Raw genomic sequence first — 71520 nt, forward strand, 5'->3', positions numbered from 1 at the left:
GCACAGGGATTACAGATGAAGTCTATTGTGCTCAGCTTTTATGTTGGTCCTGGGCATTCAAATTCAGGTCTCCATGTTTACATACCAAATGCTTTCCCATTGGGCCCGTCCCCCTAATCCCTTCAGCCTCTTCAGGGCAATAACCTCTTTCCTAGGGCTCCACCCTCATGACCTTGTCACCTCTCAAAGGCTCCAAAGGCTCCACCTCTTAATACCAACACACAGGAAATTTCAAGAAGCGACCGACCTTCAGAGGGACACGACCTTTGCAGGAGTAGAGATTCGAGGATGAAGTTAGCTGCAGGCTCCGATAAAGGAGTTGTATATACCTCGTCAAAGCTAGGGCTGGAGGTACAGACCAGTGATAGGTTATTTCTTCACGGTTGAAATGAGCCAATTCAAACCAGATTAGATTATAAGGGCAGGTTTGTTGGGAAGCTGTTCTTGGGGGAGTTCACTGGCCCCAGGCCTGAGCCAGGGAAGTCACTGTGGAAGGGAGGGAGAAGACAGAAAGACATGGAGAAGAGTAGGGAACCCAAAATGTCTGGATTATATAGGGAAGACCTTTGGGGAAACAGAGTGTTTACACAACGTCCTAGGTTCAAATCTCTGTAACACACACACACACACACACACACACACAGAGTCGGTGGGGGGGGCAGCACGTAACACTGAAGCATTTGGACTGCAGAGGTTTTTTGTTTTCTTACTGAAGCAAAGAACCCACAATCATCACTTCCTTAAAAAGTCTAAAATGTCAAAGTGACAAATTTATTATCCCACGGTTTTGGTTGTATGAAGTTCATTAGGCTTACATCAAGGTACGGGCCAGGCTTTTATAGCAAACAAAACATTATATGCATATGCAAATGCATATATACATATACAGTACATCTATAATACATATACATAAACATATATAACACATATACATAAACATATATAACACATATGCATATAGATATATGATACATATACATATAAATACATACACATATACTATACATATACATGCACATACACATACACATATATGTGGAGGGGCTTTTGTTTGCTTGTTTTTTGCACTTTCTAGCTTCTAGGGGCTGCTCCCATTCCTTGCCTCATGAGCTCCTTCGTTCTTCTTCAGATCCAGAAAGTGTGGATCATTTTTCTCTCATAACTCATCACTCCAACCTTTTTGCCTCTTTTCCTACATTCAAGGACCCTTGTGCTCAGGATCAGCCAACAAGCAATCTTATAGTGATCACAGAGACATCTAGCTCTATACTGTTTGGCTTTCCTTGTTGTTTGTTTGCTCGTTTTTGTTCTGTTCTTGGTGAACTTTCTCTCTCTCTCCCCCCCCCCCCCGCCCCCCAGAGGTGAATTAGGGCTTCCCACAGGCTAAGCACTCTACAACTGACCTGTACCCTCAACCCCTTCTTAGTGATATTTGGGGGCAGGTTCTTATAGCAGAGTTTGGCTGGAGCTCACTTTGTAGTCCAACCAACCCCCAAATACATTGCAAGCCTCCCATCCGGGGATCCCAAGAGCCGAGCTCACAGGAGCGAGCCAGTGGCCCTGGCTGTTAGTGATTCTTAAAGCTCCTGGCATGTTGGGAACACCAATCTATCCTTGTGTGTGTCACAAAATTGCTCCGCAGTCCGTGGATTGTACGCAGAGCAGTCCTAGGTATGTTCAGGACGAATCTGCTTGTGGTAGCTAAAATTCTGGGTTAGAGAGTTTAGACTCTGTTTAGAACCTGCCCCCCAAATACCACAAAGAAGGGGTTGAGGGTTCAGGTCAGTTGTAGAGGGCTTCACCTGTGGGAAGCCCTAATTCAATCCTCTAGGTGTTCTCTCACTTCTCTGAGAAAAAAAGAAGACAGAGAAAATTCATCAAGAAAAGAACAAAAACAAATAAACAAATAACAAGGGAAGCCAAACTGTTTAGAGGTAGAACCTATCTGGACTTAGTGTGGAGTGATTCGTGGACTGTCTTTAAAAGGTAATTCTGCCTGCTGTACCTACCACAGATCGCAAAGGAAGCATAGGGAAGTCTGTTACAGTGATGTAAACATGGAATGGGGAATTGAAAAGGCAGACACTGTCTTGGATATGCCCTCTCCCCCCCCAAAAAAAAATTCTAGAAACTTGATTCCAGATGTACTAAGAGATGAAAGATAGTACTGTTTAGCAGTGGGGCCTAGTGGAGACCATTAATTTGTAGAGGTGCTACCCTCATAAATAGAGGAATGTCTTTCTCTGGAGGCAGGGTTTTATCTCCTAGGAGTGAAGGAGACATGGGACTGGGTTAATTACCACCAAGAGAGTGGGTTGTCAGCCTCTACCCCCAAGTCAGCCTCTCCCTCATAGATACACTCTTCCACAGGTCCCAGCTCTCTCTCTCTCTCCCGTTGACCAAGAGCTGAATAAACAGTTAAAGTGTTCAACCTCACTAATCATCAAGGAAATGTTAATGGGGGTGGAGAGCTAGTTTGTCGGTTAGGAGTACCTGCTGCTTCTGTAGATGACCTGAGTTCAGTTCCCAGCACCCACAGGGAGGCTCACAACCATCCGTAATTCCAGTTCCAGGGGATCCAACACCTTCTGCCCTTTCTGGGCACCAGACACACACATAATGTGTAAGACCCCAAAAACCGAGGGTGCCCCAGCACCCCACACCCCGGAAGGCGACACCCAAATCACTCGCGAGAAACAGTCTCGATGCAATAGCATGAGGATTTCTTTATTTCCAGAATTCTAGGTTCCATAGCCGTGCACCACGCAGGGTTAGATGATTATGGACCCGAGTGCCGAACTGAGACAGCTTTTATAAGTTTACAACAAAGCCCGCGAATCACAAACCAATCATTTCTTAGCATGGAGAGCCCGCGAAATGGGAGCCAATTGATTTGTACCACTCCATAGTTTTTAGGCCAATCAGTTTAAATTATCAGAGCCCGCGCTCAGTGGACCAATTAGTTTCCTATAATGTCTACAGCTGCGTGAACTCCTGCTTAGGGGTAATGGCGTAAATTTACAGAAGATAAGCTTAGCCCATTTCCAGTTATCCTATGGGGCCAGGATCACCTATTCAAGGCCTTTCTGTTAGGTCTAAACAAAGGGCGGGCTCTGGAATGTGACCTTTTACCTAGTTTCTAACAAAGCGAGATAGCATTTTAAACTCCTGATTTCTTGGGGTCATTAGAATTAGGCTGTATTATTTTCTATCCTTTCAGATGCTCATACACGCATGCTCTTATACACATGTAAATCTATGCATTCATATCAAGACAAGATTTCTCTGTGTAATGCCTTGGTTATCCTAGAACTTACTTTGTAGACCAGACTGGTCTCAAACTCACAAAAAATTGCCTTCTGTGTGCTACCATGCCCAGTTTAAAACAAAATTAAAGAAAAAGAAAATGTGGGCTAGAGAGATGGCCCAGTGGTTAAAGGCACTGACTGCTCTTCCAAAGGTCCTGAGTTCAAATCCCAGCAACCACATGGTGGCTCACAACTACCTGTAAAGAGATCTGATGTCCTCTTCTGGTGTGTCTGAAGACAGCCACAGTGTACTTACATATAACAATAAATAAATCTTTAAAAATAAATATATAAAAAGAAAAATAAAATGCAAATCTAAATCACAGTGGAATATCACCTTTACCTTGCAATGGCTACCACCAAAACATCAAAAAGATAAGAAGTGTTAGAGAGGACTTGGGAAAAGAGGAATTTCTTATGTAGTGTTAGTGGATATATAAATTGATTCAGCCATTATGGTAATAGCATAAACAGTATGTCCTTTAAACAGTCTTTTAAAAATTAGGGCCAGAGAGATGGTTCAGCAAGGAAAGGCACTTGCCACCAAGCCTGGTGATGACAGTCTGTGTTCAGTTCCCCAATACCTACCTGGTGGATGGAGAGTACCAACTCTAAGTTATCCTCTAACCCCTACATGGATACCCTGGCACATGCATACCCTGGCACACACAGGATCTATATGAGCACATATAAAACAATGAAAATGTAAATAATAGGGGTGGAGAGATGGCTTCATGGTTAAGAGCACTGACTGTTCTTCCAGAGGTCCTAAGCTCAAATCCTAGCAACCACATGGTAACTCACAACCATCTGTCATAGGATCTGATGCCCTCTTCTGGTGTGTCTGAAGAGAGCAATAGTGTACTCATATACCTAAAATAAATTTTTAAAAAGTAAGTAATATAGTTTAAAAATTTAAACTTTGTCATTTGACACATCTGCAAATGAAACAAACAAGGAAACAGAGAGGTGACTGCAACCGCTATTTGTTATGTCATGTCTCATAGTAGCCAAGATGTAGAATCAGGGTATACGTTTATTGATGGGCAGTGGATAAAGAAGATTCGACATCCGTAGTAATGGAGTATTATTCATCCTTTAAAAGAGATCTTGCCATTTAACAACACGGAGGACATGATACTGTGTGAGATAAATCACATACACTAAAACAAATATTTCACTTATGTGTGAAATCTTGAAAACTGTTGAACTCATACGAAACAGTAGAAAAGTTCCTGTAGGTCAGAGGTAGGGGACATGGGAAGAGATGATAGAATGTAGCAATTTTCAGTTCTAAAATGGATATATTTTATAGACCCAATAACGTACAGCATAATGACGGCAGTTAATAGTAGTGAATTGTCTTCATGAAGCGTTCTAGGAGAATAAGTCTTAAATATTCTCACCACACCACATACAAGGTGACAGGCATTCAAGTTTGACTCTGGTGATCATTTCATGGTCTCCTGAATATTATGTACTACTTAAATATTTACAGTTTTTACTCATTGGTTATATCTTGATAAGTCTGACAGAACTGGGGGCTTCGAGAGAAGAATGTGTGGGCTGGAGAGATGGCTCAGCTGATGAGAGCACTGACTGCTCTTCCAGAATACCTGAGTTCAATTCCCAGCATTCACGTGGTAACTCACAACCATCTGTAATGGGAGCTAATGCCCTCTTCTGGTGTGTCTGAAGACAGTGACAGTGTCCTCGTGTATAATAAATAAATGAATGAATGAATGAATGAATGAATAAATAAATCTTAAGAAATGGAAAGAGAGAGAGAGAGAGAGAGAGAGAGAGAGAGAGAGAGTGTGTGTTTAGACAGAGTGACCCTAGACTGGACCACAGATCTGAGGGAAGCAGAACAGGTTACTGGAAATACACTGTAAGACTCACAGTTGGAGCATTCCACTAACATTGGTTACCTAAACTCTGACTAACTGCAGTCTCTGGAATAATAATTGTCCACTACATAAAGGGATTTCTTTGGTCAGATCAGAGAACCGGGTGAATCCATGAATATAGAGACACAAACTTAAAGTGCACTTTGGTACTATGTCCATTTAACAGAACAATAGATGTAGTTTCACCCTTGGGGGCCTGTAAGCACCCTAATCAGGAGTTCTTGGCGGATTTAGTACCAGGGATCTGCTTCCTCCTGTGGAGCAGGCCTGAAATCCAATCAGAAAGTGCTAAGTGCTTCCTCCGGGAATATCCATGCCACTATTGTGCCCAGGGATGGATCATGTGGAGATGGTCATTATTCAAGTTCACAGGATTCACAGCTGGCATTTTCCCTACAGCAGCCTACATAGCTCCTTCCAGTATTATGAAAGCTGCGCATCAGGGAGGGCACTTTCTGGTCAGACCAACTTGATTGTTCTGTCTATAACCAATGAGTGTGGTATCTTGAGCAATAGGGTCTTACCATCAAGGTCTGGATGTAGACTGAGGAGATGGCTCAGTGGTTAACAGCACCGTCTGCCCTTCTAAAGGTCATAAGTTCAATCCCGGGCCATCTGCAAAATACATGTGAGTTCTAGGCCAGCCTGGTCTACAAAATGAGTTCCAGGACAGCCAGGGCTACACAGAGAAACCCTTTCTTAAAACAAAACAAGAGTTCTGGTTGTATTGTTTTGGAGAGCTCTAGAACACTTTTGACCAAGAACATGAGAGGAAGTACCCTACACTTGGCACTTGGTATGTTGTTGTTGTTGTTGTTGTTGCTGCTGCTGCTGCTGCTGTTGGGTTTTTTGACAACCAGTAGCTTCTGGGAACAGAAAGGGTAACTCTAACTAAACTCTTTAATGAAAAAAATATGAATAATATAAAATTGTAGGTTTCCATATGAACTTTTCTTTTTTTTCATATGAGCTTTTCAAACATCCTAAATGTTAGGCAATCCTCCCTAGGACCTTCCTCAGTTCTACCATCCCATTCCTCTCCCCACTTAACTGTCCCTCCCATTGTTTCTAGTTTCCCTTAATATCACCTATGTTCTACTATCTCTCCTGCCTCAAGGTATCTCTTCCCTCTCCAGACCTTATTTTCTGGATTCTACAGGCACTCTAAATTAAACACACAAATCTAAACATTTCATTCATGCCACTTTTATCTTTCTGAGTCTGAGTTACCTTACTCCATATGATGTTACCTAGGACCATTCACTTACCTGCGAATTTCATTTTTCTTTCTTTCTTTTTTTTCTTTCTTTCTTTCTTTCTTTCTTTCTTTTTTTTTTTTTTTTTTTTTGGTTTTTCGAGACAGGGTTTCTCTGTGTAGTCCTGGTTGTCCTGGAACTCACTCTGTAGACCAGGCTGGCCTCAAACTCAGAAATCCGCCTGCCTCTGCCTCCCAAGTGCTGAGATTACAGGCGTGTGCCACCGTGCCTAGCTGAATTTTATTTTTCAACAGCTGAAAAGAATGCATACTGGATGTCTAGATGGTTCACATAGCTGTTGTGGATAGCTATGAACATGGATGAGCACGTGTTTCAGTGGTAGGAAACAGTCCTTTAGGTATATGGCCAGCAGTTGTACAACTGAGTCACTTCATAGATCTGCTTCAAGTTTTCTCAGAAAGCACCTTACTGGTTTCCATAGTGCTGCACCGATTTGCATACTTACCAACAATACATGAGGGGTCCCTGTTTCCCCTCTACAGCCTCCCAAGCATGTTGTGGGTTCTATTTTTTCTTTTATTATTAAAAAGAAAAATTTCCAATTTGTGGTGTGTGTGTCTGTCTATTCATCTTGTCTGGTTACCAGCCCAAGGAAGCCAGAAGAGGGCATCAGATCTCCTGAATCTGGAGTCACAGGTGGTTATGAGCCACTCTGTGTGAATGCTGGGAACAGAACTTCGGTCCTGTGTGAAAGTAGCAAGTCCTTCTGACCTCTAAGGCAATCTCTCCAACCTCTCTCTTTTGTTGCCTTAATCTTACTCGCTCCGAGGAAGGGAAAGGGAAATCTCAAAATACTTTTAATTTACGTTTTTTCCTGATGGCTAACTTTTAAAAACACTTCTTAGCCATTTGTGTTCTGAGAACTCTTCAATTCTACACATGTATACATGAGAGAGAGAGAGAGAGAGACAGAGACAGAGAGAGAGAGAGAGAGGGAGGGAGGGAGAGTAATAGTAACCCTAAGACAAGAACTTCCACTTTCCTGGTTAGATTTATTCCAAGAATTTATTTTATTTTATTTTTTAGGTTACCAGAGACAGATATTCTTTTATTTTTTGGATGTATTGTATTAGTGTTTTACATATATGGGGGGGGGAATGTATGTGTGTGTAGGTTCCCAGGGATGCCAGAAGAGGGTGTTGGAGACCCCTAGAACTGGAGTTACAAATGTCCTCTGAAAGAGCAGCAAATGTTCTTAACTGCTAAACCATTTCTCCAGCCCCAAGACAAGCATTCTTGTTTACAAGCTCAGTATGCTTTTGTTATACCTCAGGGCCTCTCTTTCTCAGCAATGTTCACAGCACAGAATTTGTTAACAGTTTAGATACATGAAGCTGTAAACCTTCAGGACCACACGGGTGAGTTTGCTGTAGATTTTATTGTTGTCTAGTAAAACAACAAGCACTAGTCTTGGGCTTTTTTTTTTCCTTTGGCTTAAAATAAATGTCAAGTTGTACATCTTTATTGTCTTAGTAACAGATGGTCATCTAAGCTTAGCTCTTAACATTCTTCAAAGCAAAGATGAAGAAAGATGTCTAGAGTAGAAAATCAAAAACAACAACAAAGAAAAAACCCAGAATGCTCACGGGCTGGATATGTGGCTCAGTCGGCAGAGTACTTGCCTATCATGAACAAAGTCCTGAGTTCGATTCCCAGCACTGCATAAATCAGGCATGGTGGTATACTTACTATCTTACCATGCCAGCACTCTGAAATTAGAGGCAGGAGGACGATGTGTTCAAATAATCCTCAGCTACATAGCAAGTACAAGGCTGACCAGCAACACCTGAACCCATTTCAGAAGGAGTAGGAGGATTGGAAGAAAGAAGGAAGGAAAAACACTTGAAAAACATGGAGACACATAGCCATGTCCTGTCTCTACCTCAGGCTGTACAGGAGCTAACCAAGGAGACTCTGCTGAGCCATGGAATCACCTCGAGTTGCAGAAAGTCAGAAAATTGAAGGTAAGATTATATTAATTATTTTACTTTCTTGGAGGGCCTGAAGAAATTGCTTGGTTATTGAAAGTACTGTCTGATCTTCCAAAGGTTCTAGGTTTGATTTCCAGTACTCACAGGGCAGCTTATAATTGTCTGTAACGATAGTTCCTGGTGTCTTATGCCCTTTCTTGGCCTCCTCAGGTACCAGGTACACACATGGCACATTCATGCGCACGAGTTCACACATACACACACACACACACACACACACATTCAGGCACAATGCCCATACACATAAAATACATAGTTGTTTAGATGGTTTAATGAAACAAAATCTCATTAAAGCAGGAGGGAAGGAAGAAGAGGAAGAGGAAGAAACAGAGCTAGAGAACTAGAGCTAGAAAGAAAACAGAGAGGGGCCTGGAGAGGTGGCTCAGCGGTTAAGAGTGTTGACTGCTCAACCAGAGGTCCTGAGTTCAATTCCCAGCAGCCACAAGGTGTCTCACAACTATCTGTAATGGGATCCAATGCCCTCTTCTGGTGTGTCTGAAGACAGCAACAATAGATAGATAGATAGATAGATAGATAGATAGATAGATAGATAGATAGATAGATATAGATAGATAGATGTAGATCTTTTAAAAAAGAAAGAAAAAGGAAAGAAAAGAAAAAAGGGAACAGAACTAGATATGCTTTGCACAGAGTATGCACAAAACTTGCTTCAAAGCTCCCAGGACTCCCCACTTCCCTCTACCTGCCTTCTTGAATGCCCATGTGTTCATACCTAATCTCAGCCAGTCTTCCAGAGACACCCTAGTCCCCCTTACAGCCCCTTTTCTGCTCCAGCAAAATGAAAAGGAACTATCATGACCCAAGGAAAACTCACTAAACTTCAGGCACAGTGCATATTGGTGGGAAAAGAACCATTCACAGACAGAAGGTGGTTCCTGGGACAGTCCTGGCAGATAAGAAAGAACTAGAACACTGATTCTCTTTAAAGAAGCTGGGTATAAACAATATCTCTGGCATTGAAGAGGAATAGTGTTGATCTGCTTTGACAGCTCTGAAGTTCCAGTGTCTCTGGCAGCAAACACCTTCACCATTACAGGCCAGGCTGCAAGCTAGAAGGCTACAGAAATGCTTCCTAGCTTCCTACCCCAGCTTGGTGCAGACAGTCTGACTGGTTGAAGAAGAACAGCAGTAGCTCTGCCCAAACAACCCAGGAATGGCAAAGCACCAGTTGCTACTGGAGAGGAGAAGGATGAAGTTGCAGTTCTGTGGGGAATGTTGATGAGGCTTTCAAAAATGGAGCAAACTGAATTGAGGCAATTTGTGAGGAAGATGAAACTTGAAGTTACTGGGGCTGCTATTTCATGTCATGACTGCTTTAAAAAATTTAGATGAATCTGATAAGACCTACATCTTTAATATTTTTATGTTCAAGCCCCTTGGACACTGCAGCTCCTCTTGGTTGTTGGTTATATACAGTCTATTCTTCACAGCAAATAAGCTGAAGTAGCCTGGTAATCAAGTTTGAAAAAAGTTAATAAAATTAATAATAAAATTAATTATATAATTAATTAACAACAAAATTAATTATATAATTAATTAATTAATAATAAAATTAAGCTGAAGTAGCCTGATAATCAAGTTTGAAAAAAGTTAATACAATTCTTTGTCTAATTTTCCTCTGGTCTCTACATTCTCGCTATGGTACATATACATGCACCCATGCACACATACACCAGAGACATATAAAAAAATTCTAGAGATGGGTTTTGGTGGTTATACAACAACACAAATGTACTTAATGCCACAGAAGTGTAAATGGCTAAGAAGGCACATTTTATATAGATTTCTTTTTTCTTTTCCTTTTTTTGGTGGGTGTGGTGGGGAGGTGGTGTTGAGACAGGATTCTCTGTGTAGCCCTGACTGTTCTCAAACTTGCTCTATAGACCAGGCTGGCCTTGAGCTCATAGAGATCTGCCCATCTCTGCCTCTTGATTGACAGGATTAAAGTCATTTGCCACCACTGCCCTGCTATTATAGATTATTTTTCACCACTTTTTAAAAAGAGGAAATGGTGTTGAATGGAAAGGATCAAGAATAACTTTTGAAATCCTTCTCTTTTGTAGTATGTTATTCTCTTCCCTTAGATAAGTAGAATTTTACATTGGGAGACTTTCAGGAAGCAGATAGTGGTGTGGTTTGTTGCTTGGGGACTATATCTTCACTTGGTTTTGTTGTTGACTTGGGGGCTTTCACAGTCCAACCCGTCCTCAAACTCCCTATGTAGTCAGTAATGACCTTGAAGGTCTATCTCCTGGACTGATGGCATTACAGGTGTGTGTCTTTCAGGAGGTGATGAAAATTGAACTCAGTGCTTACTGTGTACTCAGCAGTTACTCTCAGCTGAGGAACATCCCCACTCTTCAAGTGGAAACTGACTCTAGCAAGTATTGAAATTGATTTACAATATAATAAAGTGTGTTGGCTTTCTATCCCTATGACTTGAAATATCGACTTAGAAGAATATTTTATTCTTTTTTTTCTACAGTTTTCTGTAGAAAAAATAAGTTTCTAGTTATTTTTCTACAGTTTCATATATTTCCATCAATGGCTGTTTGGTCCTATGGCTTTGGGTCTGCAGAGAGGAAGAACATCATGGTGAAAATCATGTCAGCAAAGTAAAACTGATCATATTGTGTTTACAAGGCTGCAAGCAAAGAGAGACAAAGAATGTGGTCAAGTCAAGGAACTGACATCTTGTCAAAGTGTTCACTCCTAATGTCCTCACTTCTGCCTTCTAAACACTATCACAGGCTGGCTACTAAATCTTTGGCATATGGGTCCCTAGGGGACATATAATCCAAACTATATAAAACATGAAGTAAATCCTATAATACAAGAATGTTGATCTCTACTTCTGATTTAGGCATTCAGTCTTCAGGCAGCTCGAACTACTACTTTTATCTTCTATTAAAAACTGAACCTAGCACTTAAGCCCAGAGTAAAAATCTTTCAACACAGCACCTTGTTTAGTTCTAGAAATAAGGAAGTGCTGTATCCTACTCTACTTTAAAAAACTGAGGTGCAGAGAGGGAAACCTATTCAAGTACTAAGTGGTGGACTTAGAATTTTGAAGCAAGTGTTTTGTCACTACTCTTCCTCTTAATCACCATTCATCTCTTTCTCTTTGAAATGCTAATGTCAGAAATTGAGATTTTTAAGGAGTGAAGTCGCTCTCAAAGATCAGATTGGATAAAAGATATTCCTTGTGGACATAACTTCAGCAGCGCGACTGAGCCCTGGGAGGTTAACGCTGAAGCCAAAGTACAGGATTTCTAAGATTAAGGTCAAATTTTTGAACCTAAGAAATTTCCCTCCAATTCTGAAGTAGTCTCTTAAGTGACGAATCTGCTGCCTATCCCACGAGTCTTACAATTAGCTGATTTGCAAATAACCAAGCCATGAGAAATTAAATCCATTACAGAAAAACCTAGTCCATAGTGAACTCTATATAAATCAGGTTATTTGGCAGGGGGTGCAAGATATAACCCAAGCCGAATCTGCAGCCCTGGTGTGTAAACCAGGGGGCGGGCAATCGGCGACCATTTTTGTTTTGCGGCCGTGCGCTCTCAGCCCATCTTGACTAACAGGACCCCATGGAGGAGGCGGGGCCTATCTGGGAGTGGGGCGGGGCTGAGAGACGTGATGATTCAAATGGACTAATGACTAGGGCGCATCTGACAGAAGTCGCCAATGAGCTGGTGTGCTGGGGCGGAGCGCACAAACCCTACGGCGTTTGGTTGCATCGCGGCTTTGGCGCATTTTCGGCTGGTTTGATTCATCCATTTTGAAGAGACGGGGGAGCGGGGGGCTCGTCAGATCCTGGGACCTGAAACAAGCAGCCGCGGACTCTGAGAAGCAAGCAGCTCGGGGCTCGGCAGCAGCGGCCCCGCCGGCCGGAGCGGGGGGGTGGGGCGCCGAGTGCGCGGGGAGGGGGGTCCTGGTCCTCGGCTCCTCGACTTGGTCGCGCCTCGATAGCGAACATGTCTCGGCCTGTCAGGTCAGTGCGGAGTCCAAGGCCCGGGGCGGGCTGGACGGGCTGGGGTGAGTGGCGAAGGACCTGGGCAACGGGCCTGGAGTCGTGTTCCTGACTACCACGCGCGGCCTTCTTTCGGGATCCGCGCGCGCCCTTGCGCGTGGGTGCTCGGCGGCGCGCAGGGTGTTTAGCGGCGCGCACGGGCGCGCCGCCTCCACCCCGCAGGGTCCGGGTCGGCTCCGCGGTCGCTTTGACCTCCGCCGTAGGCCTGGCGCGCACCAGGCACACCGTAGGCCGCACTCCTGGGCCCTGCTGGAGCCTGCGGCCGACCCGAGTAAGAACACGCGGGACGCGGTCCTCCTAAGGCTTGCGGGCAGCTTAGCGTCTTGGCGAGCGCGTTGCCTGTGCCCCGCCGCCCGGCCCCGCCTCCATTCTCTGGGTCGCGGCAGGCCCCGCCTCCTAGCCCGGCCTGGGCGGGACCCACGTTTTCTTTTTCCCTTGGGGCAAAAGTGAGTTTTGACACTGAGCCCCGAAAAATAAGGGCCACAGCTCCGCCCCACCTGGGAGTTCTGGACGCATTAACCCCAAGTTTTCTCTTTCCACCGCTTGCAAACAAATGCCCTTCCTTCGGGGACGTGCACGTTAACCGCGCGACCCAAATCCCGTGTGGTTCTCGTTCCCTCTCACCCCGCAGTACACGTTTCTTGCTACTTCGGTAACCCTCTCCTTCCCCGGGTAACGTTAATCATAAATGGACTACGATCCGCTAGCGATCAGACTTTTATTCACATGGCTTCAAGAAGTTTGCGGTTTCCTCTCACTCGGTGGGCTCCCCTTTAATGTCCTCCAGAGCTGTTGTATAGAATGTGCCTTGGGGTGGAGGGTGTGGTTTAGTCCAATCTATTGAGGCCTGAGAGACAGACAGAAGGACCGAGACCAAAGTCAGTACTGGTTACTGGTAGAGAATCTTTTACCTGGCCCCACTGCCTTTAGTTCTTAAGTGTTTTTACAGCTATAAATTCTCTTTCTGGTTTCGGTATTGAGAGTATCCTAATAACCAAGGAGAGATTTGGATCTGGCAACGGTTTTGTGCCCTATTATGTCTCCTTGACATGAAAAATCTCCTATTGGTGGTAGTTTAGGACCGCATACTCCTCCCACTCGTGGATGAGTTACCTCCCTGTTTGCGTCTTCCATTCCGCTTTAACCCGCACTTCCAAATTACCATGTCTTCTGTGATGTTTGTGAAGTAGTCAGTATGACAGTTCCAGGTTATAGTGAGTACTTTGGGGACATAGAACTAACCAAACGGTACCACCAACTCAAAATACTTTATTTAGGATTAGGAAACAGACGCTATTAAGATTTTTGTTGGGCTAGGAAGTAATTCCTTTTTGGTGAGATTTTTAAAAAATTGGCTTAATTTGTCTGAAATTGTATCCGCAGTTCAATTATTTTAGGCCTCAGATTCAAGTTAATTGCATAACATAGTCCAGGGGTTAGGAGAAAAGTGAGGTAAGCTGGGGGTGGGGCTGGCATCTTAGCCGAGACCCGGATCAAAGGGAGGTCTCTTGTATAATAAAGTAGTTGGGACTAGAACCTAGGTTGCTTTATTGGTTTATTTTTAACTTTTGCTAAATTTTTTTTTTTTTTTAATTTAACTTGGAGGGAGGGGAGGGTGTCTCACAGTATAGCTGAGGCTCCCACGGAACTCACTGTAGACCAGGCTGGTTTGAAAAGCACATCAGCCCTGGGTGGTGGTGTCGCACGCCTTTAATCCCAGCACTCTGGGAGGCAGAAGCAGGCGGATCTCTGAGGTCTACAGAGTGAGTTCCAGGACAGCCAGGGCTACACAGAGAAACCCTGTCTCGAAAAAACCAAATCCAAAAATCCAAAAAAGCACATCAGCCTTAGAAAAAGGTGCCTTACACTACTACTCCCAGCTCATTTAACTTTGTAAACAGCTGTCCCACTGGGTGGCTATTGAAAGTTAAGTAAAGATTACTGGAATGAAAATGCATCTTTCCCTTTCACACTGTACTTGAAGAGAAGGTGTAGGTCTGCACTGTTCTTTTAATGCCAAACAACTCCTGGTGGCATGGGAGCACCTCAAAAATGTCCCCCTTATTCCACAAAACAATAGTATTGTTTTCTTTTTTGTTTGTTTGGTTTTTTTGTTTTTTGAGACAGGATTTCCCTGTGTAGCCCTCGTTGTCCTGGAACTCATTCTGTAGACCAGGCTGGCCTCAAACTCAGAAATCTGCCTGCCTCTGCCTCCCAAGTGTTGGGAGTAAAGGCATGCGCCACCACCGCCTGGCAGTATTGTTTTCTAAGAGAATTTTTTGATCTCTTAGAAAAAATTTGTTCTCTTAGGAGAAAAATTGTTTTTGAGGCAGGGTTTCTCTATGTAAGAGCCTTGGCTGCCTGGAGTTCCCTCTGTAGCCTAGGCTGGCATCAAACAGAGATCTGCTTGCCTCTGCCTCCCTAGTGCTCGCGTTAAAGGCATTCCGAAAGGCACCTGGCCTAAAAGGATTGTTCTGTTGGTTTTTTGTTTTGTTTTTTTCTCAAAGGGAATAAAAAAATTAGGCAGCAAAATTTATGGTAGTAGACATAATCTATCCAGGTGACCTAGATTTTATAGTTAATAGAGTCTTGCTCATTTTCCCACCTTCACAGTGACCACTTCATTTTTGCTTAATGAATAGTATGTTGCTGGTGTTGATTAAAGAGTGCTTTTGTGACTCTCAAGCTTTGAAAAGAAGGAAAGAAGTTGTTGGTTATAAAAGATGAGAACTGGGCAGCACTGTGACACCCTTAATCCCAGCACCTGAGGCAGAAACAGGTGGCTGAGTTCTTGGCTACAAGGGGCTATACATTGAGATCCTGCCTTACTTAAAAAGGAAGAAAACATTTGAAGATTCAGTCACCTAGGTTTCTGGATCCAGGTAGTAAGTACCCTTTCACCTCAGTGTGATTAGGAGCAGCACTTGGGCCTCTTTGTAGCTTACTGATTTGTTGCTCTTTGTTTACTTTTTAAAACTTGTTAGTTTGTTTTTTTAATGAGACTACATTTTAGTTTCCTGTATGTATGTGGGTATGCACGGCCACCTGTCTGCTTGAGGTGGACGACTGTGGAAGTCACTCTATTCTCATTGGTGCTGGGGATTGACTGTGGACTTGGCACACGTGCCTTTAGCCTCTGAGCTGTCTCACTGGCCTTTTCCTCTGAAATGTGTGTGTACATATACATGTGTGTAAGGAGACCAAAAAAAGACATCTCACTCTGTAGACCAGGCTGGCCTTAAACTTAGAAATACACCTGCCTCTGCCTTCCAGGTGCACAACCACTACCTGACTGGTTGTTTGTTGCTTGTTTTTTGAGCTGGGGTCTTATACAGCTCCAAGCCAGTTTTAGATTTGCTGTGGTGATGGATGCCTTTAATCCCAGTACTCTGGAGGCAGAGGTAGGTAGATCTCTGTAGGTCCACATGGAGAGGAACCCTGTCTCACAAAATAAAACAAAAAGAAATCCCCAGCTTAAGGGGAAAATTGAAAATTGGAGCTACTTTAGTATTTAACAAATAAATACAAGAACATGCTTAAATTTAGTATCCCATTGTGTGTCTAGAGATGAGCCTGTTTCCTTGTATTTTTTCTTCTTTATTACCAGATATATATTTGCCTATGAGCAAGTTTGGCTTTAAAAGAAATTCCCACCTGTAGACTTTAATTTTTAAAACATCAGGGGCAGTATTTTATAAATCTAGATATGATAGTGTAGCTTATCATTCTAGCACTTAAGAGGCAGAGATAATGGAAAATACAAGGCCTACCTAGCCTATATAATGAGATTGTCTCAAAAAAGCCAAAAATAAGGAAAACCCATAAGTTTTACAGAACTCATGAATTTACAAAGATTGAATAAAGGGTGGGCTTTGCTTTATAAAAGCATAAATTATTAAACTTCTTCTCCAGAGACTGGTTGGCTTGGTGAGCCCCTTGCAGGTAGCACCATGCTTGCCTGACCTAGACATTTCCATTTATTCATTCATTCATTTATTGAGACAGGGTTTCTCTGTAGCCTTGGCTGTCCTGGAACTCACTTTGTATCCCTGGCTGACCTTGAAGTCACAGAGATCCACCTGCCTCTGCCTTCCAGATACTAAGTTTAGAGGCATGGCACCACCCCTCCTGGATTCACTCATTCATTTTTTTTTTTTTAAGATTTATTTATTATATGTAACTACATTGTAGCTGTCTTCAGAGACTCAAGAAGAGGGCGTCAGATCTCATTACAGATGTAAATTATAAGACATTTATACTGTCAGGTTTTCTGCTTCTGAGTTACAGATACCTTTGCACCCAAATGTGTGCTCTTAATTTTACTGTTTGTGACAGGCTCATGTAAAGCCAGCTGGTTTATAACTTAATGTGTAGTTGAGGGTAGCCTTGGATTTCTAATTCTTTTACTTCCTCCTGGGATTACAAACCCCTGATACCAGGCCTAATTTGAATATAGTGCTGAGGTTTGAACCCAGAGCCTTTTGCATGATGGGCAAGCCCTGATTTTTAATTTGAAGTCAATAATCAATTTTATGTACTAAAAAGTTCACTGATTTAAATAAACTCTTTGCTTTTTTTGTTTTTTTTTTTTTTTTTTTTTTTTTTTTTTTTTTTTTTTTTTTAATGAGACAGACGTAGCTTTCTGTTAGAGTACTTGGCTAGCGTGATGCATGAAGTCCTAACTTCTACCCCAGCATCACAGAAGGAAATAGAAAAGGTTTATTAGAGCAAAAGAATTCCGTGAAAATGCTGTATTTTAACAAGGTTTTCAGTTTCACATTAGGATCTTAGAAGATGGAGAAATTCAGACAGAATGATGTCTTAGATGGACAAGTATTGCAGTCTTTCTGTTCTTGGCCTGTCGTCATGTTTTATTTTAGGGAAAGGGGACCTATTTTATTCTTGATGACATAGGTGAAGCCTGATGGCAGGCTGATGACATTACATAGATAGGAAGTGTGGAGAAACAATACACTGAAGTGATGGTAGAATTGTACTGTGAGATCCACTGTGTAAGGGAACAAAGACAGCTGAGATCTTGGGTTGTTTGTGTCAGCAGCGTAAAGTAGAATTAGTAGAGCAAGGACATGACCCTCATTTATTCTTCTTTCTATCATTTATGAGCCACATCGTTACATTTCCTTGTGGGCATTATTGGGCAGATTTTACTTCATCTTTTGTTTGGAAGAGATCAACTAGAGTGTGAGGAAGGCACTTGAAATCCGTGATGGGTGATTTGTTAAGTCATGGCATTTAGGGTTGGACACACTGAGGTCCTACACTGGGGAGACAGGCGGGCAGATAATCTGAATTCAGCCTTGTCTACATACATAACAAGTTATACTACAAAGACTGTCTCAGAAAGACAACCAACAAAACAAAAGCATAGTATTTACTTTGAAGGAAAAAATGAGGTTAACAAAATGTTAAGGGATACTTTGAGGAGGAAAAGATAGAGTTAAGCATGGTAATTGCAGTAGGTAGGACATGTGAACTAGTCAGTAGAAAATAGAGGCAGATTTGGGCTCCCTATAAAGAACCATTAAATGAGTGAAATTTTCTTATACCTTGGAGATCATGAATGGTTCTTAGCTCTCTTTGGGATTATGTTGACAAGATTCCAAGGTTGGATAAGATTATTTAGAATTCAGAGAATCTGCTGAAAATTACCACATGTCTCCCTCCCATCACTATCAAAATCTACTAATGGTATTTATGTATTTATTTATTAGACAGCCCTGGCTGTCCTGGAATTTGCTATGTAGACCAGGCTGGCCTCAGAACCCACACCTGCCTCTATCCACCACATGAGATTATAAGTGTACACAACCACACTCACCTAACTGTTTAAACTTTAAGCAGTTTTTATGGAGCCCAGCTTGGCTACAGAGTAAAACATTTGCTCTCTCAAACAAAAAAAATATTTTGAGTCAGGATTGGTGGTCTCTCCTATAATCCCAACACATAGGGGGCTTAAAGTAGAAAGCTCGCCAACTTCAGACCAACCTGGGCTCAAAAACATATATGTTTTAGGCCAAAATAGAAGAGGAAGGGTTGAAGAGATGGCTCTCCCAGAGGACCCTGCTGCCTACAGCCATCTAAAACTGCTGCTCTTGGAGAGTTAACACCTAGACTTTGTTTCTTGTGGTTTCTTCCCTGATCACATGCACATATGTGGCATTTATTTGCACAAATACCACTCTGTGGACTTAAGTTATCAACAGTCCTTCTAAAAATAAAACCCAAAATTCCAAAGTGTCTCTACAGTCAGACTACTTTTGTCCCTAAGTGGTAGTATTCCAGTCAGAAATGTAGTTATAATCAGCTTTGTGTGAACTTAGATGTTAGGGTGCAGTTTTTCTCTGTTACTGTCATTTGCTCTTTTTCTTTTAAAATGCTATTTGTGTACCAAAAAGTCCATTCCCAGGCCCAGTCATAGAGGTCTGTGGCCTATAAATTGAAAAGCCTTGCTCTGCAAAATTTCATTCATCTGATAAATGAAGTGTTGACCACCAACCAGTGAATAAAATTAGCAAATGGGTGTGTGTAGGGGAGTGCTATTTGAGTGTCTTGTGCCAAAAGAGTATTGGGTCCTCTGGAACTGAAGTTACAAGTGGTTGTGAGCAACTGTAGGTTGTTTTAAAATCTCTTAATTTTTTTTAATGACTATGATCTGTGTAAAGTGTAAGTCCTGATAATTAGCGTTTGCATTTCACAGTGAATTACCAGTGTTAATTCAGCTATCCCTACTTAGATTTAAGATAGATGTACAGACTTGTTACAGCTAAGTTCTGTGATATATGTGGCATGCGTACACAGCTTTAATGCCAGTCTGGTTTACAGAGTTCCAGGCTAGTCAGAGCCAAGTAGTGAGTACTGGTCTCAAAACAACAGAGGGCTAAGTTCTGTGACCTCGGTTTCTCATTGTAGAATTAAGGAGGTTACGTGAAATAATTTTTTTTTAAGATTTATTTATTATATGAAAGTACACTGTAGCTGTCTTTAGACATTCCAGAAGAGGGCATCAGATCTCATTACTGATGGTTGTCAGCCACCACATGGTTGCTGGGATTTGAACTCAGGACTTCCGGAAGAGCAGTCAGTGCTCTTAACCACTGAGCCATCTCTCTAGCATGTGAAATAATTGTTTTACAATTTATCTATTTAATGTGAAATAATTTTTTTACGATTTATTTGTTTAATGTGTATGAGTACACTGTAGCTGTCTTTAGACACATCAGAAGAGGGCATCAGATCCCATTACAAGATGGTTGGGGGCTACCATGTAGTTGCTGAGAATTGAACTCAGGACCTCTGAAAGAGAAGCCAGTACTCTTAACCACAGAGCCATCTTCCCAGCCTCGAGTGAAATAATTTTAAAACATGGTAATTTCTTTTTTTTTTTTTTTTTTTTTAATTTATTATATGTAAGTACACTGTAGCTGTCTTCAGACACCCCAGAAAAGAGCACCAGATCTCATTACGGATGGTTGTGAGCCACCATGTGGTTGCTGGGATTTGAACTCAGGACCTTCGGAAGAGCAGTCAGTGCTCTTAACTGCTGAGCCATCTCTCCAGCCCCAACATGGTAATTTCTAATTCTAAGATACTGTACTCCTTCATTCTTCAGAGAGAGTACTTTTTCTTATAGTAGACAAAAAAATTAAATTCCTGGTATGTGAACCCAATATTTTTGGGGTTTTTTTGTTTTTTAAATTACTGCGTGTGGGGCATGGTATGCACATGTCACATAGTGCATGTGAAGGCTGGAGGACAATGCGGGAGGGGGGGGGCATTCTCCTTTTCCACCATTATTGGTCCTAGAGATTGAGTTCAGGTCATCAGAGTTGGTGACATGTTGCTATTTAGTAGAAAAAAATTGATAATTACAAGTTCTCCTGCTTTAGGTGGGGTGTTAGCATCTTCTGTAGTGCAGGCTGGCTTTGAACTCACCTGTGTAGCTGATGATGTTGACCTGATCCTCCAGCCTTTACCTCCCAAGTGCTGAGATTATAACTTTGACCATCATGCCTCAACCTTAAAAATCCTGTCCCAGGAGCTGGAGAGATGGCTCAGCGGTTAAGAGCACTGACTGCTCTTCCAGGGATCCTGAGTTCAAATCCCAGCAACCACCTAGTGGCTTACAGCCATCCTTAATGAGATCTGACTCCCTCTTCTGGAGTGTCTGAAGATAGCTACAGTGTACTTAATATAATAAATCTTTAAAAAAAAAAAAAACCTGTCCCCTTATCTATGCTTGGTACCACAATAGTAAATTGTAAACAAGCATTCCATGCCCCTATTTTATTTGGGATTGGGGAGCCACTAATAAAACATTCTACTGTTGAATTATATATACTTTGGCCCCAAAAGTGTATTCTTTCCTTTGTATTTAAAGCAAAATCTCTCTGGATAGCTAAGATTGATTTCACACACTCAAACATAATTCTAATGTTTCCTCCACCCAGAAACTGGGGCATTCATTCACATTTCCTTATGTTGAATATTTTCTTTCTAGTACAAAGTTTTTAGATTTATTTGGATGGAACTCCCATTGACTTAAATGATAGAAATTCTACTATAATCCAATTGATGGCTCTAAAATACTGTTTGGGACCAAAGGGGTGGTTCAGTGGTTAAGAGCACTTCAGATGACTCAGGTTCAATTTCCAGTACCTACATGGTAGTGACTCACAACTGATTAGTTATTATATACCTACCGCTCATTTCCAGGACAATCTGGAGTCACTTTAAGATTTATTTTTTGCTGGGTGTGGTAACATGTTTTTAATCCAGGAGCAGGCAGGTCTCTTGAGTTCAAGCCGGCCAAGACTATAGTGAGACCTTGTCTTGAAACTAAAAACATATATATGTATTGCTAATTATGTGTTAAGTGTGTGCATGTGGAGTCCAGAGGAGTGGGTAAGAGTCTCTAGAGCTAGATTTTCAAGAGTTGATGGCCACTTGCTGGGAATGGAAGTGGCCAAGAGCCACATAGGCCACCACCAGCTTTTTCTCTGGCCCCCACACTTGAGTAGTTTGTATTCCTGATTTTATAGTTGAAACACCTTGGTCAGTAAAGCAAATCCCTTTCTCAGGGACATAGAACTAGTTTGTGGCAGAGCCCTGATTCACTCTAGTCATCTGTGCTGTGATGAAATTCTATATTTGCTCACGTTTCTGGTAGTTATTGTTCAGCTGGAGAGTTAGTTCCACTTGACATTTAAATAGTAGAAGTTTGAGACTAGGTCTTTCTGTAGCCCAGTCTACCTCAGACTCCTGACCGTGGGGGCTGGGATGACAAGTGTGTGCCACCATTTCTGGCTCCCTAGTAGGATTTTGATTAGACTTTTGTTTGTTTTGGCTAGGAATAGATAGAACAGAACGTCTCATGCCCTTGTACTTAAGTAATCCCTCTCTTAAATGTTAAATTTTTGATCATAGATTTTCTCAGTTTCCAGTTTCACAAGACCAAGTTCATTAAAAAGGTACTTTTTAGCTTTAATACAAGTGCCCAAACACATTTCTTTCAGGTTCCTTATATGAAATGCTGTATGTGACCTGTGCATATTCTCCTCTATACTTCAAAATCATCTCCAGATTTCATAATTTTCATAGAACAAAACTGAAGGCAAAATTTCATTGGTTGTTACCCATCTGTAATTACAGCCGGAGATCCTGTCTCAAAACAAGAAGCAAACACTATTAGGCAACCTTGCAACCACTTGTAGCTCCAGATCTGAGACCTTCTTCACTCCATGGATACCAAAACACATGGTATACATGCATGTGCATAGATAACATACATACATATAAAATATTTCTTTTAAAGCATCCTTTGACAATACCAGTAAAAAAATTTTTCTGCTAAAGCTTAATGTTATCATATTTGGTTGCATTATAACATTATTACACCTTAAAAAGCTGGTTTCCTTCCTAGCAATGATCTTGTTTCTTTCACATATACATTTGTATATATAACAGAATAAAATAACAGCCATGCACTGTGGCTCTTACCGTTAATCCCAGCACTGGGGGTGCAGAGGAAAGAAAAATCTCTTGAGTTAGAAGACAGCCCGGTCTATATAAGCAAGTTTTAGGACAGCCATGTCTACATAATATATGGGAATGAGGTAGTAAAATAATACTTAAAAATTTTAGCCTGTGGATGTAATAAATAGTCTATGTAATGAATGCACGTGGTGAACTTGCCTGTTCTATTTCAGGGAGGTGGGAAGTTGTCACTGGAGTAAGAACTATTCTGTTTACAAAACTAAGATGTGTATTCTGGTGTCTTAGAAGCCATTCTTTTTTCTTTTTTCTTTTTCTTTTTTTTTTTTTTTTTATTTTAATCTGAATTTTTCTCTTTCTGCAGAAATAGGAAGGTCGTTGACTACTCACAGTTTCAGGAATCAGATGATGCAGGTATGTTTTGTTTCTGTAAGTGTGTTTCTGCAAGACGTGTTGTGCTGCTTTTATGTTGTGCTTTCTTGTAAATCATTGAAATAAACACCTGTTGTTTTTTTTTTTTTTTCTTTTTTTTATCTGGTTTTAGGATCCAAAGGTTAAATGTCCAGTAACTGATGGCAGTTTTTATTTGTGTAAAATACCCACTGCTAGCTAAACTGGGAATTGTACCCTGGTCACCTGAAGATCAACCAGTGATTTTAATTTTACTTTATAAAGATAATGTTCCTCTTGAGAAGGCTTGCAAGATATACAAAAGAATTAAAAACTTGATTGCTAATTCTGTCTCTGAAACATACCAGAAATTGTTTTAAATATTTATGTTTAATAAGGTTTTGGTTGGGAGCTGGTTGACAAGGTTTCTCTATGCCCTGGCTATCCTGGCAGGATATAGACTCTATAGACCAGGCTGGCCTCAATCTCACAGAGGTAGGTTCACCTGCCTCTGCTTCCCAAATGCTGGGATTAAAGGTAGGCATCATCACCATGTCCGGCCCTAATAAGTTATTTTTTTTTTTAAGAGCATTGTTTGCTGTTGTGGAATCTCGTATCATTTTACACTTAAGGAAACTGAAGTAGTTGATACTTAATGTCTCTTAGTTGGGGTATAGCTCTTGACCTTTTTCTTCTCTGCTTTCATCATCTTTTAAAAATGTAGTTGAACTGCGGTATAGCTCAGCAGGCAGAGGTGCTTGGTGCCCAGCCTGACAGCTGAAGTTACTCCCCAGCATACCCACAGTAGAAGGAGAGAACCAACTCTTACAAGTAGTCTTCTGTCTTCTACACATGTGACCTTCTTAAGTTATTTTTAAGAAGCAGAGGACCTGACTTCAGGCTCATATACACATAACCACATACACCCTACACACGCGTAATTAAGTATTGCTTTTAATAGCTAGAATTAAATTCTAAAAAAGGTTAAATTCTGTTAGGAATTTATAATGAGTAGCAATGTAAGAATTGCTGAAGTGTCGGCCTCCTCATTTCTCACCATTACTTGTGGAAGTAGAGCAACAGCCTTGAGAGTCGTCAGCAGCTGTGGTGAGGACTTCTTAGGAGGCTTTTGAAATTGTAGGGTGCTTTCTTTCCTAAAATTAGAAGCATCCAGAGTATGATACATTCAATACTTCAGCTAGAGTATTCTCTATTCTCAATTACAGTATTGTGAGGATTGTGTTAAGAGTGTAAAATTTGAAGCCAGGCATTGTGGTGCATACATTTAATCCCAGCAGTCCAGGCAGAGGCAGGCGGATCTCTGAATTTGAGGATGACCATACACAGAGAGAAACCCTGAAAAAAAAAATTGTGGAATTTTAGGTTCTTTCTAAGATGATTATGATAAAACCATATTGCTATAATTTTCAAGTGAATATGACATTGTTTAAACATGGGGAAATCCTGAATTAAATGGGTGCTTTACAAAATAACAGCTATGGCATGGATGTGTGAGGGGGTTTTATATAAGACACTGTGTAAAATGGAATTAAAATAGGTCAGACTGGCAGTGTGAAATTTTTTAGTTATGTGTTGCTTGTTTGTGATGCATATATATAAGAGTGGGCACATGTTGAGTCAGGAAAACTTTCTTGGGAATGAGTTCTTCTACCATGGTTTCTGATCTAAATCGGGTTTTGGTTGCACAGTCCAGTGCCATTAACTGCTGATCCATCTCATTTTCCCCTTTTTTAAATGATTTCTTTTTATAGTAATAAAAATAGAACTCAGCCTTCTGCATGTTAGGTAATAAATGCTCCTAGCCCCAATTTTTTAAAATACTTTTTTGTTTGTGTGGTTTGCTTGCGTGTATGTCTGCAGAGGCCAGAGAGAGGACATCAGATCTTCTGGAACTAGTGTTGGGGAGCCACTGTGTGGGTGCTGACAATCAAACCTAGGTCTTCTGGAAGAGCAGCATATTGCTCTTAACCTCTGAACTATCTCTCCACATCCCATTCCCCCTTTATTTAGAGGATCTATGGGGGAATCTGTTCCCGTTTATTTAAAAAGCACAAGGAGTAATGTGTGATTTCAGCATGTAAACACAACTAATTGAATTTGAATTTTTTCCTTGTTTAGATGAAGATTATGGAAGAGATTCAGGCCCTCCTGCTAAGAAGATTCGGTCATCTCCCCGAGATGCTAAAAATAAGAGGCGATCTGGAAAAAATTCACAGGAAGACAGGTAGGAGGCATCATTGTTGGTACCTTCCTACTTACATTGTCTGAAGTAAAGACAGTCTATGAGCTCCAAAAGGATAAGGCTTCTGTGTGCAATCTGTTTCACATCACAGAGGCTGTGCTTCAGACATGGAGGTCAGCCTCTTCCCCAGAAGTAATTTGGTTGCAGCCATTGATCAGCAGTGAGCTCCAAGAATGCTTCTTGCTGGAACTTAAGAGCATGAACCAAAAGAAAGTTTAAGTTCTGATTTGTTAGCTAGCCAAGGTTAGTGTTGATATTTCATTGTAGTCCTCTTCAGTTAGATCAATAGCTGAATCATAACTAAAGATTGTGCAATTCTAAGCTTTGGATCCTATTGAATTGTACTTTTAAAACAAAGTCTTTCTTGTTCTGGTAATCATTTTTGACACTTGTCTTTCCCTAACTTTTTTCCTCTTACTGTAGTGTTAACACTGGAGCCTGGACTCACACGTGCCCCACACACAACTCTGTCCCCTTACTTGTACAGACGTGTTCACGTGAATTTCAGTTTAACTGTAAAATAGCAACATTGAAAGGAGGATGATTAAATATTCTTTTTGGTTTTCTTTGTTTTGGTTTTATTGTATTTTTGTTCCCCCCACCCCCACCCCCCCCAAGACAGGGTTTCTCTGTATAGCCCTGGCTGTCCTGGAACTCACTCTGTAGACCAGGCTGGCCTCGAACTCAGAAATCTGCCTGCCTCTGCCTCCCAAGTCCTGGGATCAAAGGCGTGTGCCACCACCCCACAGCTTGTTTTGTGTTTTCAAGACAGGGTTTCTCTGGATATCCCTGGCTGTCCTGGAACTTACTCTGTAGACCAGGTTGGCCTCAAACTCAGAAACCCACCTGCCTCTGTATCCCAAGTCCTGGGATTAAAGGAATGTGCCATCACTGCCTGGCTTCCTCCTGGTTTTCAGTGTGCACAAACACTTCTCATAGTGTATTACTTTAAGATGTGGTGGGCGGAGTAGAAGAAGAAGAATATTAGTGTCAAGTTGTGCTTTATGTCATTTAGTTCTTATGCATCTGTAAGGTTGAGAGTTCATTAATTAAAGCAGGGGGTTACCAAGGAATTAGAACAGCAGACTTTGAAACTGTATCTAGGGAAACTCCAAACTCCACTTTCTACTGTTAGGCTATAGCACTCCCAGCTTCTCCTCTTACATGCAGATAAGCAGTTAAAGGAAAGGAAATAATATTTCTTGAGCATTGTAAAAATCTTGGAGGCTGGAGAAATGGCTCAATGGCACTCACTGGTTGTTCTAGAGGACCCAAGATTTTCAGCATCCTTATAACAACTCATAACTGTCTGCAATACATTCAGGGGATCTTATGCCATCTTCTGGTCGTCTCCATGGATACTGGAGGCACACATTTGGTATGCAGACACATGCAGGCAAAACACACATGTACATGAAATTAATTTACATATAAATTTAAAACAAAATGAAAAAAACTTAGAATATTAAAATCACTGAATATTCATTTCCTGAGTAGTTTTTGTTTTTTATATATCTAACTTCTAATGTTTTTAGTAGAGAATTTCAGAAATGTAATTTTAAAAAAATAATATGCCACTGGGAGACAAATCTCAAGTTTATAGTAAATTGCTCCTACTTTTTTTTGTTTTTGGTTTTTTGAGACAGGTTTTCTCTGTGTAGCCTTGGATATCCTGGAACTTACTCTGTAGACCAGGCTGACCTTGAACTCACAGAGATCTGCCTGCCTCTGCCTCCTGAGTGCTGTACCACCTCCCTACTCTTAAACAGTTTTCAGTAGCCCAATTTAGAAATAATTACTGTATTCATTTATGTTTCTTCTAAATATGAAACATTTGCAGTTTGTCATATCTGGCCTGAGTTTTTTCTTTGTTTTGTTGTTTAGTTGGTTAGTTTTTGGTCAGGAGCCAGGCTAGCCTTTAGGTTGATCTTAAACCTACAAACACCAATGCTTTGTTTTTTATTCATTTCTTTTTAAAAATAAAGATTTTTAGCCGGGCGGTGCAGTAATGGCGCACGCCTGTAATCCTAGCACTCTGGGAGGCAGAGGCAGGCGGATTTCTGAGTTCGAGGCCAGCCTGGTCTACAGAGTGAGTTCCAGGACAGCCAGGGCTATACAGAGAAACCCTGTCTCGAAAAAACCAAATCCAAAAAACCAAAAAAAAAAAGATTTTCTTGACTTTACTCACTGAAATAATGAGAAAACCGTACACTTGATCATGTTAGATTTATAAGCTTTCTTTCTTTGTTGGGACTTAGTTTGTTCTTCCATGATGGGTAAATTCCCCCTATTCTAGCATCCCTATACAGTACAATAATACTGAAGCAGTTCCATTCCTCAGCGCCTGTTTGAACATGTTATGTGAAAGGGGTACTTTCAGTGTACGTTTTATTTCTGGTATCAGAAATCTGATTGCATTTTTTCCCCTTCAAGACAAGGGCTTAACTTTTTTAAAAGTCAAAGTCTTGTTTCTATACTAAGCTATCATCGATTGCACAGAAATCTATCTGTCTCTGCCTCCCAAGTGCTGAGATTAAAGGCATGCACCACTATACCCAGTGTTCCTGTTTTAATACAGGCTGGCCTAAAACACTGTGTAGCCCAAGGTGAGTCTGAGCTGGTGTCAGTCCTGTCTGAGCATCCTTAGGCTGGGATTACAAGTGTAGCCTCAATGCACAGTGATCATTCAACCTTTGATCTGAGACTTTTAAACATTTTCTTATTTCTTTTGCCTTATAGTGAAGACTCAGAAGAAAAAGATATGAAGACCAAGAAGGATGATTCTCACTCAGCAGGTAAACCATATTTATTGAGTAGGAATTGTAATGGACTGTTTTCCTCCTGGTCCCAAGCTCCCAAAATAACAACTCTGAGATTCAAAATGTATTTACAAACATCTCGGCCATAAGCTTTGGTGTTTTGTTCTTTTGTTTTGTTTTGACTAGCTCATAAATTTATAATCCATTCTAATCAAGTTCAGCCATTAGCAGGCTGCCTTTCCTCAGGTTCCCAAGCTTTTGCTCCTTAGGGTTTTCCAGAGGCCAGTCCTCCCACACCTGGCTCTATCCTACAGTCCTTCTCATGTCGGATGTCCCACCTTCTATTTTCTGCCTCAGCTATGGGCTAATCAGCTTCAGCTTCAATGATGGGTGTTGCATCCATACAGTACACAAGAGATTACGATTACAAGGAATAGTTTCTCTCTCTCTCTCTCTCTCTCTCTCTCTCTCTCTCTCTCTCTCTCTCTCTCTCTCTCTCTCTTTAAAGATTTATTTATTTCATGTACATGAGTACACTGTAGCTGTAGAAATGGTTGTGAGCCATCATGTAGTTGCTGGGAATTGAATTTAGGACCTTACTCTGGTCAACCCCTCTCGCTCCGGTTAACCTTGAGTTCATCATTAATTAACGAGCGGTTTTATAAGTCAGATTCTTTCAAATACTGGGATTATAAAAACATTCCTATTTTCACAAAGGTAAAAATGTATTCTCCATCCTGATGGCTGATTTGGTTTTTCAAGTATCTATAGGTTATTTTCATGCCAAGAGTTTAAAACTCCCCCCCCCCCCCCCCCCCCCCCCCCCGCCTCCCAGACAGTTTCTCTGTGTAGTCCTGACTATCCTGGAACTCACTTTGTAGACCAGGCTGCCTCCAACTCAGAAATCCACCTGCCTCTGCCTCCCAAGTGCTAGGATTAAAGGCATGCACCACCACCGCCCAGCAGTTTTAAACTTTTTTATTAGGGGCGCTGGAGAAATGGCTCAGTGGTTAAGAGCACTGGCTGCTTTTCCAGGGAACCCAAATTCAATTTCCAGTACCCACATAATTGGCTCACTACTGTCCATAACTCCAATTCCAGGGGACTCGACTCCCTCACATAGACATACATGCAGACAAAACACCAATGCATATATTTTAAAAAATAAAGTTAAAAAATATTTTGTTGTATGAGATAGCATATATGACCCTGGCTGTCCTAGAGCTTATTATATAGACCAGGCTGGCCTTCAGTTTACCTGCATCTGCTTTGTGAGTGCTGTGATTAAAGGTGTGTGCCACCATGCCCAGCTGATACTCAACCTGTATATGAATAAAGAAATTATAACAAACAAGTGAAAACAATAGCCATACGGAAAAAAGTTATAAAAAATAAATAAAAGGATGTGAATCAGATATGGTGGAATATGCCTAAATATGGTGGAATATGCCTAAAATGTCAGTGTTCTAGATTGCCTCAAAGTACAGAGCTGACCAAAGTTTCATAAGGAGAACCTACCTCAAAATTGAAGGCCTAGAGTGCTGGCTGCTCTTGTAGAGCACCTGAGATGTTTCCAGCGCCCACATCTGGTGGCTTATAGCTTTCTGTAACTCTATCTCTGGGGAAATGAGATATCTCAGGCCTCTTCAACCAGTTCTGTTTGCACGCACATAATTCACATGTATGCATAACTGAAAGTAATAGCTCAGCAGGTAGATGTCTAAGTTTGAGGAAAGCCTTGTCAGTACTACTGTTGGTGTTTTAGCTCTTAAGGACTGAGAGTTGTAGTCCTTACTATATTTTGGTACTTGAAATTTGACCAGCATACCCCTCCTTTGTCTTCCTGGATGTCCTTTTCTTGACTGCTGTTGATCAAAAATACAAAAGATAACAACATTCTGCTAGCTAGATTTTCTCTTAGTTTTGCCTTCCTTACTACTTAAGTTGTACCCAAAGATATTGTAGTGTGCTTTGGCATTCATTTGCCTTGTGAACACTAATTTGAATTTCTTACCTTCATTGAGTTTTTGAATGCTCTGTACTTATTAAGCACAACTCCTCCCAAGTCGATTTAGTTTATGGTCTGCATTAGTCAGCTTTATTCTGTAATTGGCTCTGGAGGAGATTTTTGGCACTAGAAGTGGTTAAACAATAACCATGAAGAGGAAAGCCTCACAAAACTCAGCATGGCTTAGGAACTCTGACAGTCAGTAGCTGCTTGGAAGTGACCACTGGTAGTTTGCCCATGTTCCAGGGGAAGGCCTCATACCCAGTCACACATTGACAACACTAATTGGCCTTCTGGCTTATTTAAACACACGAGTGCGTGATCACACACAACATACACACACACACACACCATGAAATTAGGAGTGTGTGTTGGGAATTACTTAGAACTCTAGGGAGTTGGAGTAAAGTAGGGGAGGATAGGTATGCTCAGAATGCGTTGTATATGTGTTTTTCTCAAAGAATGAATAAATAAAAGGTACTGTGTCCTGGAGCTGGAGAGGTGGTTATGAGCCATCATGTGGGTTCTGGGAACTGAACCTGGGTTCCTCTTCAAGAGCAACAAATCTTACTTAGCCAATTCTTCAACACCCTTGTTTTGTTGTTGTTGTTGTTTTTCGTTTTTGTTGCTTGCTTGCTTGCTTATTTTTGGTTTTTTTAAGGAGAAAAATTAACAGCTAAACCATAATATAGTAGGAAAGTCTAAAAGTTTAGGACAGAGCTGTTCATGAGAGACTAGTACGATAAAGCATAGTTGCCTGGCCATGGTGGTGCACACCTTGATTCCAGGGCTCCAGAGACAGGCAGATGGACTTCTGGGAGACCGAGGACAGCCAGGACCACACAGAGAAACCCTCTCTCAAAAAAACCGAAATGAGTAAATGAGTGAGTGAGTGAATGAAGTTTACTCCGGCACTAGTAGGTTAGCAGCCTGCCTTACATTTAGCAAAATAAATAACTATTGATGAAATATTAATTAATTTATTGTATATAAGTAATTTTTTTATAAGCTTGTCCACAGATCTTTAGCTGTCTCATCTAAATGTGTTTTAAAGATTTCCTTCTGCCTGTTTCTAAATGGAAAAGCTCACCAATTCATTATAAGGAGTAGTTTAACATTGGGTTTTTGTTGTTGTTCTTGTTGTTTTGTTTTTTGTTTTTTTTCCGAGACAGGGTTTCTCTGTGTAGCCCTGGCTGTCCTGGAACTCACTCTGTAGACCAGGCTGGCCTCGAACTCAGAAATCTGCCTGCCTCTGCCTCCCAGAGTGCTGGGATTATATGCATGCGCCACCACCGCCCGGCTTGTTTTTGTGATTTATATCTTAGAATAGAGATAATTAGAAGGAAGGCCTTCTTCTATTTTAAAGTCTTTTTTTTTTTTTTACAGCTTCTAAAACCTGTAAACATAAATTTTCATGTAATTAATAATTTTAGGATTAAACAGTTATAAATTTTAAGTGTCAGGAACTGTGTTTATAATTTTTAATTTATAATTCAGCTTTGCATTTATATATATATATATAAACATTGTTGCTGTCTTTAGACACACCAGAAGAGTGCATCAGATTCCATTACACATGGTTGTGAGCCACCAGGTAGTTGCTGGGAATTGAACTCAGGATCTCTGGAAGAGGAGTCAGTGCTCTTAATCCCTGAGCCATCTCTCCAGCCCTCAGCTTTGCATTTTTTTTCCTAAAGTATATACCTAACCCAAGCATGATGGCACAGATAGGTATGTCTCTGAAATTTTTGTGACCACCCAGGTCTTTATATATCACAATTACATTTATTTTTAGTTTAAGTTGATTTTTAACATTAGCACTGTATTTTCAAGTTTTTTTTTTTTTTTAAGATTTATTTATTTTATGTTTGTGGGTATACTGTTGCTGTCTTCAGACACACCAGAAGGTGACATCGGATGCGCATTACAGATGGTTGTAAGCCACCATATGGGTGCTGGGAATTAAACTCAGGACCTCTGGAAAAGCAGTCAGTGCTTTTAACCGCTGAGCCGGCTCTCCAGCCAAAGATTTTTTTTTTTTTAATCAGTCTCTGAAGTACAAATAGGTCTTGAACTTTCATCCTCTAAGTGGAATTTTTTAATGGTAGATTTCAATCCTTTTTGAATGAATAAGCTCTTATATCCTGTATCTGCAGGTGTAAAATTCTTTAATTGTTGTATCATTGTAACTTTTATGTTGCAGAAGACAGTGAAGATGAAAAAGATGATCATAAAAATGTACGCCAGCAACGGCAGGCAGCATCTAAAGCAGCTTCTAAGCAGAGAGAGATGCTCTTGGAAGATGTTGGCAGTGAGGAAGAGCCAGAAGAAGATGATGAGGCGCCATTCCAGGAGAGTATGTGAAGTTGCCTACTGTCTTCTACTTGTTGGTTTAGACAGGCTCTCCTATAATGTTTTCCTTGACTTACTATGTAGCTGAGGGCAGCCTAGAGCTGTGCTGATACACCTGTAACACCCATCCTGGTTTTATAGAGACGTAGGAATCTAACCCAAGGCTTTGTGCACGCTAGGCAAGATTCTGTCAGTGGAACTGCAGCTCCAGTCCTGGTCCTCCTTTGCAGTTGTAGTTTATGGCTTTGGTTTGGTATTTTCTAGGTAAATGTTTGTATCCTTAAGTAGATGCTACTTGTGAAAAAATAAAACTGTGCATCTATAGTGGCACATACCTATCTTGAAACAAAAAGAAACAAGAAAGACAATACTATGAGGATAGGGAGATGGCTCAGCTTCTCCTCTTCCAGAGGATCAGATGCATGTATATGTATAAAAGTGAAAAATGAAAACATTTATTTAAGATTTTAGTAGAATTTGGCAATAGATCTATCTAATCCTGAATTTAAAAAAGGAGATGACTATACATTTGATTTTTTTTTTTTAATAATCAGAATTTTATGGTTGTCTGGCATTTATCATAATTTCTATTCTGTGTTTAAACACTGAATGTGAATATTATAATAATCATTAATAATGGGTACTGTGAAGCCAGGCGATGGTGGCGCACGCCTGTAATCCCAGCACTCTGGGAGGTAGAGGCAGGCGGATTTCTGAGTTCGAAGCCTGCCAGGGCTACACAGAGAAACCCTGTCTCGAAAAAACCAAAACCAATAATAATAATAATAATATAATGGGTACTATGTTTACAGTTTACATTTTAGCCTAGCAGAGGATTATTGACCACTTCAACTTGCCAAAATATTACATAGTTTAGATCCCCCCTCCTCCCCCGCTGTACACGCACAAGTTTTTCAGATTATATGAAGTCCTACTTTATATAGAGTATTCTTGTTTCATAATTCACAGTTGGTATTAAAAAACTACTGATCAGGTTAGTTTCAATAGTATACATGAGAATGATAGAGCTACCAAGAGTTACTTGGTACTTGAGGGTTCCAGGCTTGCATCTTTTAGTACAAGGGTTCAGAATCATAGGGTCCTGCACAGTGAGTCTAGGCAAGTGCTGGACTTCTGAGCTGTTCGGTCCCCAGCCTTGTTTGGTCTCGCTATATGGCTAGAGCTGGCTTCATGTTTGCCATCTTCTGACTTAACCCTCTTAATTCCATTTTCAACAAGTTCTTCAAAAGAGTTGTTTATAAGATAAAAATTAGAAAGTATTTAGAACAAGTCAGTCATGTAGCATATATGTAAGCTCCATTCTGTACCCAGTCTCCAGTAGGCAGGAACGACTTCAACCAGCCGTGGGTGCTGCGCCTCTTACTGACTGACTGTGCTTAGCTCCCCCACCCCGCTCACTCCTCCGGCATTCTCAGCACTCTTTCCCTTCGGTCACTGAAGGATGTGTACATTTAAGTTGGACGTTGAAATTCTTCTTTCCTCTCAGAAGATTCTGGCAGCGATGAAGATTTCCTAATGGAAGACGACGATGATAGTGATTATGGCAGTTCAAAAAAGAAAAACAAAAAGATGGTTAAGAAGTCCAAACCTGAGAGAAAAGAAAAGAAAATGCCCAAACCCAGACTAAAGGCTACAGGTGAGGCCTGTGAGAGCAAAACCACATTTTTCAAGGACTAAACTGTTGCCTCAGCATTGGCTCCATATCTCATAGAAATACAGAAATGCAAAGGGGTCTGTCTTACACGTGCCTCTGTTCCCTTCAACTGGTGAGGGCTAGAGAGCTGGCTCAGCGAGGGCGAGCTCGTGCTGCTTCCAAAGGACCCAGTTCAGAACCACAGCCACACTGCCTGACTTAACAGTTAGCTGAAGGCACTTGTGCACGCATATAATTAAAAATGATAGTCTTGGGAGAAACAAAAAGAATGGGCTGAAGGGAAAGCTCAGTGGTTAAAGCTTTGGCTGCTCGTCCAGTAGACTTGGGTTCAATTCCCAGCACCTATATGACTGTTCATAATTGTCTGTGATTCTAGGGGACCTGACACCTTCACACAAACATGAATGCAGGCAAACACCATTATATATAAAATAAAAATAAATTTAAAAAAAAAGAAAATATCTGTGGGCTTGGACTGTACGTAGGAATGACCTTTTTATTTCAGACACAGTATTTCTTACTCTATTCAGGGAACACTGGCTGCTCTGGGGTCAGTAGTCCCGGCAGGCGGGGAAGGCTCTCTGCTCTCATCCTCTGTTGTCAGGATAAAATGATACTGATAGCAGAAGCAAAACCACTCTTGAAAGTAAAGATTTATCTCCGGGCTTCAAAGCTTTTGCCAGGTATTTTCCTGATTGGAACTAGTTTGTTAAATCAGAAGTCTAGATTTGCTTAGAGTTTTTTTTTTTTTTTTTTTAAAGATTTATTTATTTTATGTATATGAGTACACTGTAGCTGTCTTGAGACACACCAGAAGAGGGTGCCAGATCTCATTACAGATGGTTGTGTGCCACCATGTGGTTACTGGGAATTGAACTCAGGACCTCTGGAAGAACAGTCAGTGCTCTTAACAGCTGAGCCATCTCTCCAGCCCCCTTGCTTAGAGTTTTATTCTGGCAAATATAATCAATACATTTCTTTCCTTCCTTCCTTCCTTCCTTCCTTCCTTCCTTCCTTCCTTCCTTCCTTCCTTCCTTCCTTCCTTCTTCCTTTCTTTCTTCCTTTCTTTCAGATTTATTTATTTATTTTATGCATACTCGTTCATTGTTGCTGTCTTCAGACACACCAGAAGAGGGCATCAGATCCCATTACAGATGGTTGTGAGCCACCATGTGGTTGCTAGGAATTGAACTCAGGACCTCTGGAAGAGCAGTCTTAACCACTGAGCCATCTCTCCAACCCAATATGTTTCTTGTTATAAAGTGTTACTCATCTCTCCATACTTTAGAGGGTGGTGGAACTCTGAAACCTGTTTGACAGCTCTAGTTTCTGCTCAGAGTGTTACATACTCTGAGCAATGTGCTTTTTCTTGTGTTTCCTTTTTAGTGGGATGGGATTAATTTTTATACTTAAAGACTTTTGTTTTTGTAGCTGATTTTTTTTAAAGGCATTTTTTTTCTGTTCCCCAAATCGTTACTTTGCATATTTCAGTGACACCGAGTCCAGTGAAAGGCAAAGGGAAAGTGGGTCGCCCCACAGCATCAAAGACATCGAAGGAGAAAACTCCTTCTCCCAAAGAAGAGGATGAGGAAGCAGAAAGCCCTCCAGAAAAGAAGACGTCTGCGAGCCCCCCACTCGAGAAGTCTGGGGACGAAGGCTCTGAAGATGAAGCCGCTTCCGGGGAAGATTAAAAGTGATATTTGGGGAGAGGTTTTATTAGAAACAGAAAAGGAAACCTCTGTAGGACACGGTTTGGGCTGTGGCTCGACTCCTGGGCTTTCAGTGCTATTTCATTTGTCTAGAATAATGTTTTCCTCTCTATCATCTATCTCTTCTCTCTCAAACCCATTGTATGCTTACGTGTTTAAGTTGCCATTTTGTCTCAGTCTTTTCTTTGCCAATCCCCTCCCCCTACAAAAGCCATGTCAATTAATCACTGGATTGTGTTTTTAATGGAGGGAAGGAATGCCATGGCTGCAAAGCAATAAGATTTGAGGTGGATGCTATGGAAACTGCTTTTTGCTAAAGAACAGCATCTTAAACAATAATCAAAAACAAAAAACTAAAAAGGTTTTAATTAAATAATTGTTCTTTCTTTTCCTGTACTTTTGACAGACAAGTTGTTATTTAACATGAGCTTATATGTTTAAACTGTAAATGTCAAAAAGAATCATGACTCTTAAATTTGTACTAGTGACACGGCAGTCGGGAGGCGAACATGAATTCTGGATTGTTAACTCAGTACTCAGATTATTTCCTTGGGTGTGGAGGGAATGGTGTTCCTGGAACTTAGTATATTTGTTATTCTCAAAGAGATTCAGAGCCATTGGTTCTTTTGTCTTCATAATGATTTTTTTTTTAAGTGGGCCACCAGAATCAGTCTTAATTTCATATTTCTTTCATGTTTTCATTGATTCAAGTTTTAAAAATACATCCTGTTTTAGGGTAAAGTTTTTACCAATGATCAATAATTAAAAAGAGATTTCTTTGAATTTCAATGACAAGATGAGTCTACACCTCACAGTGCATTTTTTCGCAGGCTGATGATGTTAAAAGTTTTAAGCAAATAAAGTTGGAGTTAGTGTGAAGCTCAGATACAAAAGATTGAGATTTATCCTTTATGAATACAAATAATTGAAATGAGGACCCATGAAGCATACTATTTTTATTTGGGGATAGAAACAGTTGTTTCCTTTTGATATTTAAATCTTTCCTTCATAGTAACAGGATAATGACATAGCCTCACACCTTCCTCCTCCTTCTGCTTCCATACTGTGGGCTTGTTTGCATCTTAGTTGGTCTGGCCCCTCCCTTCTATTCATGTTTCTTTTTAAAGCAAGAGCCTGAGCCCCAATGGGATGAGCAAACTGTATTTTAGGGTACCTATGTGCCATTGATAACAGTCTAGATACCTTAGCAAAGCATCAAGGACAGATCATCTATAGGTTTTATCCTCCACATTCAGGTCTCATTCGCCAGTAGACCAGATGCAAAGATTAGGGGTCCTATTATGCTACTAAATTAAAGATTTAGTGGAGTAATTTCTGTATATTTTTCTGCACTTAAGCTAAATTTGCTTCCTCAGTATTCTGCTTTTGTGTTTTTTAAGTGACATGTTTGTCTCAGACAATGTCATTTTCTTAATAGGTGTTCGTAGGACAAAGGGTTATTTAAGAAATATTTTTACTCTGGTTTTTAAGACACTTTAAAGAACATTCTTAGATCTGCTTTAAAATAAATAAATGAATAAATAAAACACCTAGTGGCAGAGAGTTATTTCAACCCTGCACTGCTAATGATAGAGTTTTAACATGGCCAAAAATAGAAACTTGAACATAAGCAGTTGGATTGCTGCGGTCTGTAGTGGGATGCAGCACTGTGATCTGTGTCGTGGATATGACAGAGGATTCTGTCTGCTGTGGTGGGCGTGCTTGCTCAGGAACCCGTCCTTGAGGAAAGAAGAGACTCCCATTTCCACCAGGCATCTCTCCCTTTTAGGGGTTTATAACTCAGTCTTACATTCCTAGTGACATTTGGGCTTTTTTTAGGTTATGTTTCATGAAAATTTGTGGGTAGGGTCTCTTTCAACTTAAGCCTCAATTTTTTTAACAGTGTCTTTAATAATCTGCACTAGCATCTCTGATTTTATCTACCTATTGAGAAATAATACTATCTTTTAGGTTACTTGTGTAAAAGGTGTGTCTGATTGGACTTGTTTAGAATCCCTTTTAAAACCAACTCATTAGATTGAAGATATATTTTCTAATTCTCAAGTGATCACACGGGCTCTAAGTGACCTTTATTTTCACTTTTTTTAGTGGTTTATAACACTCTGGTCTTCCTTCAAATCCCATGCATGCAAACAGGAAGACATTTAATGTGACTCAACTGGAAACAGGTGCTCAGCAGTTAGGTGTAATGATGGCACGAGGGTGTGTTCATAATGCCTGGCCCTTGGCACCTCCATGCCTTCCTCTCCCTTTTCTTTCCTTTTCTTTCGAGTGTGCCTACAGTGAAGCGGCAGTGTATTCACTGTCTTGATTTGCAGTGCTCGGGAATGGGATGTTCATTAGAAGGTGCTTGTCTGTTGGAAGCTCGGCTAGATTTACCTCTTTAATAGATGTAGCAGTTCAGCTAACACTACATTCTAGTTCTCCAGGCCCTGGGTAAAGCCTTTGTCTCCCCCTGTCAGAAATGGTAGCCTCCATGTTGCCCAGTGGCGACTTACTGCTGCTTTTAACCCTCCACCGCTGATGGGGTTTGGGAGAGAGGACCCAAAGGGTCTATTTAAAGATCTGCTGAAACACATAACTGCTTTCAGTACCTCCCTCTCCATATCCACCTTACAAAGGGAAAGTTGTGGGATGAGTGCTTCTTTTTCTAGGGTAGTGAGAGTCCTTAGACCTTACTGGAAACCCCAGTATTTTGAGTGCCCCAGGCTGGCCTTCAACTTGATACTTGACTGATCTTAAACTCATGGCTTTTGTTTTCAAAATAACTGATTTTTTTTCCCTGTCTTCAAGGCTTATATATGGTACTAGTTCAGATAGCATTTTCTTCCACATAGAAATCAGTGGAATTTGAGGTTATGATCTAGAAGGACTTTTGATGAATATACTCAGCTGATCTTGACCTTTTTTTGAGGCCTGGCTTCACTTTGTGGTCTTTCTGAAAGTCTTTTTTCTCCCACCCCTCACTCACACACTGCTGGGATTAATGTCACCATGATAGGTGACACTTTTTTAAATGGACTTTTCTTATTTTTATGTCCAGGAACATGTAGGTGGCAGGTTAGAGAGGGAAATAGTGTAAACAAAACTCAGGTTTAGGGGCCCCTGCCAGACCAGACTTGAATAGAAGAAAACAAAGCTTTGTTGCTGCTGTGAATCAGTGCCTGCTTGGACAGTTCTCTTTACCAGTAGCCCCAGAAGCTACACAAGAAACAGTCCCACCTGTGACTGGGTAGGAAGAAATGCAGGCTCAGCACTTCACAGTGTGCAGATGGAGGTCAGGAACAAGCCAAAGGGGAGGGGAAGTTAAAGTCACTGGTCGCTCTTAGGGTAAAATATTGTCATTTTCTCTCTGGAGGAAGCTGCTGAGTTACTTGAAGATGGGGAAGGTGTTTTGTTTTTGTATTGCGATGTCAAACTGTCAATAGCCATGTTGCTATTTGAACCTCCTTTTCCCTTTGTCTTAGAAAAGAAAATACATGATTCTGAATTCTGAATATCAAATCCATAGATTATACTTTTGTTCAAAGCCTAATTCACAGTGGTGTGATTGTGTTAACCACTAGGAGGATCCCATATGCCTACCTGTTGCCATGCCAATGCAGAATGACCTGGTGACATCTGAGCATGCTCTGTGACAGTAGAGCATCACAGTTGGGTGGATACTTTGTATATTGGGAGAGGGGGGTTTTCTAGATCATGGGAGAGGGTAAATTGATTTGGGGGGGGTGTTGTTTTTGTTTAATTGGTTGGTTTGGGGTTTTTTTTGGTTGGATTTTGCTTTTTATGGAGGGTTGGGAAGTATAGTACTCAGTTATGCCCTAAAAATAACATGTATAAAACCCTGAAGTGTGATGTGGGTATGTGTGAATGTGTGTTTGTAAATGTCTGGCAATTAAACCTTTGTCTTTCTGGAAGTTAGTGAATTTATTTCCTTTTCCTCTGGAAGTATTTGTTACAAGATTTGTAAATAAGAGCTCTACATAGTCCGTGTACCATGAACATATTGCAGCAAACCTTTCATGCTTCATTCCTGCAAGGCATAAGACTTTGCCAGGTTGCCCAGCTACCACAATCAGTTTGTCTTCATTCACCTTTTAGACTTAATTTGCCAGTTCTAAAAATTCCCAGTCTTCCTCCATTTTAGTCTTCAATCTTTCATGTTCTGAGCAGAAAGGGTCAGGAAGCTAGCCTAAACTGTCTTAGGCCATGGCTAAAAGCCTGGCATCCTTTTCTTCATACTGCAGTGTGGCTTGATACATGGTTAGACAACAGAGGGTTGGGCATTCTTGCAATACCTTAGCAGTGCTGAAATCTGCAGCATGGTACTAAGGAAGCTAAAGTTTGAATGTAACCACTTTATTTAAAGGTTTTTTTCTTTAATTTAAATGAAACTGAGTTGAAATGAACATGCTTTTGTTGACCACGTTCATGAATTATAGATGCAATGTGCATTGGTAGACTCATATGATGGTCTGATGTGATACTTCATTTCCTACATTTACATATCCTGGTATGTACGCATTTGCATAAACAACAGCAACAACAAACTCCTGCCTTGTTCCGATTGAAGGATTTCCAGGACTGCTATCTGCTCCTGAACTTTGTTTTAAGTATGTGTATCCTTTGCTTGTATTTTGTATTAAGAAATAAGGAAAAGAACCCTTTATTGTTGCGCATGTTGGTACTGTCCCCTTTATTTTTTTCTTCTCTTGGGGACATAAGCAAGTTATTCTTTTTCTGTATCTTTTTCTTTTCTTTTGTAAACCTTTTGGTTTGTTTTGTTTAAAAATGGCTTTATAAAAGGGCTTTTGTAACCCAGATGTGTGCTTTGTGTGCTTCTTGGGATATTCAAAGCAAATATACTGACCATTGGTCAGCAGTCACCTTAGTTGTCTGACTCCACCTGTGTTGAAAAAGGACCACATAACAGAAGTCAATGCCTAGGAACATTGAATCATGGGACAATAGGTTGACTAGGTTTTTGATTGATGAAGAGGGATTGGATGTGTGATCTCTGGTCTGCAGTTTTTCCCATCTGCAAAGTTGTAAAGTGAGAAGGGCAATTGAACAACCAGATGCATACAGAAAGTTAGTGCTTTTTATGCTTGCAGGACACGTAGCGTCAAGTACTCACTGGAACTATACTAAGCCATCTTGTAACAGACACAGTACCATACCAGCTACTGAAATCACTTTCCGAAAGAAGTGCCCTTCCCAAGGGGAAAGACCCATCATCCTTTCTGTGGTGTGTTATTGATTAAATTGGGAAGGTGGCGTATGATCTTTCAAACTATCTGAGACTATTTGGGTACAACCCTCCTCCCCAATGTTTTCTTGCTTGCCAAAATAGCCAAGTATTTGCTGTAACACTATAATTGTGTCTTCTGTGGACATTATGTAAGGTTTTTTTTGTTTTAAGACAGGATCTCTACATAGGCCCTATTGTCCTGGAAATCATTATGTATGCCAGTCTGGCCTTGAACTGACAAAGATCCACCTGCTGAGTACTTGGATTAAAAGGTATGTACCACTATGCCTCTCACACATTCTGCTGTTGGTCTTTTGTTTTGTTTTGTTTTTTTCAAGACAGGGTTTCTCAGCCGGGCAGTGGTGGCGCACACCTGTAATCCCAGCACTCTGGGAGGCAGAGGCAGGTAGATTTCTGAGTTCGAGGCCAGCCTGGTCTACAGAGTGATTTCCAGGACAGCCAAGGTTATACAGAGAAACCCTGTCTCAAAAAAACCAAATCCAAAAAAAAAAAAAGAAAGAAAGAAAGGAAGGAAGGAAGGAAGGAAAGGAAAGGGAAAAAAAAGAAAGAAAAACAAGGTTTCTTTGTGTAGCCCTGGCTATTCTGGAAGTCTCAAACTTTCAGGCTAGCCTTGAAGTTGCCTCCTGAGTGCTGGGATGAGGGGTGTGCATCATCACACCCAGCAAACTTTGTACTCTTAATGGAGTTGAATGCACCAGGTTAAAGTTGGTTTCTGTAGAATTTCTTTCAAGATATGTCTGTTGTACTTTATGTGTATGAGTGTTTGCCTGCGTGTATGTCTGCACCATATTCATGCCTGGTGCCTGCTGAGGTCAGAAGAGGACAAGGGCTACACAATAGGCTGTTTCTAGGACAATCAGCTTGGCTTCACAGCAGTCGCCCTCTGCCAACAGAGGGCAGTGTTTGCCAACACAGCATGCCTGCTTTCTGGATCATTTTTCAGATGCTGTGCCATCATACCTGTGGGTGTCCTGCCTCATTGGAAACTTTCAAATGCTTGCCTTTAACACCAGGGTATGGGAGGCAGAAATAAGTGGATCTCTAGGTTTGAGACCAATCCAGTTTACATACAAGTCCCTGGACTTCCAGAGGTACATAATAGCCCTTGTCTCAAATAAGACATGTATTAAAGCTGGGCAGTGGTGACACACACTTTAATCCCAGCACTTGGGAGGCAGAGGCAGGCAGATTTCTTCTGAGTTTGAGGCCAGCCTGGTCTACAGAGTGAGTTCCAGGACAGCCAGGGCAACACAGAGAAATCCGGTCTCAAAAAAAAAAAAAAAAAAAAATCAGCTTGACTTTGCAGCAGTCACCCTCTGCCAATAGAGGGCAGTGTTTGCCAGCCATGGTTGTTGATTTTCAGATGCTGTGTCTTTTCAATCCTGTCAGCACAGCCTGCCACCTCTGCTTTGGTGGGTCCACTGGAACATGCAGTTCCCATCTGGGTTTTAGATGGGAAGAGTCGGATCTCCTGTCTCTGATTCTTACAGGTGTTCTCTGGTACTGTTCCCCTCTTAGGATTCTGAAGCTTTGCAGACAGCATCCTAAAATGAATGTGTGCACTGAGGTTTCAAAACTCAGTGGTAACTCTTGTTTTGAAACAGATGTTGACTTTTGCAGTTGTCCTCCATGCTGAAGGTTTCAGCCCTGACAAGTTTTCACACAATGAATACAGAGCCTTGTTCTTTGGACTGGAGTGGCTGGCCACTCCTTGATCTAGATGGCATGTTTCTCTTTCCCGCCATTCTCTCACCCCAGTAGACAGCTAACCATTCTGACATGCTCTGGCTGGGCCACTGCCAGGAGAAATCTGTACTCTGGGGTGTGCTCCCTGTTCGATAGTGAAGTCCTGGACAAATATTGTGGAATGCAAGCTGTGCTAATTCTGGGGACAGGGAGCCAGAGGGTGTAGCCAGAGTTTCCAGCTTAGTAAAGCAAATAGTTACTTTAAGCGTGATAACAAAATGTTGGAAATGATTGTTGGCCTTGACTTAGCGCTCTAAGCAGGCACTGCAGTGATGGCTTATTAAGAAAGCTAAGGTGTGGGGCTGGAGAGATGGCTCAGTGGTCAAAAGCACTGACTGCTCTTCCAAAGGTTTTGAGTTCAATTCCCAGCAACCACATGGTGGTGACTCACAACCTTCTGTAATGGAATCCGAGGCCCTCTTCTGGTGTGTCTGAAGACAGCTAGAGTGTACTCACAAACATAAAATAAATCTTTTTTTAAAGGAAGGAAGGAAGGAAGGAAGGAAGGAAGGAAGGAAGGAAGGAAGGAAGGAAGGAAGGAAGGAAAGGAAGGAAAGGAAGGAAAGGAAAGGAAGGAAGGAAGGAAAAGAAAGAAAGAAAGAGAAAGAAAGAAAGAAAGAAAAGAAAGAAAGAAAAAGAAAAGGAAAGGAACGAGAAAGAAAGAAATCTAAGGAACAGAGCAAGGAAATGTGTGTACATGTGTGATTGATGTTTTAGCTGGTGTGTGTGTGTACACATATATATGCCCTTTCTGTTTAAATGTATAAGAAAGACAGCTCTAAGAGCTGGAGAGATGGCTCAATGGTTAAAAACACTTGTTGATCTTATAAACGACCCAAGTTCGGTTCCCAGCACCCCTGTCAGTTCACTCACAGCTGCCTGTTTGTAATTCTTGCTCCAAGGAATCCTGTATTCATGTTCTCGCTCTCTCTCTCTCTCTTATATACACACACACACACACACAATTTTTTATTTTTTAAAATAAGACACCTCTTTGGCCGAAGTAGAGTGTTCTGTATATATCTAACATAATACTAGGGTAGGTGAGTGAAGTCATTGGTCCAACAAAAATGATGGTTTAAGTTTTAGAAGAAAATAACTACCACTTTGTAATTCTAGCGGACTAGATATATAGTGAGAGGTGATTCTTATCCATATAGAGCCAAATGTGTTTAGTGAAACAACTAAACAAAAGTAGATTTTGAAACACTGGTTTTTACTAAATGCAGACAGTGGCACATACAGGCTCCTAGCTCTGCAGTTCACTGATTTAACTGAAACACAGAAAAAATAAATATATAAGGAGAGGCCTCTGGTCCTAGGAAGGCTCGATGCAGCAGTGTAGGGGAATACCAGGACAGGGAAGCAGGAGGGGGTTGATTAGGGAACAGGGGGAGGGAAGAGGGCTTATGGGACTTTTGGGCAGAGGGGAACCATGGAAGGGGAAATCATTTGAAATGTAAATAAAGAATATAATTAAGATATATATATATTTATATATGTGATATGGTTAAGTAACTAAAAATAGTGACATAACCAAGCTCTTATGTAAGATACCTAATATTTTCAAAGACTCAGCTGGCATTCTGTTTGTTTGTTTGTTTTGAGACAACATCTCACTATGCAGCCTTGATTGGCCTAGAACTCTTTGTAGACTGAGCTGGCCTTAAACTCAGATCTGCCTCCTGGGCTTAGGTTAAAAATGTGCACCACCATGCCCAGCGCTGGCATTCTGTTTAGATCTTGGATCATTACCTGGGAATTGGTACCCTGACTTCCTATCTACCACATGGCTCATCCCAATTACAAGCTCAGTGTTTTATCTCTGCCTCCTACATCTGGCCTAATTTGCCACAATTTCTTTTTCCTTCACTTGTTGTTGTGAACGAACAGTTCTTTTCCATAGTCTTAGGTTTTTCAGAGACAAATACATTATTTAGCTATGACCCAGTCCCCTGGAGGTGGAGCAGGAGCCAGATGTCCTGTGGAGAGCCACACAGTTGGCCTGAATGCAAGACAAACAGCATTTCCTTGTAAACCTGGAACAATGCAGATCTTAGATTCCAAAGCTCTATTGTGAATGCTGGCCTGGCTTTAGGTATGCAGGATATAGACAGCATCTAGTTCAAGAGTGTGGGCATTGTACTAGACCTTGCACAATGGGTCAGTGTTGGGCCATCGGCAAGCAGGTCATCTTCTCTGGCATCCAGTCTTCCTTGATTCCCTCCCCACCCACTCTCATGGAGCAATAAAGCCTACTTACTACTTGCCCTCTGGGCGACTCAGCCTTCTGTAGAAGTCAACACTGTTGAGCAGCGTGAGAAATGGGTGCTTGCTCGGGGAAACGTCACTGAGTGCAGCCACACTAGCAGTGCCAGGCAGCGTTAACTACAGTTCCTAGAATTCCCATTCCTTGGAATTGGCAGGCAGTTTTTATTGACAGTGGAAATTACAGCAATCATATTCTAACATATCAACTGCATACACACACACAATAGTGCATCAGATTTCTTGACAGGAATGAGACAGGAGAGCAGTTTAGGTCTCTGAACATTGGCATGTCCAGTATTTTATGGCTTAAGGAACTAAAGCTCAATGTAGATAATTAGATTATCCCGGAAAACTGACCTGAGCGGTTCAGAAAATGAAAAGGTTTGGGGTCAGCGGAGTCTCCCAGAGTACTCACTGTAGCACAAGAGGTTTGAGTTCCCATGGCCCAGCACGTGCACATCTACCACTCCGACCCAACGACTTCAGAGGAGCGTGGCTGGTCTTAATAAGTCAGAAGATCAACTTCCAGGAAGATCTTGAGCAAGCCACCAGCCTCTCCGCCCCTCAACTCCCCTGCCCTCCTCTACGATGAGGATATAAGGGACTGGGACCATTTCTCTACTTCAAGGGGCCATAGTAGTACAAGGGAGGCTGGAAAGCAGGCTCTGTCTGCGCAGTGTTGCTGTTGGCACTATAGACCCACCAGCTTCACAGAAAATCACAATGTTATCTGCAAGCAAGGTACACAGATTCTAATGCCCCAGCCCACACCGAAGTCTTTACCTTTGTCAAGTGTAGATGAATTATTTATGAGTAAGAACATATACTTACAGAAAGGTAATCTTTAACGGGCCCACAGTAGGAGTGGTCTTTACAGAGAAAGACAGTGACAGTGGCATCCAAGTCACCTGTACTACTAAGGTGGAGTTTGAGGCCAGGCAGTGGTGTGGCACACTCCTTTAATCCCAACCCTTGGGAGGCAGAGGAAGGCAGATTTCTGAGTTTGAGGCCAGGCTGGTCTACAGAGTTCCAGGACAGCCAGGGCTATCAGGGCTATACAGAGAAACCCTGTCTCTTGAAAAACCAAAAAAAAAAAAAAAAAAAAAACCAAAAAACAAAAAAACAAAAACAAAAAAAACCCAAAAAGGGTAAATTGACAATTTCCTCCCAAGCAGAACCACTAACCACTTAGCTGACGAAATGTGATGCCTCATGTTCTCAAATGCTAAAGCTATGTGAGAAATGCTTTTTCTGGGGCCTAATCACGAAACCCTTTATGACTAATAATATTCTGGCAGCTGAACCCAGGGACAAACAAGATGGATGCCTTCCCTCTCCCCTCCCAACCCCTGCCCCCACAAGTTATTCAATCTGCAGGGAACAAAGATCCAGTTTCGACAGATAGTAAAGAGTGTGATTTATGTCTGTTGGGCAGTGGTCATCCTGTATAAAAACGGTTGGTCAGGAACCTGTTATCATGTCAGCAGCTTTTCCCTCAGATCGCTGCAGGCATCGCTTCAGGTTTTTAGATAGATAACTCCCCGGAGTGCTGAGTTCCTCTAGTGTTATCTGGCTGTTCGTTTTGGCTTTAGCCAACTTTTCGGTTTTCTCTGCTCAGGCGCTGTTGCCGAGTTCCGTTAATGTGCATGACACACGCTTCCCCTCACTAGACATTTTGGACAAGTGTCAGCGTTTAAGGTCGTGAGAACTGTATTTTTGTTCCCATTAAGAGTGTGGTACTGAAAAAAAGCAAAACAAAACAAAAAACCCTGAAAACTAGGATAGTGTTCTTCCTCCGGGCTTAGCTCTGTCCAGTTCTTCTAGAACTGATGCTCAGATGCCCAGCGTGGTGGCACACACCTGTAATCCCAGCACTTGGGAGGCAGAGGCAGGTGGATTTCTGAGTCCGAGGCCAGCCTGGTCTACAGAGTAAGTTCCAGGACAGCCAGGGCTACACAGAGAAAGTCTGACTCAAAAAATAAATAAATAAATAAACAAACAAACAAATAAATAGCTGATGCTTGGGTTTTAACGTTTTATTTTACTTTTGAGACAGTCTTGCCTCAGTCAATAGCCCAAGCTGCCTCAGCCTCTCAGGCGCTAGAATTTAGGGTCTGTGCCACCACGCCCAGTTCAGGATGAAGTTTGCAATTTAAGCATATTCATCTCCCTTTTCTAATGCCAGATGCAGAGCAGGGCAGTTGGGGAGCAAGGTATTAAGGAAGGACTCTGCAAATTGATACTCTGGTTGCCCATAAAAGTGCTTTATATCAGGGCTTCTCCAAACATGGCCCTGGCTAGTAGCCTCAGTCTTAGCTGGGAACTTGTCTGAACTGTAAAATCCTGGGTACTGCCTTGACCTGCTAAGTCCCAAACTGGGCATAGGACCTAGAAGTTCGAGTTAAACAAGCCCTCCTGTTGACTCTGATGGCCATTTCCAATATAAAGTATGCCCAAGGATCAGCTGAGTTCAGTGTCACTGTTTCCTCTCCCATCTTCCCCCTGTTTCTCTTCCCCACCCCCACTATCTTTAGAGTAAGATGATTGGCACAGACAGTTATGGTGTCATGAGGAGGATGGTTTGGTTAACAGCACCAGTGAAATCTCTTACCACCTCATCCTCATTCTCCATTACTGGTAAATGTGTGTGTGTGTATGTGTGTGTGTGTGTGTGTGTGTGTGTGTGCCACCCATGTATATAGAGGACAACTTTGTGGGAGTTGGCTCTCTCCTCCTATTTTCCATGAGTTCTGAGGACTGAGCTCAGGTCTTCAAACTCACCCACGGAGTGCCTTTACCCACGGAGTCATTTCTCTGGCCTGGAAGTAAATCAGTTTCTTCTTTCCTGGATACTTCATCCCCGTTGGATTTACCAGGGATAGAAGTGACCTATTTTTCATCTTTGGCTCTCTTACACACCTCTTCTGACTCCTCTGCCTTTTATCCTGTGACTCAGGAATCCTGTCTGATAAGTGGGCATGGTGGCTGGCTTGTAATTGTAGCCCCACCACACCAGAGGCGGAGACAGAGAAGCTACAAGTTTGAGGGTAGTGTGTGTTGCATAGTGATTTCTAGGTTAGCTGGATTACAGACTGAGACTTTTTAAGGATGACCAACCATGTTACCTTTTCCCATGAAGCTGTATGTTTGGTGTGGGCCACTCCTGAATATGATCACCAGAAGGTATTTGTCCAGTTGTCTATCTCAAGCGGGAAAAATAATCCAAAGCCTGACTCTGCAGGAAGTCTAATAGCAGATGGGATCCTTGGTCAGTTTGCCCTTAGCAAGGAAAAAACAAAAACAAAAACCAAACAAGAAAAACCACCAATACAGCCCTGGCAAGATAGCTCCGTGGAATAAAGCTTATGCTGTGGAGCCTGGCCACCTAGTTCAATCCCACATGAAATTCATACGGTAAAAGGAGAGAACAGACTCCAGAAAGCTGTACCCTCCACGTGGACCAGTCCGTGTGCACATGCACACAAAGTCTTAAAGGGGCGTGGGGGGGTGCTGAGAAGATTGCTACATAGGTAAGCCTTTGTTCTACAAGCACAAGGACCTCCGTTCAAGTCTCTAGCCCCTACATAAACAGACAAACAAACTGAACATGCCTCTAGCCTCGGCATTGGGTCTCAGAGACAGATGGATCCAGCAACCTTGATTGCTGATGGCCAACCTCAACAGAAGAGAGAACTTCTGGTTCTTTGCAACCTCATCTCGTGGCAGTAAAGCTGAGAGCAATGGAAGAGACCTGAAGCCACCTGGTGCACTGCCTTTCATTATTCCAGTGCTCAGGAGGCAGAGGCAGGCAGATCTCTGAGTTCGAGGCCAGCCTGGTCTACAGAGCAAGTTCCAAGACAGCCAGGGCTACAGCTATGGAGCACACAGCTTGTTTTACAGGAAGAAAGGAAGGAAGGGAGGAAGGAAGGAAGGAAGGAAGGAAGGAAGGAAGGAAGGAAGGAAGGAAGGAAGGAAGGAAGGAAGGAAGGAAGACATCCTATATCTTACTCTGAGTTCCATATGTGTGGGCACAGGCACACCCACCTGTACATCTGTGTGCATGCACCACACCTGTATAACAGGCACATATGCAGTAACTCACCAAGGATCCCACCTGCTGTTAGATTCCCTACAGAGTCAGGCCTTGTTTGGATTGCCTTTCCCACTCTAGAAAGACAACTGGACAAGTACCTTCAGGTGATCATATTCGAGAGTGGCATACAGCACACACACAGTTTCGTTTAACAAGGTAACATCACTGTCCTTAAAAGAAGAAGAAACTGGAATCTAGAAATAGTTAAGCAATGTGCTCCCCACCCACATCATGTATAGCCTGGTACCCTGACACTGGGCAAATAGTTATTGCCTAAAGTCAACCGGGACCAACTGCAATTTGGTTCCCTTTGCATGTGTCCCAGAACAGCTTCTGGCAGAAGCACCGGGTGACCAAAAGCTAAAATGAAAGGAACATTGTTGTAGTAGCATCTAGAGAAAAAAAAATCAGGGGCCTCAGTAAGATCCTTAGACTTCCCTGAGTTCCTGTTTTTGCTGCTGTGAGCTGTCTGCAGCAAATGCTTCTCATCGGCGCTGTGAGGAACACGCGTGAAGTATCTCGTGAAGGTTCACAGGAGGTTTTTCTCTGGAGCATGAGAGGGAGATAGCATGGAGCAGAAGCAAGGCGCAGTCACTGAGGCACAGTGCTGTCTGTTCTTGTCGCACAGGGAAGTTATCTTTCTGACTGTTTTCTCTAAGGGAAGAATGGCGTCATCGAGGTGAATAAGCAAAAGGGAGTGCCGGCTGGGACTCACACAGCCTTCGCTCGCTCGCTGTGCCATCCCTCTGTGGGCCCCGCGTGCCTTGCCTTAGGTACGGTCTGTCTATTTGTTCTCAGCCTGAGCGCCACCTGGTAAACAAGGTGCGTCTGTACGTCTTTATGCATGTGGAGTGATCCAGAGACGGGCCTTTGTTGGAATGTCCTAGAATCTAGGACGGGTACAAGCCAGGGCTGCCTCCCCAGGATTCTCTTGGCAGGTCAGATCTTCCTGTGGAGGGACCCTGGGTGGTAAGCAGGTGTGAGTGGCGGATAACTAGTACCCCCTAGTAGTCTGATAAGGAACACGTTGTCTCCCTCCTACCTGGTCCTCACTCTCTGATACTGAAGTGAAGGAGGAAGGGGGGGGGGGCGGAAATCCCAGAAGCCCTTCCTTTTCTGTTGCTGGACCCTGGCTGAGTCTGCCTGAGTCTTCTGGAGCCGGGCTACACTTGAGATATCCCACCGGTACAATTTTAGGTACCTCTAGGTACTCTGCAGAGCTTGCAGAATATCAAACTCTTAATCCTCCTGCCTCAGCCTCCCAGATGCTAGAATGAGCTTGGCTCATCCCTCTTTTTGGAATGTGAGAGGAAAGAGAACTTCAGAACTAAAACTAAATTTAAAAAAACTGGTTTATCTAGTTCAGGGCCTCCTAGCCTTGACTCTCTGCTGGAGGCCAATTCTGTGTGCTGAACAATGTCTTTTGTTTTTTTGTTTGTTTGTTTGTTTGGTTTTGGTTTTTTGGATTTGGTTTTTTTCGAGACAGGGTTTCTCTGTATAGCCCTGGTTGTCCTGGAACTCACTCTGTAGACAAGGCTGGCCTCAAACTCAGAAATCCACCTGCCTCTGCCTCCCAGAGTGCTGGGATTGCCGCTGCCGCTGCCGCTGCCGCCACCACCGCCACCACCACCACCACCACCACCCAGCCTGACTCCCAGTCAATGTTTTAGTAGCATATTTGACCTTCACACAGTAGGTGCTAACAACACCCCTCCCCCATGGTGTAATAAAATGAGTCTCCAGACACACACTTGTCTCCCAAGAGACAAAACTGCCTTGAGTTGAAAACTATCAATTGTTTGCTGGGATTTCCTCCTAGTGACTTGAGTTGATGTTTTCGTTCCAGAGGCCTCTTCTAAGGGTCAAGGGGGTAGAGCGGGCTGATGTGAAGAATCCCAACATTGGGCCTCCACTTTCCACACGCAGCTCAGAGGAGCCCAAGGAAAGCCCTTTGCTTTCCATATTGACCACTGCAGCCCACCCCGCCCGCCATCTAGGCCATTTACCCTACTAAGACTGGCCGCATTTGCTTTCGACACAGCGTGCTGTCAGTCCCTCGACCTCACCCTTTGTTAAAACAATGAAAGAAAAGAGATTTATGTAATCAAAGTTTTATGTGACGTGCGAACCTTCAGATGAAAGACCCAAAGGCCCAGGGGAAACTCCATGTTTATGTGGAGTTGATGAAGAAGGAACAGACATTTGGGGAAAATGGCACAACGGAATGACAGCTGAGGAGGACCTGGCAGGGCTGCTTGGGTTCTCCTTGACCCCTCTGTGAAGTGTGGGGTGGGACTCTGCTGGAGTGTGTGTGTGGGGGGGGAGGGTGTATGGAGGCAGTCTTTGACCTTGACAAAAATTCCTTTATAACTAACTCTTATACAGAAAGAGGGATTTAGAGTTCAGAGGGCTGGCTTTGGGGAAGGACCTCAGCGTCTGTGACCCACCTTGAGGTAAGGGAGAAAGTCTGGTATGTGAAGGTTGTCTCAGCAGAAAGGGCGAGAGACAGGAGACCAGAGAATTCCTCAGATGAGGCCTCAGGGACCTTCTTCTTGAGACACTGTTTTCCAAGCCCTAAAAAGAGAGGCAAACTCCGGGATGCGGGGATGCAGGGATGCAGGGATGCTTTTCCCCTCAGAGTTCTCCCATTTCCCCAGGCAAATTTCACGCTTCTGTAATGAAAGGAAATAGTTTCAGGGCTCAGCTGGGAAACCCAAGTCCCCGATGCCCCCTCCTCATGAGTATTCTGGGAAGGGAAAGGAGAGAAGCTGTCTCCCTCGCCCCTACTTTCTCTACCCTTGCTAGGGAGCCCAGTCCAGCCAGGACAGGGACTGCTTCCCTCAGCCAGCAGAGGCTTCTCAACTGCCACAGGACGGAGCCGAGACATGGGCACTCGCAGGGAAGCTGAGGGAAGGGTGAGATTGTATGTCAGAGGAGGATCCTGAAAAGTCAAGGTTTTTATTCTCAGTCCTTTAGCCGATGCCTGGGAGTGTGGCTGTCCCTGCCATTGCTGTGGGCAGCCCCTGGGCACAGAGCTGGCCAGCACAGACAGGGGGGCGGGGAGCAGGTGACACTGGCTGGAGTCTCAGGCCAGGCCTGCAGGATTATCCTCTGCCAACAGGCTTTCCTCAGTCCGTGCCTTCCCTGGCAGGTGGTTTTAGAAAACAGTCTCCGTGGGACCATAGGCGAGGAGACAGAGGGGACAGCTGTGAGGACAGGAAACATCTGGGCTGCTGCTTTGCTAGAGTGGTCACTCCTACAGGACAGTGCAGGATGTGACCTTGGGGACCACTGTGGAGAGGGAGGAGGAGAGAGAATGAACTGGGAGGTAAGGGCAGGGAGGCAGGATGCTCTTCCCTCTGTCAGTCATCCCTTCCAGTTCTCCAGAAAAATAAAATAGCAACCTTTGGGGTGACACGGATGGGAAAATGAGGAAACGCATTCGTGGCCCTTTGCTGGCTGGTCAGCAGTTTCTTCCCTGAGGAATCAGGACAGTGAGGCAGATTCTTCAGAACCAGGAAGAGGCTAGGGTACATTAGAGGACCGATCTCTCAATCTTGCAAAAAAAAAAATTATTATTTTAAACAGCATTAGAGACAGAACTTAGGGCATCCCACAAATCACTGAGCTAACCCCCAGCAAGCTTCCTTTTTTTGTTTTGTTTGTTTTTCCAATTAAAAATGTTACTGTGGAGCTGGATACATAGCTCAGTTGATAGAATATTTACCTAACACACACAGAGCCACAGGTTCAGTCCCTCACACTGTCTAAATTAGGCATGACGGCACACACCTATAATCCTAGCACTTGGAAGATAGAGACGGGAAGATCAGAAGTCGAAGCCAGGGTTACCTGAGACCTTGTCTCAAGAAACATTAAAAAAAAAAAAGTGTTGCACAAGGTGGCACGCGCCTTTAATCCCAGGAGTCAAGAAGCAGAGGCAGGTAAATGTGACTTCCAGGCCAGTCAGTGGTGCACAGTGACACCCTTGCTGCCTCAGAGAACTTGTAAATAGAAAACTTGACTGTGCCTTGGTAGCAGAGCACTTACCCAGCATGCATAGGACTCAAGGTTTGATTCCCCAGTACCAAGGTATACAGGAGAAGAATAGGAAAAAAAAATCTACTTAGATATTCCAGGGTGTGTGTGTGTGTGTATGTGTGTGCATGTGTGTGTTTATACAATGTACATGTGAACAACCATCACTAAATCCAGTTCTTTTTTAAACATTTTTTTGGTGTTTTGAGACAGGGTTTCTCTGTGTCGCCCTGGCTGTCCTGGAACTCACTCTGTAGACCAGGCTGGCCTCGAACTCAGAAATCCACCTGCCTCTGCTTCCCAAGTGCTGGGATTACTAGAATCCAGTTCTGAATGTTACCCATTCCAAGGATTTCCCACATTGACTTTTTATCAACACACCACCTTCCATTCCCTTCCTGTGCTTCTGATGTTAGAGTTTTGTTTTAAAGTATTTTAAAGGAGCCCGAGGGACTGCTTTCCCAGAGGGCCTGGGTTTAGATCCTAGCACCCAGATTGGGTGGCACACCATCAAGGGTATCTGATGCCCTCTTCAGGCCTCCATGGGCACTGGCATATGCACACACACACACACACACACACACACACACACATAAATAAATGACTAAATAAATAGAAAAATAAATATCTTTTAAACAGAATGCTTCGTGTGATTCTGGAGATACTTGCTTCTCAGCACAATTTTTGGCAGAGCTAACCAAGTGGTGACATGCATCAATAATTCATTGCTTTTTATTCCCGATCTCTTAGTATCCAACTGTGTTCTGCCAGTCACCTGTTCAAGGACATGCGGGGTTTTCCCCTAGCTTGGTGATGAGCAGGTAAGGTTGCTATGTGCCCACCCTGAACCAGCACTGGCGGTGAAACCTTGAGTTCCTATCTATCTACAGCGTCCTTCTGGGTACACCGTGGACCCTTCGGTAGTAACTGCAGATAATTAGTTTGGTCCCAGTGAGGGGACAGGAGAAAGCAAAATGAGGGTAGCTCATGGTATTTACAACAAACAAACAAACAAACAAACAAAACTTCCACCAAAAATAAAAACAGGGGCTGGAGAGTTCAGTGGTTAAGAGCACTGATTGCTATTCCAGAGGTCCTGAGTTCAATTCCCAGTAACCACATGGTGACTCACAACCATCTGTAATGGGATCTAATACCCTCTTCTGGGGTGTCTGAAGACAACAGCAGTGTACGCACATATATAAAATAAATAAATCTTAAAATGACAACAAAACTGAAACCAAAAATCAATGATCAAAAAAGTCAAGGCCCCATTGGAAAAGATGACTGTCCTAAAGACAGGGGCCATGGTTAGCACAAAGTGCTTAGAACTGCGAGAGAACAAAAGGTTCTGATATGCATAGCAAGGTGGAGGTGGCCCAAGGCAGGCTGCAGCACTGCTGAGGTGAGAACCTGACTAGAAATGCACCCCCCATTCTTAGCTGTGTGTTCTAGACAGGCAACCGAGCTTTCTGAGACACTGTTTCCTACTCTGTAATATGGAGATGAGATCTTAGTACTAAGGGTCAGAAGGAATAGATAAGATAGCATACAGTTTTGGACTCCCAATAGCCCAGAGTAGCTGTTAACTTCTTAACTAGCTGTTGTTGTTGTTGCTGTTGTTGTTGTTGTTGTTGTTGTTCTTCTTCTTCTTCTTCTTCTTCTCCTTCTCCTCCTAATCCTCCTCTTCCTCCTAATCCTCCTCTTCCTTTTTCTTCTTTTTTGTTTTTTTCAAGACAGGGTTTCTCTGTGTAGCCCTGGCTGTCCTGGAACTTACTCTATAGACCAGGCTGGCCTCAAACAGAAACCCTCCTGCCTCTGCTTCCCAAATGCTGGGATTACAGGCGTGCGCCACCACTGCCCAGCTCAGCTGTTAATTTCTACCTGCCTCGCTCCAAGTCATAGAAATGGAGGCAGGCTAGTTGGCACAGACTGGGAAAGGACTGGGTCTAGAACACAAACAAGGGGCATAGGCTAACTTCAGTAGTGAGATGCTAGGTGGATGCAGGCGTAGGTACTTCTTTGGGTCCAGGTAATGTCTCAAAGCAGAGTAGAAATCCACAGTAGGGATTTGGTTGGGAAACTCTGTCACTATTGCCATTGGTCTTAGGCAGTGTTTTTGTTTGTTTGTTTGTTTTGTTTTCTTTTTTTGTTTTTTTGAGACAGGGTTTCTCTGTGTAGCCCTGGCTGTCCTGGAACTCACTCTGTAGACCAGGCTGGCCTCGGAACTCAGAAATCCACCTGCCTCTGCCTCCCAAGTGCTGGGATTACAGGCGTGCGCCACCACCGCCTGGCTCTTAGGCAGTGTTCTATTGCTGTGAAGAGACACCATGACCAAGACAACCTTTATAAAAGGAAACAGTTACTTGCTTACAGTTTAGTCCATGACCATCATGGTGGGAAGCATGGTGGTACACAGTCAGAAAAGGGGCCGGAGAAAGAGCTGAGAGCTACATCCTGAGCCACCGGCCAAGAGAGAGACTCTAGGCTTGATGTGGGCTTTGGAAACCTCAAAACTATCAACAACACTCCCCAAAACCAACACTCCCTCCAACAACCAACAAGGCCACACCTCCTAATCCTTTCTAATAATTCCCCTCCCTGATGACCAAGTGTTAAAATCTCTGAGCATATGAGGACCATTTCATTCAAACTGTGTCACCACCACTGCCGCTGCTGCTGCCGCCGCCGCCGCCGCCGCCGCCGCCGCCGCCGCCGCCGCCGCCGCCGCCGCTGCTGCCACCACCACCACCATCAGCACTTTTCCTCACTGGATGGATTCATATTTTTCCCTGCCAAATACATAACTCCCAAAGTGATCTTTAAAACTACAAATTAAACCCCTGTTACACCTCTGTGTGTTTTTTTGAAGGACTTCCTGTTACAGAAGAATGAGACCCACACAATCTGGCTTCTGTCAGCTTACCTGACCCTGTTCCTATGTCTCCTTGCCCTGACTGGCTTTTTCCCTGAAACCCCAAATTCCATTTTCCTACTACTTTCCACCCGAGATTTCACTGGGACTGAGAAAGGCCCATGTCATGGGAAGAATGTGGGTCTTGGAGACCAACAGAGCAGGTGTCTGTGGGCACCCATGTCCCGCAAGCCCAGGTAGAGGCGGAGCTTTTTGACTTTAGCTTTCCTCATTGATACAGTAGACGTTGCTACCACGTGGCTTTCATGAGAGTGTGGCGAGAAAGAGAGGATTATATGAAAGAAAAACCAGGTGTGGAATACACTCCAGCTTCAACATAAGTCCATGTACTTATCCAAAGAGAGAGGAACAGCTTCGGGTTGCGGGCTGTGAAGCTCTTCTTTGTACCTTTAATCAGCGCTGTCATACTTTCCACTTACAAACGGAAGCTGGCCACTGGCAGGCACTCTGATAGGGTGGTGGCAGGGTGTGGGACACAGAAACCACAGTCTGAGGCCAGGCTACTAATGGGGTTCTATGATCCGCAGGGAAAGAAGAGTTTTTGTTTTGTTTTGTTTTTCAGATTTATTTATTTCCCATGTACGAGCATTTTGCCTAAATGTATACCTGTTCCATAGGCAGGTTCCATACCTGTTCCTGCACCACATGCACACCTGGTACCTATGGAGGCCAGAAGAAGTCACTAGGTCCCCTGGAACTGGAGTTATAGTTATTAGCCATAGTGTAGATTCTGCAAACTGAGCTCCTGTCCTCTGTCCTCTGCAGGAACAGCCAGTGCTTTTAACTGTTAAGCTATCTCTCCCCCAGCCCTGGTTTTTTACATTACTAAGTAGTTTTTTAAAAAATTGAAAGAGGATGGGGCTGGGTGTGTAGCTCACTGGTCCTAGCCTTCCCTGGCCAGGACAAGGTCCTTGGTTCCATCTGCAGCATTTAGTGGAAGAAGTTACTTTGGGGGCATACATGAAACTTAAAACCATTGGTAACATTTCATTTCATATAGCTTCTTTTGTGCTCTAAGCAGAGGCAAGAAACTGTAAAGAAACTATGGGCCCTAAGATATTGGTTGTCTGGAAAGAGTCAAGGGCCTAAGAGGTCTGTGTAGTAGTGATGAAGAGCAGGGTGACCCCAGGGGACAAGTCCCTTTCAAGGGCTCTGCTGCAGGCTTTGAAAGGCATACACCTTTAATTCCAGCACTCAAGAGGCAGAGGCCAGCAGATCTCAGAGTTCAAGGCTAGTCTGATTTATAGGAGGAGTTCCGGGACAGTCAGGGCTACCCAGTGAAACCTTGTCTGGAAAAAGAAAAAGAAGAGGGAAGAGGAGGTAGAAGGAGAAGGCGGAGGAGGAGGGGGAGAAGGAGGAGGAGGAGGAGGAGGAGGAGGAGGAGGAGGAGGAGGAGGAGGAGGAGGAGGAGGAGGAAGAGGAGCAGGAACGTCATAGTAGTACCTGAGAGAGACCTGTCGGTTGCTCTCTGCCTACTTCTCCCCTCTCTGGTAGGAAGAGTGCAGCTGTCAAAGTGACTCCACTTCCTTGAGACATCAACTCTTTAAGACAAAGGTGACCTACCCCAGGGAGTTACCTTGTGTGCCGTCTGTCCTGCTAGAGGTTATCCCACCTACATCCAGTCCGCGGCCTGTGTGGGAGACAAACCTTCGAGAGTAAGTTAATATATTCTTAGAGAGAACAGGGGAAATGGTGACTTCAGGGAGGTGGGACGTCGGCTCCTAATAACAGCCCCCCCCCACCTCTCTGGGGAATACATAATAATCCTCCGTGTGACAGAGATGCCAGGCCTCAGAGAGACCAGGACATGGAGGGAAGCTGCTATGTGACCTTGTCCGGGCAGAGGGTGTGGCACATACTCACAGCCACAGTGGGAAGGGATGTGAATCAAACTGCAAAATGTATTTAACAGCTCCGGCCTGGCCTAGGCCAAAGAACAGAGTGTGGGGGCAGGAAGAGGCTAGTAGCCCATCAGGGAAGGACACAGGGCAGCCACACACCCTCTGGACGCCCCCTCTTCCTCTCTGATCTTCCACCACGCTTGGGGAATCTTGAGCACAAGGCTGAATGCCACAGTGCTGCTTCCTCTAGGGAAGAAATGTCCCTTTCTTAAAGCTCCTGGGGGAACACAGATACATATAGTGTATGGTCCTGCCTAACTTCCGGGGTCCCTTCCTTAGAGAAGGCCCTAGTTTGAAGAGAAGGGGGCAAGGCTGGGCTCCTACACCAGAGGCTCCGTGGCCCAGGCAAGTCCCTCATTGCTCCTCTGAGTTTACATTTCCACCCCATAATAACACCTGTCTCTCAAGGTCATTGTAAGAACCAAATGACGGGCTGCACACAAAAACCACTTTGAAACCCAGGAAGCCCAGGCAGGAACACTCACTAAATGAACTACAATCTTTCTGCCCATACTGTCTGGGTAGACAAAGGAGACCATGCTCATCACGACACAAGCATGACTCAGGTCCCATCAGTTTATAGAAAAAAGCAGAGTATTTCCCCAATAGGAAGGGCTTCTGTCCCCAAGGTTGGGGACAGGCCATCTAGGGTTGTACTGATGTATGCCATGGCTGTTCAGCTCACACGTGGGGCTCCTCCTCTCTCATCAACCCCCTGCCCCACGGGGTGATATGCCTACATCTCTGATAGGGCCCTGGCTTCCGGTTCAAGCCGAGAGGCCGTTAAGAATAAGATAGGGTGGGTTTTGGCTTCCGGCAGCCTAGTGCTCTGCCTCCCAGGGTTGGGCAGAAGGAGAGGGAGTGACTACACGCGCTACAGTTGGCATCTCTCTCATCTTTGATGCTTGGGAAGGTTGGGAAGGTTTTTAGAAATGCCCATGTGACCCAGGGGAGCCCAGTGCAGAGGGAGCACGGAGAGTTCCAGCCAGAGCTGCCATTCTGTCCTCCTGGCCCTTCGCAAGTCACTTGCTCTCCAGTGTGGGGTTCTCATCCTATAAAGCAGAGTGGACTCCCTCTCTTCACCTTCCACAGCTGTGAGGGGCCCACGGCATGTGCCAACAGAGATGATCTGAAATTGGTGCCATGCACACAAGCAAGCATTGCAGGCAACGATGACACAGACAGGCCAAGGCACGGAGCTGCAGGTGAAGGGGCAGGAATAGGGAAGTGGGATTCCTGCAGAGTGCTCCATCCTGTTCTCCAATGTGCTCTGGCCCTTTAGCCTGTGGGACAAATACCACCATTTGAATCTTATGGAAGAATCTATTTCAGTAAAGTCAGGTCCCTAACATAGCCGTATACGGACCGTAGACAAGCCAGCTCAAGGAAGGCCTGACTTTTTGACCTGGTCTTCATGCCCCACCAGCTCTGTAGCATATCCGTATTGGATATGGGCATGAGCTTAAGCTGGGGTAGGAGGAGAGAAGCCAACTGGAAGAAGAGACGAGAGAAGTGGAGGAACAGCTGCCCCTCCTTCATCTGACCCAGCGTCTGCTGTGTGTCCTCTGGTCTCAGCACTACCTCAGCGCTCCTGGTTGAAGCCCATACATCCGAGATGGCTGGTGAGGTCTCACCTGCTGCCCTGGCATCTGTCGTCCCATGTTTCACTGAACTAAGACAGTTGTCTCTGCTCCCTTTTCTTGCCCCGGAGCCCATAGTCTTCTACACCACCACTTCTGGAGCCCATGTCCCTGCCCAGATACCTGGATTAGACTGCCACTCCTTCCCAGAGGCCAGCTAAGCTGCGTGCACTCTGCGGCTGGAGGCTGCTTCAGAACCTGGTTATTAATCACTTGTTCACTTGTTATCTCGAGCATTGCGTCAGCACCGTGAGAATCATTTTATAGCCACTTAACTTGGTATCAGCCCCACTGGCTTCCTCAGACACCGACACACAAGGGACCAGCAGCAGCGGTTGAGTGCTGCAGGAGCCACTGCAGTGTTGGCCTTGCTCACACAACTCCTGGCCCTTGCTAGCCATCCGGCTTCTCAGCATCCTCAGACCCTTAAGAAGGAGCCAGTTCATCACACCTACCTACTACCCTTGGGTTCCCTCGCACTGGATTCAGGGTCAGTAGACACAGAACAATGATTTTATTGCTTGCTGAGACACCACAGGAAGTCCCTCTGCCAGCAGGGCTCTCATCTTTCTTGTTGTGGTTCTAATGTTTTTCTGGTTTTCGGCTTCCACTAGACACACGGGTTGAGCAAATGCCATGGAAGCACTGATAGTGGAGAAGACTTCCTTTCTCTTCGTGTTGTGTGATGTGAGCCCAGGGCTGCTTCTTGTACCCTCCTGGCCCTTGCTTGACCCCCCTGCTCTTCCTACTCCAGAGTCGTAGAAAACAACCAAACCAAATCCCTCTGTGATCCTCAGCTGGTGTGAGCTCTGTCTGGGCCTGCTGCTGTTGCTGTCACATGGCTGGGTACAGAGCTAATGCTGGGTCATCTGAGCCAGCTGGGTCATACTGCAGGGCGAGACACTCAAGGCTCTTACTCTCCTCAGCGCTGCCATCTCAGGCAAGTGGCCTGACCTCAGTTTCCCCAGCTGTCAAAGTGGCCCTGCCCACTTTAGATATAGCTATGAGAATCAACTCCCCGGTGAAGCCTAGCATAGGACCAAGGGGTCACCATTCCCCCCACCAACAGCATCCAAGAAGCCCAGTGCCTCTCCACTCTGACCACTTCCCTGACTGGCCCACTGAGCCAGGAGTGTCTTTACATTTAGACTTGCTGCAGAGCCTGCAGAGTTTATGATTGGGGACACGTGGCTGAGTGGCCTCTGGACGCCACTTACAGCCTCCTGAGGCCGACTGTGGTCTCTACGGGGCAGAACCTATTCTAGCCATTTTCTATCTCATCATGGCATCCAATTTAGGAGTCCATACCAAAGACAGAATAGGTACACCTTCTTTGAGCCCAAGTATGTTCCATTCCACTTGTTAAAAGCATTCTTCTGAGCCGGGCGGTGGTGGTGCACACCTGTAATCCCAGCACTCTGGGAGGCAGAGGCAGGTGGATTTCTGAGTTCGAGACCAGCCTGGTCTACAGAGTGAGTTCCAGGACAGCCAGGGCTATACAGAGAAACCCTGTCTCAGAAAAAAAAAAAAAAAAACCAACAACAACAACAACAACAAAAACAAATCCAAAAAACAAAACCAAACCAAGCCAAAGCATCCTTCATCTGACCCTTGCAGGTGGAGTGACCTAAGTCTATGCCAGCATGGCTCTCACTTGTTATTTTAATAAGTGTTAGTGGGCCGAGAAATGACTGCTGCGGTGTCTATTGAGCTGTGTGTGATACCACAGCCCACACTTGCTTCCCTGTAGCAGTGTCCTGCTGACAGAGGCTCACTGGTGAAGGATTTCCATTTCCACGGGGACTGGGAATGGCTGGAGCTCTGTGATCTCTAGAACAGGGTAGTTAGATCAGATCTCAGTGTTCAAGTGCTCACAAAGACACACGGTACCTCCCCGGCATTGAGGCTTGCTGCTGCAGTCATAGCTGGGTGAGGGACTGACACTGGGGGCTTAGAGGGAGGCATGGGATTCGCTTACCTCCATGAGGAAGGAGACAGCTTTATTTTTTATGTACTGACCTCACGGGCCTGACTTGAACACTGTGATGGTTCATATATGATTGGCCCAGGGAGTGACCCTCTTAAAAGGTGGGGCCTTGTTGGAGTAGGTGTGTCACTGTGGGTGTGGGCTTAAGACCCTCACCCTAGCTGCCTGGAAGTCAGTCTTCCACTAGCAGCCTTCAGATGAAGATGTAGCACTCTCAGCTCCTCCTGCACCATGCCTGCCTGGATGTTGCCATGTTCCTGCCTTGATGATAATGGACTGAACCTCTGAGTCTGTAAGCCAGACCCAATGAAATGTTGTCTTTTATAAAACTTGCATTGGTCATGGTGTCTGTTCACAGCAATAAAACCCTAAGACAAACACCTTGACCAGGTAATTAACCAGTCCCAATGTAGCCTCCTACTTAAGCTTCCTCAAGAAGAGGCACCTTGGGCTGTACATGTTGTACCTGTGAAGCAAGGGAATGGAGAGAGAGAGAGAGAGAGAGAGAGAGAGAGAGAGAAAGAGAGAGAGAGAGAGAGATTGATTCATCCACCCTCCTTATGCTCCAATGCCTGTGTTCCCATCTTGCTTAAGATCTTCTTGAAATCATTTGGGCCTTGCCTCCAGGTGAACTTCCTCTCCCTTCCTCTAGATCTCTTCAAAAGCTTTGTTCTGGTTGGCTCTCCATGACTCTAGTTTTAGTTTGCCCTCTGAAGCCAGTTCTAGACACTGAATTTGTCCATGAAAAAAAAAACCATGAGCCTTCTTCAGCAGGAATGGACTCAGTATCTGAGCTCCATCCTGCTTGTTTGCTGTTTGCTCTCCCCGGCCATTCTGCCCCTGCGTGTTGAAGCTATGGCTGGGGATTCCCCTGGTCAGGTCGGAGAAGGAGGGTCCAACAGCCTCATCAAGGAGGTTGGAATGCAAAAGACAGGTTCCTCATGGAAGGGTTCCAGAACATTCCCTAAGGGGAACTTTCTCTAAACCTGCTGTTGTGACCCGAGCTATGTGGTGAAGACCTCATTTGTCAACAGCTGTAAGGCTCTCTGGCTTGTGACAGCCATTAGGGTGGGGCATAGTGACCCCAAGACTCGGAGGCCATGAGCATCCCTGAGCTGGGCTGGAGAGGGAAGAGGAGCCATCTGGTTCTGTCAGTGCTTTCGATTTCCTCTTCTCTTACTCTCATAATGTCCTGAAGCTTGGCATGCTGGGAAGCTCGGTGCTGCTGGGAGGCCTGGTCCAGCTGCTGCCCTGCAACCTCCCTGGCTGCTCTTCATTTACCCTCTCCAAAGAGCTTCTCCTGGATTCTTCGCTCACCACGGAGCCCTTGTCAAGGATTGTTGTTCAGCCCTGGAGGTCCAGCTTCTGGTCTCGCTACCTTCCAGCCCTTTGGAGACAGGTGGTTATTATTATTATTATTATTATTATTATTATTATTATGGTTTTTCAATACAGGGTTTCTCTCTATAGCCCTGGCTATCCTGGAACTCACTCTGTAGACCAGGCTGGCCTGGAACTCAGAAATCTGCTTGCCTCTGCCTCCCAAGTGCTAGGTTAAAGGCGTACGCCACCACTGCCCGGCTTCATTTTATTTTTGCTATTTAAAAATAACATGTATTGGACCAGCAAGATGGCTTTAGGGTGAAGGCGTTTAATGCCGTGCTTAATGCTGAGCTTGATCCCCAGAACCGCCATGATGGAAGAAGAGAGCCAACTCCTGCAAGTTTACACACACGAGCAAGAGCGTGCATAGAATGTGCTCACGCTCACACACACACACACACCATAAACAGACAGCAAATAAACAAATACATGTTTATCAAGATAGGCTTGGTGAAACACATTAATGCTATGTAAACCAACCTGGCCTTGAACTCACAGGGACTTTGTATCCTAAGTGCTAGGATTAAAGCCATTCACCACCAGGTCCATCTACTTACAAACAAAACAACTTAGAGAAACTGAAAAGTCCCTGTTGTCCCTGTCAAACACACACACACACACACTCACACACACACACACCCCAAACAAACAAACACCAACAAAAAATAATTCTCCCGAACAAACATAAAACAAAACCCAGTGTTCACCTTTTTTGGCTACATCTTTTTTGATAGGGATTTCTTTTTTTTTTTTTGGATTTGGTTTTTTCGAGACAGGATTTCTCTGTATAGCCCTGGCTGTCCTGGAACTCACTCTGTAGACCAGGCTGGCCTCGAACTCAGAAATCTGCCTGCCTCTGCCTCCCAGAGTGCTGGGATTACAGGCGTGCGCCACCACCGCCCGGCTACATCTTTTTTAAAAAGTCATTTCTAAAAACATAATTGTAAAATCATTTTTTAAAACATTGAACTAATTCTAGATCACAAAGATAACACTGAATTTCCATCCACTGTTGGACCAGTTTCCCATAGCAAAATGACCAAAACTGAGAAATTAATCCTGGTGGGGTCTATTTACTTAGACACCATCTTATTCTGAGTCTGCTCTTTTCACTGACGTCCTGTTCATGTCAAGGTCCAATCCTATTCTGTGAGTAAGTGACAAATCTCTATTTTATAACCTCTTCTCTCTCTCTCTCTCTGTGTTTTTTGTTTTTTGGATTTGTTTTTTTCGAGACAGGGTTTCTCTGTGTAGTCCTGGCTGTCCTGGAACTCACTCTGTAGACCAGGCTGGCCTCGAACTCAGAAATCCACCTGCCTCTGTCTCCCAGAGTGCTGGGATTACAGGCGTGTGACACCACCTCCTGCCATAACCTCCTCTTTTCACTTGACAACACATCACAAACATTTCTCCAATCACACTTATCCAGTTTTCCCCCCCTTGGCTGGGATGGAACCCAGGGCTATGCTAAACATATCTTCTGCCACTGACCTATACCTCTGTTCCTTAGTGTTTTGAGATAAAATCTTACTACTGTAGCCCTGGCAGCCTCAAATGCAGGCTCCTCTTGCTTTTGCCTCTGGGATGCTGTGATTACAGGCACCCACTACTGGCCTGTCATCATTGCTATTGGTAGTAGAACATTTCATTGTGTGGTCTTGCCATAGTCTGTAGAACAGGGACTTCTATAATCATATTAGTAAGCAAGTTATTCTATGCTTTATTTCTATCCTTTCCCTACTATGAAGAATAATGAGATGAACGTATCGTGCGTGCTACTAAAACACATATCTCTGGCTATTTTGTTGTAAGAAAACTCCCAAGATCCCAAGAGGCCCATTCTCTCTTCCAGTTTTCCAGCATGGATTTGACTCTGTCACAGGTCCTTCTGATTCAAGAGATTGCTCACTCTCCCTCTGAAGCAGGCAGGAGAAGAAGCGATGACACAGTGAAATGACTGTAGTCTTTGGCTTATCCAGTTGGGGAGAAGAGAGAAGACATCAGAGGAACTGTAGGTCCTTCCTGGCTTCTCAGCCTTCTTAGTAAAGCCTACCACTCTCAGCTAGGTAGCTTATCTTCCTAGAAAGGAGGCTGCTTGCTCTGAGCTCAAGGATAATGGGGAGAAGATGGGGAGGGGGTGGGGCAGAAGCTGCTAATGCATTTTGCCAGCATCTTTGGTTTCTCCAATATCCAGCCAGACTATTAGCAGTTCCCCAAGGATGGCCTTCCTCCTCACATCATCCCCCATTTCCTATAAATGGGAAGTGGCTAGGGAGTAGGGTTTTAGTATGTGTGTGCACATGTGCGCGATGGGGGGAGGGAGAAGACAGGAAGGAAAGGGGTCATGATGGGTTTCCTATAGCTGACTTAGTGGAGAATTGAGAAGTTATTTGCGCAGGCCACAGCGTGGTGGGGAGGGACACAGGTGTGATGAATTCCTCTGAGCTCTGAAGTTACAACCACAGCTAGATGACAGACTCCTTGTTTCTGCAGGAGATTGTGACTGGGAAGTTGGGGGAAAGGAACTAAACTGAGAAATCGCCTTCATTTCTGTAAGGCCTGGGTTGTCCTAAGCATTTAGAAATAGGTCCTGGCACACTGGTTAACTAGTATCAATTTGACGGGAGCCTGCAGAGGGGGAAGGGATTTTAGAACAGGCCTCAACATTAAATGCTTAGGAAGAAAGCACCTTTGCTGGGAACAGCATTTCAGGCAATTGTTCAGGTGGCAGGCTTCTAGGGGGCTCCTACCTCTTGGATCTCCTACCTCTCTGGAGCCCTTCCCCCTCTTCAATGTGTCTTGTCACCCAACAGAATACATATAGCCCTCTAGCAAGGAATGAGGCAAGGAGAACCAAGAGGACACTCAGCCCTCTGAGGTGGGACACTCTTGTTCCTGCTGCCCTCTCACAAGCCTGGAAAATACCACTGTTCACTCTCCGGGCTCTGTAATTTTCCACCTGACCTGGCATTCCCCATGACTCCTGCCCCTTTTCCTAGGGCAAAGGGGACGCTGGCTCCCTCGGAGTCACCAGAATTCCACCCTGGGCTCTCCACTGGCTACAGATAAGTATGTCAAAAATATTGAAAAGCCAGGATCCCAGTTAGAGATGGATGTTCATGTGCTCCCAAGGAGGTTATGCCCAGATGGTTGGCAAGTTTAACATAATGACTCGGAATGTAGATTCTTAACATTTTTGTCCTCTGTTTGCCCCTGTACACACGTTCTCTTCCCCACTACCCCATTTCCTTTTAATATCTTCCTTTTTCTTCTGCCCTTATCCTCCTACCTGGGGGTGCCTTTGGGGCAACAGCTGACTAGCTGCCTCTAACAGAACCCAGAAGATGGGAAGGAAGGACCTGCCCCAAGATACACCCTGGTTAACACTGGGCTAACACTGCAATCCAGCAGCACAGTGGCCAGTTCCCATCCAAGGCCAGCCAGGTCCTCCATGTCAGAAGCATCTCCTGGGATTCTGTAGTGCAGATGGTCCCCGAACCCTATGGATACCCGATCCATCTCGATCCATCTCAGGGTCTCAGTCTTAGGACAGCATGCGGTAGCATTTGTTCATAAACCTGCACATATCTTCCTGTGGACTTCTTCTAAGACATCACACACATTTGATATGATATAAATGCTCATATAAGTAAGCTCTTGCTATATCTAACCTGCTCAGGGACTAAGGACAAAGGAGAAAAATGTCTGTTTATATTCATACCGAGATGATGAAAATAACCCTCAGCCCAATATATAATACTTATAAACCACACATTTCCCTCTAATATTTTTATGATTACTTGAGTCTGGTGCACTACAAAAAAATCTGCAGAAATGTCTAGCTTGTGGTATTGAAGTCAACAAGTCGCCTAAATGAATTTCTCTTCACCTTATAAAATTCCATGGATGAAAAAGACACAATAAAGTCGCCAATCCCCACCCGGGATCAGCCTACGATTGCAGTACTCTGCCTCCCACCTGTACTGGTTTCCTGCGAGTCCAGGCATTTTGGAAACTTTGACTGGGAACATTTTGGTAGCAGTTTATCACCTCTCCTTCCTTATACACACCCACAAGTAAAAGAAGAAAAAAAGAATTGGGAGTTTGTCTCTGAGTTGCTGAAAGAGGCATTGAGTTAGCTTTCTGATGGCAAGGAAAGTTGCTCTTAGAATGTGACAGATCCTTTCAAGGCATGGTTCACGGCGGGTGGGTTGCAGTTGTGCCTGGACAGCAGGATATCCAGAATGGCACGCGCGGGCCATGGTCGCAGACTGGCTTGGGGAGCAGAGGGGAGGTACCCCGTGGAGCAGGGTAGTTTTTTACCTAAATGTTTTGGTGGCGAGCGGCAGAGGGGGCGGTGCACTGCCCTAGGTAATGACAGGGCAGTCTAGGAGCCACGCGGGGGCTGCCCGTCCGGTCGCGACCAGAAAGGAGACTGCTTCTCCACCTCCCGCTTTCTTCCCTTGGGGACCGGCCCCACCCCTCCATCCCCTCCCAGCACCCCCCACCTCCGACCCGCCTCGCCCCGCCCCCCTCCTGGCAGCCCCAGCGCGCATGCTCTCTCCCCCCACTGAGTAACCTGGAGATTTAAAAGCCGCCCGCTGGCGCGCGTTGGGGAAGCAGGGGTCCGAGCTCGCACGCGCCAGCCCCAGGTGACAGCCGCGCGCCGGGCCAGGTAGGGGAGGGGCTGGTCCCGGCGGGAAAGGAGCGCGCGGGTGGCCGTGCTTGGCGGTGGCGTTCTGCACCCCGCGGGATGGGGCCGTTCCGTGGCGTCCCGGCCCTGCGCGAGCGGAGGCTCGCGGGGAGGGCGCGGCCCCTGGCGGCCGGGTGCCCAGGGCGGGCGCCCGCTCCGGTCCGCGCTGAGTGCGCTTCCTCCCGGAGCGCTGTGCTGTGGCGCCCGCTGTCCCGGGCCGCGCGCCGAGGGCGGTATCGGTGCCTGGAGTCCCGGGCCAGGCCGACGGAGGGCCGGCCGCCCCTGCTGCAGAGTTTTCTTTGGAAAGTTGCGTTTATTTCTTCCCTTGTCTGGGCTGCGCCCGAAAGGGGCAGATGAGTCACTGCGGCGCTCACGGTCCACACTTAGGGGAGCCCTGGGAGGGCCTTCAACCGGGCGCCTTGGTCGGAGACTCAAGGGGACGCAGCTCTCTGGACCCTAGAATTGGAGCAAGGCTTTGGTGGAGTTGAGGCTGGGATAATGAGTATATGCATACATATGCGATCCTACGCCTTGCTTCTCTGCCTCCGTTACCCACCTGCGGAGAGTAAAGCAGCTCCGGCTGTGACTCCTGTGTCCTGGGGCTCAGGTGCGGATGCGGAGTACTCTACTGCGCGAGAAAGCACTCTCGCCGGAGAAACTCAGGGAGCTTGCAAGCTCAGCTCTTCCCTAATCTCCGCTCCCGGACCGGGAACCCTGTGACTGCTCTGTCGCTTGACCTCAGCCCCCTCCTTCATGACACACACTTGACTCGTCCAAGGCCACGGAGTACTGGGTGCTTCCTCTTTCCCTAGGGGCATGAATTGGAGGTAGGAAGAGTTTGGCCCGGTGGGTACCTGACGAGAACTTGATGCTCAGCTGTGACTGACCCTATCCTAGTTAACTAAGCTGAACTTTGAATAGTCCAGCTAGGGCCTTGCAGACGGGCATGGCTGGGTTTCTGGAAGCTTTACTTAGGAGGGTGAGGCGGTGAAGGTTTCTAGCCTCTGTTTCCTATGCACGAAGCACAATCCCTTTCCCAGAGTGTGCAGCTTCGGTGGTGGGCCCACGTGCCCAAGGCGTGGAGAACAGGTTGACATATGGAGCCGGGAAGAGAGGGACCCAGGAGCTATATGCTGGACAGAAAGCCGAGGAACCGCACAGAACACTGTGTCCTAGGGAGTAAGTGGGACAGGATTTGAACCCTCTGGCCTTCCTGTTGGATCCAGTTCATTCCCTCATTCCTTTCTTATCTCCCGCCTGCCCCAGCTCCAGGGCTGGCCTGGAAGCAAGACTGTACTAAAAGTGCCCAGAAGATGGAGTTTGACTCACTGGATGAGTCTAAAGATAATAGTCTGTCCAGCTGTGGACATACAGGCTGCAGTTAGGGTCTTCCCCAAGAGAAGCTTTCCTGTGTACTTTTGGAGCGGAGGGTGAACCCCCCCTCCCATCCCTCCTGGCTCACTGAGTAACCCTGAAGGTACACATGGAAGAACTGGACAAGGTCCTTGGTTTATGCCCTGCAGGCTGCTGGTTTGGGAAAAGATGTGTGCTGGTCCCAAGCTAGAACTGGGCCTAGGCAGAGCCCTGGAGAGAGAGAGAGGCAGAAGGTCAAGAAGAATGGCCCAAGGTCACTGGAAGTAAAACTGATTTCTGGTGGTAACCTCTGGACTGCCCAAAAGGTGGCTTTTTTTCTGCTGCCTGTCCCGCTCTGCTGCTCCGAGAGTCTGCAAGTCGCTTAACATTTCAACCTTGTTGCAAAGTGGGACCATGATGATGACAATGATCATGCTCTGTGCACAGCTTTGTTATTGAAGTTAATTACGGCAAATACAACCAGCACTGACAAAGATACACACAGTCTAAAAATATAGCTTCATTAAATAACACATGTAGAACTCTACTGTGTCTTTAGCCCAGTGTGGTGACTTACACCTGTAATCTCAGTCAGTGCACTTGGGAGGCAGAAGCAAGAGGATTAGAAGTTCAAGGCCAGTTTTGACTACATAATGAGTTCCAGACCAGCCTGAGCTATGTGAGACTCTGTCTAAAACAAAAACAAAACAAAATCCCCTCAAAACAAAACCCCCTTTTTTTTTTAACGTGTGAAATGTTGAAAATGCTCAATGAATGTTCATTTTAGCTATTCTGTTTATCACCTGTTGTCTGGATGGATGGTCTGCTGATGGTGCAAGACCCTGGGGACCCTGCTTTCTGTTTTTTGAGACAGCGCCTCTATGGCTCAGGCTGCTCTTGAACTCACAACTCTGTCTTGACCTCCCTAGTGCTGGGGTTATAGGTGTATGCCATCATGCCCAACTCGGGATGGTCTTTCCTTTTTTTTTTTTTTTTTTTTTTTTTTTTTTTTTTAAGAGACTGTTCAAGGCTTCCTTCTTTGAGGGCAAAGTCTCCTGGGCTTTCGGAAGTTTAAGTAGCTAAGAGACGTGGTTCTAGCAAGTGGCTCGAATCCCATTTCCTCCCAAGTAAGTGATCAGTCTCCTGATTCTGCTTTCTCCTCTGTAAACCAAGCATCCTAGGACCTTCCTTCCAGGATCTGGGGATTAAGGAGCCCGCTGCAGGTAAACCTCTGAGCAGGGCAGCTGCTTATGGAGAGCTTGATAAATGTCAGCTGCTGTTAGTTGGTGACAGGGGAGGCGATCATTGTGGATTAACTTAGAAACCGCTTTCCTAGCCAGGCAGGGACCACCATCATATACGTAAGTCAGCCACGCGTAACACATTTACAGTTGAATTCTGGGTCCAGTGAGAAGGACAAACCAAGACAAGGTGGACATCTTGCTCTCGTCCCCTCTCTATACTTCCTGATGGGATTCATGATTAGTGCAGAAACCTTAGTTGCTTGCCTCCCTCCCAAGAGTATACTCACAGGCTGGGGGAGGGTAGTGCGAGGCAGAGGGGGTGAATATATGCCCTTCTATGCAGAAAGGTTACATGTTGTTTTAGGAAGACCATGTGGGGAGGGTGCCCTGCAGTGAGGACTCCGCTCTGTCTTCTCTCTCCAGCCTTGGGGTGGTGGGGAGTCTTTCATGCTACTCTTTGGTATCCACAAGGAAAACCTAGCCTAGCTTTCTAGGCATGCGTTCTGTTCTGTCACTGAGTTAGACTCCCTAGCCCTCCCGGCCTAACTTTCTTCGACAAGCCAGCGGTCCTGTTTGCTGGACAGTGTGTGTGTGGAGGCTGGACCAGTTGGTACCAGGCCCAGCGTCTCAAATGCTGGTGCCACTCGACTCACAGCAACCGAGCTGGAGAGCCTAGCAAGCTTTGTCTAGTGTTGAGTTGCTGCCTGGGGGCAGGGGCTGGGGACAGAGCTCTATCAGTGTCCTGATCTTTGGCCAGAATTACCTGTTTAATCTCGGTTTTTTTTTTTTTTTCTCTGCTATGTGGTTTTCTTCCTCTTTCCTTGAGAGGCTGGTGTGGGAAGCCTTTTTAATTCTAAGGTTGGAGATGTCCCCCTGCCTCTGCTGTTGGTTTTATTTCAATGTCTATAAAGTGGAGGTTCTATCCATGGGAATTAGATTCGATGTGTATGTCAGCCAAACTTGCATAAACCAGGTAGATATTCAAAAGATGTTTGTTCTCCTTCCTTTAACTGAAAATCACTTTCTTTGGGGTGCTGGGAATGCAAGCATGAAGAAGGTAGGAAGCAACTTCTATCTCAACTTTCACTGGTTATCAAACCCACGCCAGGCTACATATCCCACCAGATGGGATCCTCTCCGGACCCTCCAGCCCCTAACAGGAGTTCCTCTCCCAGAGTGCTGTCAGCAACCCTCAAGTCTCTAATGACAAGTGTATATTGAACTAGCAAATAG

The 71520-nt window shown here is 44.1% G+C and overlaps 2 protein-coding genes across 5 annotated transcripts in view; both read left to right on the forward strand.

The window, feature by feature from the left end:
- Positions 1-12238: 12238 nt before the first annotated feature.
- Positions 12239-40410, forward strand: Nucks1 (nuclear casein kinase and cyclin dependent kinase substrate 1). Of its 3 annotated transcripts, none has more exons than XM_052200038.1 (7): positions 12239-12504; positions 22919-22968; positions 25084-25189; positions 27947-28002; positions 32181-32330; positions 33834-33983; positions 35493-40410. In XM_052200038.1, the coding sequence occupies exons 1-7, from the start codon at positions 12488-12490 to the stop codon at positions 35690-35692; spliced, it is 729 nt and encodes a 242-aa protein (XP_052055998.1). In that variant the 5' UTR covers positions 12239-12487; the 3' UTR covers positions 35693-40410. The 3 variants fall into 3 exon arrangements, with proteins under 3 accessions (XP_052055998.1, XP_052055996.1, XP_052055997.1); XM_052200036.1 differs by having other exon boundaries at positions 12240-12504; positions 32178-32330; XM_052200037.1 differs by having other exon boundaries at positions 12240-12504; positions 32178-32330; positions 33837-33983.
- Positions 40411-67577: 27167 nt separating this feature from the next.
- Positions 67578-71520, forward strand: part of Slc45a3 (solute carrier family 45 member 3) — a 20481-nt gene continuing 16538 nt past the window's right edge. Inside the window, exon 1 of one of the 2 annotated variants that reach the window (XM_052200882.1) lies at positions 67578-67672. The gene's annotated coding sequence lies outside the window, so the exon portion shown is untranslated. The remainder of the gene's footprint in view (positions 67673-71520) is intronic. The other variant, XM_052200884.1, reaches the window with a different exon arrangement.

Source organism: Apodemus sylvaticus, chromosome 12, assembly GCF_947179515.1.
Source record: "Apodemus sylvaticus chromosome 12, mApoSyl1.1, whole genome shotgun sequence".
Taxonomy (NCBI): Eukaryota; Metazoa; Chordata; class Mammalia; order Rodentia; family Muridae; genus Apodemus; species Apodemus sylvaticus.

What these genes read in the sequence shown, in the direction of transcription:
- Nucks1 (XM_052200036.1), top strand. An exon ending in AAAAATTCACAGGAAGACAG is followed by an intron (nt 25,190 to 27,946) that starts GTAGGAGGCATC and finishes TTTGCCTTATAG; the next exon opens with TGAAGACTCAGAAGAAAAAG. An exon ending in GGATGATTCTCACTCAGCAG is followed by an intron (nt 28,003 to 32,177) that starts GTAAACCATATT and finishes TTTATGTTGCAG; the next exon opens with AAGACAGTGAAGATGAAAAA.